The sequence below is a fragment of the Lolium perenne genome, chromosome 5, assembly GCF_019359855.2.
Source record: "Lolium perenne isolate Kyuss_39 chromosome 5, Kyuss_2.0, whole genome shotgun sequence".
NCBI classification, from domain to species: Eukaryota; Viridiplantae; Streptophyta; class Magnoliopsida; order Poales; family Poaceae; genus Lolium; species Lolium perenne.
Window position 1 is genome coordinate 122,960,565 of NC_067248.2, and position 72,089 is coordinate 123,032,653.

Genomic DNA, 72,089 nt, shown 5'->3' on the forward strand with positions numbered 1-72,089 from the left:
CCCCTACTTCTTCTCCCCCTCGTGAGGATCCCTCCTCCGAGGTACCGTCGATTAGGCAACGACAAGAGGTGACCAGAGAGGGGGCTTGATACGTCTCCGACGTATCGATAATTTCTTATGTTCCATGCCACATTATTGATGTTATCTACATGTTTTATGCACACTTTATGTCATATTCGTGCATTTTCTGGAACTAACCTATTAACAAGATGCCGAAGTGCCGCTTGTCGTTTTCTGCTGTTTTTGGTTTCAGAAATCCTAGTAAGGAAATATTCTCGGAATTGGACGAAATCAAAGCCCAGGGGCCTATTTTTCCACGAAGCTTCCAGAAGACCGAAGACGAAACGAAGTGGGGCCACGAGGCGCCCAGACTACAGGGCGGCGCGGCCTAGGGTTTGGCCGCGCGGCCCTGTCATCTGGGGCCCTCGTGTGCCCTCCTGACTTGCCCTTCCGCCTACTTAAAGCCTCCGTGACGAAACCCCCAGTACCGAGAGCCACGATACGGAAAACCTTCCAGAGACGCCGCCAACGCCGATCCCATCTCGGGGGATCCAGGAGATCGCCTCCGGCACCCTGCCGGAGAGGGGAATCATCTCCCGGAGGACTCTACGCCGCCATGGTCGCCTCCGGTGTGATGTGTGAGTAGTCTACCCCTGGACTATGGGTCCATAGCAGTAGCTAGATGGTTGTCTTCTCCCCATTGTGCTATCATTGTCGGATCTTGTGAGCTGCCTAACATGATCAAGATCATCTATCTGTAATTCTATATGTTGCGTTTGTTGGGATCCGATGAATAGAGAATACTTGTTATGTTGATTATCAAAGTTATATCTATGTGTTGTTTATGATCTTGCATGCTCTCCGTTATTAGTAGATGCTTTGGCCAAGTTGATGCTAGTAACTCCAAGAGGGAGTATTTATGCTCGATAGTGGGTTCATGTCTCCGTGAATCTGGAGGGGTGACAAGAACCTCTAAGGTTATGGATGTGCTGTTGCCACTAGGGATAAAACATTAGTGCTATGTTCAAGGATGTAGTCACTAGTTACATTACGCGCAATACTTAATGCAATTGTCTGTTGTTAGCAACTTAATACTGGAGGGGGTTCGGATGATAACCTGAAGGTGGACTTTTTAGGCATAGATGCAGTTGGATGGCGGTCTATGTACTTTGTCGTAATGCCCAATTAAATCTCACTATACTCATCATGATATGTATGTGCATGGTCATGCTCTCTTTATTTGTCAATTGCCCGACTGTAATTTGTTCACCCAACATGCTGTTCGTCTTATGGGAGAGACACCTCTAGTGAACTGTGGACCCCGGTCCAATTCTCTTTACTGAAATACAATCTACTGCAATACTTGTTCTACTGTTTTCTGCAAGCAATCATCTTCCACACAATACGGTTAATCCTTTGTTACAGCAAGCCGGTGAGATTGACAACCTCACTGTTTTGTTGGGACAAAGTACTTTGGTTGTGTTGTGCAGGTTCCACGTTGGCGCCGGAATCCCTGGTGTTGCGCCGCACTACATCCCGCCGCCATCAACCTTCAACGTGCTTCTTGGCTCCTCCTGGTTCGATAAACCTTGGTTTCTTTCTGAGGGAAAACTTGCTGCTGTGCGCATCATACCTTCCTCTTGGGGTTCCCAACGAACGTGTGAGTTACACGCCATCAAGCTCTTTTTCTGGCGCTGTTGCCGGGGAACAAAGAAAAGTTACACCACAGAGAATTGCCTCCCACGGCAACAGCTCTTTTTCTGGCGCCGTTGCCGGGGAGATCAAGACACGCTGCAAGGGGAGTCTCCACTTCTCAATCTCTTTACTTTGTTTTTGTCTTGCTTAGTTTTATTTACTACTTTGTTTGCTGCACTAAATCAAAATACAAAAAAATTAGTTGCTAGTTTTACTTTACTTGCTATCTTGTTTGCTATATCAAAAACACAAAAAAAATTAGTTACTTGCATTTACTTTATCTAGTTTGTTTTATTTACTGTTGCTAAAATGGCCAACGCTGAAAATACTAAGTTGTGTGACTTCACAACCACAAATAATAATGATTTCTTATGCACACCTATTGCTCCACCTACTACTACAGCAGAATTCTTTGAAATTAAACCTGCTTTACTGAATCTTGTTATGCGAGAGCAATTTTCTGGTGTTAGTTCTGATGATGCTGCTGCCCATCTTAATAATTTTGTTGAACTATGTGAAATGCAAAAATATAAAGATGTAGATGGTGATATTATTAAACTAAAATTGTTCCCTTTCTCATTAAGAGAAAGAGCTAAAGATTGGTTGCTATCTCTGCCTAAGAATAGTATTGATTCATGGACTAAATGCAAGGATGCTTTTATTGGTATATATTATCCCCCTGCTAAAATTATATCTTTGAGGAGTAGCATAATGAATTTTAAACAATTAGATACTGAACATGTTGCTCAAGCTTGGGAAAGAATGAAATCTCTGGTTAAAAATTGCCCAACCCATGGACTGACTACTTGGATGATCATCCAAACCTTCTATGCAGGACTAAATTTTTCTTCACGGAATTTATTGGATTCAGCTACTGGAGGTACCTTTATGTCCATCACTCTTGGTGAAGCAACAAAGCTTCTTGATAATATGATGATCAACTACTCTGAATGGCACACGGAAATAGCTCCACAAGGTAAGAAGGTAAATTCTGTCGAAGAAAACTCTTCCTTGAGTGATAAGATTGATGCTATTATGTCTATGCTTGTGAATGATAGGACTAATATTGATCCTAATAATGTTCCATTAGCTTCATTGGTTGCACAAGAAGAACATGTTGATGTAAACTTCATTAAAAATAATAATTTCAACAACAATGCTTACCGGAACAATTCTAGTAACAACTATAGGCCATATCCTTATAATAATGGCAACGGCTATGGTAATTCTTATGGGAATTCTTACAACAATAATAGGAGTTCACCCCCTGGACTTGAAGCCATGCTTAAAGAATTTATTAGTACACAAACTGCTTTTAACAAATCTGTTGAAGAAAAGCTTGGGAAAATTGATATACTTGCTTCTAAAGTCGATAGTCTTGCTGCTGATGTTGATCTTTTGAAATCAAAAGTTATGCCTAATGAAAATCATCATAATAAAATTATTACTACAGCAAATGCCATTCAAGTTAGAATTAATGAGAATATAAGATTAATGGCTGAACTGCGTGCTAGGTGGGATAGAGAAGAAAATAAAAAACTAGCTAAAGAGAAGAATGTAGCTAAAGTTTGAACTATTACCACCACTAATAATGCTAATGCTACACATGTTGCTGCACCTCCTACTAATAATAATAAAAGAATTGGTGTTAGCAATGTTTCCACTTCTAATGCAAAGCGCGAGAAACTGCCTGAAACTGCTAAAACTGCTGAAATTGCCTGTGATAAAGCTGCTGAATTTTTTTCCAACATTGGGGATGATGATCCCATTGCTTTAGATTATAATGGTTTGAATTTTGATGATTGCCACATCTCTGAAGTTATAAAGTTCTTGCAAAAAATTGCTAAAAGTCCTAATGCTAGTGCTATAAATTTGGCTTTCACACATCATATTACAAATGCTCTCATAAAAGCTAGAGAAGAGAAATTAGAGCGTGAAGCCTCTATTCCTAAAAAGCTAGAGGATGGTTGAGAGCCCATCATTAAGATGAAGGTTAAAGATTTTGATTGTAATGCTTTATGTGATCTTGGTGCAAGTATTTCTGTTATGCCTAAGAAAATTTATAATATGCTTGACTTGCCACCGCTGAAAAATTGTTATTTGGATGTTAATCTTGCTGATCATTCTACAAAGAAACCTTTGGGGAAAGTTGATAATGTTCGCATTACCGTTAACAATAACCTTGTCCCCGTTGATTTTGTTGTCTTGGATATTGAATGCAATGCATCTTGTCCCATTATATTGGGAAGACCTTTTCTTCGAACTGTTGGTGCTATTATTGATATGAAGGAAGGTAATATAAAGTATCAATTTCCTCTCAAGAAAGGTATGGAACACTTCCCTAGAAAGAGAATGAAGTTACCTTTTGATTCTATTATGAGAACAAATTATGATGTTGACACTTCGTCTCTTGATAATACTTGATACACACTTTCTGCGCCTAGCTGAAAGGCGTTAAAGAAAAGCGCTTATGGGAGACAACCCATGTTTTTACCTACAGTACTTTGTTTTTATTTTGTGTCTTGGAAGTTGTTTACTACTGTAGCAACCTCTCCTTATCTTAGTTTTGTGTTTTGTTGTGCCAAGTTAAGCCGTTGATAGAAAAGTAAGTACTAGATTTGGATTACTGCGCAGTTCCAGATTTCTTTGCTGTCACGAATCTGGGTCCACCTCCCTGTAGGTAGCTCAGAAAATTAAGCCAATTTACATGCATGATCCTCAGATATGTACGCAACTTTCATTCAATTTGAGCATTTTCATTTGAGCAAGTCTGGTGCCATTTTAAAATTCGTCAATACGAACTGTTCTGTTTTGACAGATTCTGCCTTTTATTTCGCATTGCCTCTTTTGCTATGTTGGATGAATTTCTTTGATCCATTAATGTCCAGTAGCATTATGCAATGTCCAGAAGTGTTAAGAATGATTGTGTCACCTCTGAATATGTTAATTTATATTGTGCACTAACCCTCTAATGAGTTGTTTTGAGTTTGGTGTGGAGGAAGTTTTCAAGGATCAAGAGAGGAGTATGATGCAACATGATCAAGGAGAGTGAAAGCTCTAAGCTTGGGGATGCCCCGGTGGTTCACCCCTGCATATATTAAGAAGACTCAAGCGTCTAAGCTTGGGGATGCCCAAGGCATCCCCTTCTTCATCGACAACATTATCAGGTTCCTCCCCTGAAACTATATTTTTATTCCATCACATCTTATGTGCTTTGCTTGGAGCGTCGGTTTGTTTTTGTTTTTGTTTTGTTTGAATAAAATGGATCCTAGCATTCACTTTATGGGAGAGAGACACGCTCCGCTGTAGCATATGGACAAGTATGTCCTTGGTTTCTACTCATAGTATTCATGGCGAAGTTTCTCCTTCGTTAAATTGTTATATGGTTGGAATTGGAAAATGATACATGTAGTAATTGCTATAAATGTCTTGGGTAATGTGATACTTGGCAATTGTTGTGCTCATGATTAAGCTCTTGCATCATATGCTTTGCACCCATTAATGAAGAAATACATAGAGCATGCTAAAATTTGGTTTGCATATTTGGTTTCTCTAAGGTCTAGATAATTTCTAGTATTGAGTTTGAACAACAAGGAAGACGATGTAGAGTCTTATAATGTTTTCAATATGTCTTTTATGTGAGTTTTGCTGCACCAGTTCATCCTTGTGTTTGTTTCAAATAAGCCTTGCTAGCCTAAACCTTGTATCGAGAGGGAATACTTCTCATGCATCCAAAATACTTGAGCCAACCACTATGCCATTTGTGTCCACCATACCTACCTACTACATGGTATTTTCCGCCATTCCAAAGTAAATTGCTTGAGTGCTACCTTTAAAATTCCATCATTCACCTTTGCAATATATAGCTCATGGGACAAATAGCTTAAAAACTATTGTGGTATTGAATATGTAATTATGCACTTTATCTCTTATTAAGTTGCTTGTTGTGCGATAACCATGTTTATCGGGGACGCCATCAACTTTTCATTGTTGAATTTCATGTGAGTTGCTATGCATGTTCGTCTTGTCTGAAGTAAGGGCGATCTACACTGAGTTGAATGGTTTGAGCATGCATATTGTTAGAGAAGAACATTGGGCCGCTAACTAAAGCCATGATCCATGGTGGAAGTTTCAGTTTTGGACAAACATCCTCAAATCTCTAATGAGAAAAGAATTAATTGTTGTTGAATGCTTAAAGCATTAAAAGAGGAGTCCATTATCTGTTGTCTATGTTGTCCCGGTATGGATGTCTAAGTTGAGAATAATCAAAAGCGAGAAATCCAAATGCGAGCTTTCTCCTTAGACCTTTGTACAGGCGGCATAGAGGTACCCCTTTGTGATACTTGGTTAAAGCATATGTATTGCGGTGATAATCCAGGTAGTCCAAGCTAATTAGGACAAGGTGCGGGCACTATTAGTACACTATGCATGAGGCTTGCAACTTATAAGATATAATTTACATGATGCATATGCTTTATTACTACCGTTGACAAAATTGTTTCATGTTTTCAAAATCAAAGCTCTAGCACAAATATAGCAATCGATGCTTTTCCTCTATGGAGGACCATTCTTTTACTTTCAATGTTGAGTCAGTTCACCTATTTCTCTCCATCTCAAGAAGCAAACACTTGTGTGAACTGTGCATTGATTCCTACATACTTGCTTATTGCACTTATTATATTACTCTATGTTGACAATATCCATGAGATATACATGTTATAAGTTGAAAGCAACCGCTGAAACTTAATCTTCTTTTGTGTTGCTTCAATGCCTTTACTTTGAATTATTGCTTTATGAGTTAACTCTTATGCAAGACTTATTGATGCTTGTCTTGAAGTGCTATTCATGAAAAGTCTTTGCTTTATGATTCACTTGTTTACTCATGTCATATACATTGTTTTGATCGCTGCATTCACTACATATGCTTTACAAATAGTATGATCAAGATTATGATGGCATGTCACTCCAGAAATTATCTGTGTTATCGTTTTACCTGCTCGGGACGAGCAGAACTAAGCTTGGGGATGCTGATACGTCTCCGACGTATCGATAATTTCTTATGTTCCATGCCACATTATTGATGTTATCTACATGTTTTATGCACACTTTATGTCATATTCGTGCATTTTCTGGAACTAACCTATTAACAAGATGCCGAAGTGCCGATTCTGTTGTTTCTGCTGTTTTTGGTTTCAGAAATCCTAGTAAGGAAATATTCTCGGAATTGGACGAAATCAAAGCCCAGGGGCCTATTTTTCCACGAAGCTTCCAGAAGACCGAAGACGAAACGAAGTGGGGCCACGAGGCGCCCAGACTATAGGGCGGCGCGGCCTAGGGTTTGGCCGCGCGGCCCTGTCATCTGGGGCCCTCGTGTGCCCTCCTGACTTGCCCTTCCGCCTACTTAAAGCCTCCGTGACGAAACCCCCAGTACCGAGAGCCACGATACGGAAAACCTTCCAGAGACGCCGCCAACGCCGATCCCATCTCGGGGATCCAGGAGATCGCCTCCGGCACCCTGCCGGAGAGGGGAATCATCTCCCGGAGGACTCTACGCCGCCATGGTCGCCTCCGGTGTGATGTGTGAGTAGTCTACCCCTGGACTATGGGTCCATAGCAGTAGCTAGATGGTTGTCTTCTCCCGATTGTGCTATCATTGTTGGATCTTGTGAGCTGCCTAACATGATCAAGATCATCTATCTGTAATTCTATATGTTGCGTTTGTTGGGATCCGATGAATAGAGAATACTTGTTATGTTGATTATCAAAGTTATATCTATGTGTTGTTTATGATCTTGCATGCTCTCCGTTATTAGTAGATGCTTTGGCCAAGTTGATGCTAGTAACTCCAAGAGGGAGTATTTATGCTCGATAGTGGGTTCATGTCTCCGTGAATCTGGAGGGGTGACAAGAACCTCTAAGGTTATGGATGTGCTGTTGCCACTAGGGATAAAACATTAGTGCTATGTTCAAGGATGTAGTCACTAGTTACATTACGCGCAATACTTAATGCAATTGTCTGTTGTTAGCAACTTAATACTGGAGGGGGTTCGGATGATAACCTGAAGGTGGACTTTTTAGGCATAGATGCAGTTGGATGGCGGTCTATGTACTTTGTCGTAATGCCCAATTAAATCTCATTATACTCATCATGATATGTATGTGCATGGTCATGCTCTCTTTATTTGTCAATTGCCCAACTGTAATTTGTTCACCCAACATGCTGTTCGTCTTATGGGAGAGACACCTCTAGTGAACTGTGGACCCCGGTCCAATTCTCTTTACTGAAATACAATCTCTTGCCAATACTTGTTCTCGTTTTCTGCAAGCAATCATCTTCCACACAATACGGTTAATCCTTTGTTACAGCAAGCCGGTGAGATTGACAACCTCACTGTTTCGTTGGGACAAAGTACTTTGGTTGTGTTGTGCAGGTTCCACGTTGGCGCCGGAATCCCTGGTGTTGCGCCGCACTACATCCCGCCGCCATCAACCTTCAACGTGCTTCTTGGCTCCTCCTGGTTCGATAAACCTTGGTTTCTTTCTGAGGGAAAACTTGCTGCTGTGCGCATCATACCTTCCTCTTGGGGTTCCCAACGAACGTGTGAGTTACACGCCATCAGGGCTGTAGGGATTCGTTGCATAGAAAACAAAAAATTTCCTACCGCGAACACGCAATCCAAGCCAAGATGCAATCTAGAAGATGGTAGCAACGAGGGGATTATCGAGTCTCACCCTTGAAGAGATTCCAAAGCCTACAAGATGAGGCTCTTGTTTCTGCGGTAGACGTTCACTTGCCGCTTGCAAAAGCGCGTAGAAGATCTTGATCACAGCGCCACGAACGGGCAGCACCTCCGTACTCGGTCACACGTTCGGTTGTTGATGAAGACGATGTCCACCTCCCCGTTCCAGCGGGCAGCGGAAGTAGTAGCTCCTCTTGAATCTGGCAGCACGACGGCGTGGTGTCAGTGGTGGTGGAGAAAACCGGCGGAGCTTCGCTAAGCGTGCGGGAAGTGGAGGAGTGGGGCGGCTAGGGTTTGGGGAGAGGGGGCGCCGGCCACTTGAGGTGGTGCGGCCACCTTGTGTTGTTGGGGTGGCCGGCCCCCTCCCCTTGGCCCTCATTATATAGGTGGAACACCCAAGAGTTGGTCTACAAGTCTTCGAATAAGACCCCAAACCAAAACCTTCCATATCACATGAAACCTACCCAAGCTAGGACTCCCACTAGAGGTGGGATTCCCACCCTTCCTTGGGAGGGGGTGGCCGGCCCCCTTAGGGGAGTCCACTTGGGACTCCTCCCCCTTTAGGGTTGGCCGGCCATGGTGGTGGAGTCCCTTTGGGACTCCGCCTTCCAAAGTGGTTTCTTCCGGACTTTTCTAGAACCTTCCATAGAACCTTCCGGATCATTTTAAATCTTATAAAATGACTTCCTATATATGAATCTTATTCTCCGGACCATTCCGGAACTCCTCGTGATGTCCGGGATCTTATCCGGGACTCCGAACAAATATTCGAACTCCATTCCATATTCAAGTTCTACCATTTCAACATCCAACCTTAAGTGTGTCACCCTACGGTTCGCGAACTATGCAGACATGGTTGAGTACTCACTCCGACCAATAACCAATAGCGGGATCTGGAGATCCATAATGGCTCCCACAATTCAACGATGACTTTAGTGATCGAATGAACCATTCACATACGATACCAATTCCCTTTGTCACGCGATATTTTACTTGTCCGAGGTTTGATCATCGGTATCACTCTATACCTTGTTCAACCTCGTCTCCTAACAAGTACTCTTTACTCGTACCGTGGTATGTGGTCTCTTATGAACTCATTCATATGCTTGCAAGACATTAGACGACATTCCACCGAGAGGGCCCAGAGTATATCTATCCGTCATCGGGATGGACAAATCCCACTGTTGATCCATATGCCTCAACTCATACTTTCTGGATACTTAATCCCACCTTTATAACCACCCATTTACGCAGTGGCGTTTGATGTAATCAAAGTACCTTTCCGGTATAAGTGATTTATATGATCTCATGGTCATAAGGACTAGGTAACTATGTATCGAAAGCTTATAGCAAATAACTTAATGACGTGATCTTATGCTACGCTTAATTGGGTGTGTCCATTACATCATTCATACAATGATATAACCTTGTTATTAATAACATCCAATGTTCATGATTATTAAACTAATCATCCATTAATCAACAAGCTAGTTAAGAGGCATACTAGGGACTCTTTGTTGTTTACATATCACACATGTATCAATGTTTCGGTTAATACAATTATAGCATGGTATATAAACATTTATCATAAACATAAAGATATATAATAACCACTTTTATTATTGCCTCTTGGGCATATCTCCTTCAGTCTCCCACTTGCACTAGAGTCAATAATCTAGATTACATAGTAAGGTACCTAACACCCATGACATTCTGGTGTTGGTCATGCTTTGCCCTAGGGAGAGCTTTAGTCAACGGATCTGCTACATTCAGATCAGTGTGTACTTTGCAAATCTTTACTTCTCCATCTTCGATGTACTCGCGAATCGAGTGGTAACGCAGCTTGATATGCTTCAGCCTCTTGTGTGACCTTGGTTCTTGTGCATTGGCGATGGCACCCATGTTGTCACAGTAGATGACTAGTGGGTCCAATGCACTAGGAACCACACCGAGCTCTGCAATGAACCTCTTCATCCATAACGCTTCTGATGAAGCCTCTGAAGCCGCTATGTACTCTGATTCTATTGAAGACTTCGCCACCGTGCACTGCTTCGAGCTTGCCCAGCTTACTGCAGCACCATTCAATATAAACACTTACCTGCATCGTGACTTAGAGTCATCAGGATCAGTGTTCCAACTTGCATCGGTGTAACCACTTACAACGAGCTCTTGGTCACCTCCATAACAAAGAAACAAATCCTTAGTTCTTTTCAAGTACTTCAGGATATTCTTGACCGCTGTCCAGTGTTCCATTCCTGGATCACTTTGATATCTGCTAGTCAAACTAACAGCATGTGCTATATCCGGTCTAGTACATAGCATGGCATACATGATAGATCCTACTGCCGAGGCATAGGGGATATTACTCATCCTTTCTCTTTCTTCTGCCGTAGCCGGTCCTTGAGTCTTACTCAAGACCTTGCCTGGTAACATAGGTAAGAACCCTTTCTTACTTTCGTCCATTCTAAACTTCTTTAGAATCTTGTCCAGGTATGTACTTTGTGATAGCCCTATTAGGCGTCTTGATCTATCTCTATAAATCTTGATGCCTAATATATACGATGCTTCACCAAGGTCTTTCATTGAAAAACTATTATTCAAATAACCTTTTACACTGCTTAATAGTTCTGTATCATTCCCAATCAATAATATGTCATCTACATATAATATCAGGAATGCTACAGAGCTCCCACTCACTTTCTTGTAAATACAGGCCTCTCCATGACACTGTATAAACCCGAAGTCTTTGATCACCTTATCAAAGCGTCGGTTCCAACTTCTTGATGCTTGCTTCAGTCCATAGATTGAACGCTGAAGTTTGCATACTTTGTCAGCATTTTTAGGATCGACAAAACCTTTGGGTTGTACCATATACAACTCTTCCTCAATGTCTCCATTAAGGAACGCCGTTTTGACATCCATCTGCCAAATCTCATAATCAAAAAATGCAGCTATTGCTAACAAAATCATCACAGATTTTAGCTTCGCTACAGGTGAGAAAGTCTCATCGTAGTCAACTCCTTGAATTTGTCGGAAACCCTTTGCGACAAGTCAAGCTTTATAGACAGTAATATTACCATCAGCATCTGTTTTTCTCTTGAAGATCCATTTATTCTCGACAGCCTTGCGGCTATCAGGTAAGTCTACCAAAGTCCACACTTTGTTATCATACATGGATCCCATTTCGGATTTCATGGCTTCTTGCCATTTGTTGGAATCTGGGCTCATCATCGCTTCTTCATACGTCGCAGGGTCCTCATCATTGTTATCCACAATCATGACATTTAGACAAGGATCATACCGATCAGGAGTGGTACGTTCCCTTGTCGATCTGCGAGGTTCAGTAGTTTCCTCGTTCAAAGTTTCATGATCATTATCATTAGCTTCCTCTGTTGCCGGTGTAGGCGGTACAGGTACAACTTCCGGTACTGCGCTACTCTGATCAACGAGTAAAGATTCATCAATCTCATCGAGTTCTACTTTTCTACCAGTCACTTCTTTAGTGAGAAATTCTTTCTCAAGAAAGGTTCCGTTCTTAGCAACAAAGATTTTGCCTTCGGATTTGTGATAGAAAGTGTACCCTATAGTTTCCTTAGGGTATCCTATGAAGACGCATTTCTCCGCTTTGGGTTCTAGCTTGTCCGGTTGTAACTTCTTTACATAGGCTTCGCAACCCCAAACTTTAAGGAACCACAGCTTAGGTTTCTTATTAAACCATAATTCATACGGTGTCGTTTCTACGGATTTTGATGGTGCTCTATTTAAAGTGAATGCGGCTGTCTCTAATGCATAACTCCAAAATGATAACGGCAAATCAGTAAGAGACATCATAGAACGAACCATATCTAAGAGAGTTCGATTACGACGTTCGGACACACCGTTTCGTTGTGGTGTTCCCGGCGGTGTCAATTGTGAAAGTATTCTGCATTTCTTTAAATGCATGCCAAACTCATAACTCAGATATTCACCTCCGCGATCAGATCGTAGAAATTTAATCTTCTTGTTACGTTGATTTTCTACTTCACTTTGGAATTCCTTAAACTTCTCGAAAGTTTCGGATTTATGTTTCATGAAATAGATATACCCATATCTACTCAGATCATCTGTGAAGGTTAGAACATAACGATAACCACCGCGCGATGCTACACTCATTGGTCCGCACACATCGGTATGTATGATTTCCAATAAGTCAGTAGCTCGCTCCATCATACCAGAAAATGGAGTCTTAGTCATTTTTCCCATTAGACATGCTTCGCATCTATCAAGTGACTCAAAGTCAAGTGATTCAAGTAATCCATCGGTATGGAGTTTCTTCATGCGTTTCACTCCAATATGACCAAGACGACAGTGCCACATATAAGTAGAATTATCATTCAATTTAATTCGCTTAGCATCAATGTTATGTATATGTGTATCACTACTATCGAGATCTAACAGAAATAAGCCATTCTTTTCAGGTGCTCGACCATAAAAGATATTATTCATAAAAATAGAACAACCATTATTCTCAGACTTGAATGAATAACCGTCTTGCATTAAACAAGATCCAGATATAATGTTCATGCTCAACGTGGGTACAAAATAACAATTATTTAGGCTTAAAACTAATCCCGAAGGTAGATGTAGAGGAAGTGTGCCGACAGCGATCACATCGACTTTGGATCCGTTTCCAACGCACATCGTCACTTCATCTTTTAGTAGTCTTCGTTTATTCTTTAGTTCCTGTTTCGAGTTACAAATATGAGCAACCGAACCAGTATCAAATACCCAGGTACTAGAACGAGAACCAGTGAGATAAACATCTATAACATGTATATCAGATATACCTTCTTTCTTCTTCTTGACAAGGCCGCTCTTCAGATCAGCCAGATACTTGGAGCAATTACGCTTCCAGTGTCCCTTCTCCTTGCGAATAGCACTCAGCATCAGGCTTAGGGCCGTTCTTAGGTTTCATAGGAGGCGTGGCAGCTTTCTTGCCACCCTTCTTGAATTTTCCCTTAGACTTGCCCTGTTTCTTGAAACTGGTGGTCTTGTTGACCATCAACACTTGGTGCTCTTTCTTGATCTCAATCTCAGCAGCTTTTAGCATGCCAAAGAGTTCAGGTAACTCCTTGTTCATGTTCTGCATATTGTAGTTCATCACAAAGTTCTTGTAACTTGGTGGCAGTGATTGAAGGACACGATTAATCCCCAGTCTATTAGGAATCACTATTCCCAAGTCACTGAGTTTCTTCGCATGCCCGGTCATAACGAGCATGTGCTCACTAACGGAGCTGCCTTCTTCCATCATACAGCTGAAGAAGTGTTTCGATGCTTCATAGCATTCCACGGCCGCATGATCTCAAATATAGCTTTCAGCTCATTGACCAACTCATGAGGATCGTGGTGCTCAAAATGTTTTTGAAGATCGGCTTCCAGACTGCACAGGAGGGCACACTGAACTTGAGAGTACCGAGTTTTCCGAGTCGCGTAAACATTCTTTACTTCATCGGTTTCAGTTTCTGCAGGAGGGTCACCTAGCGGTGCATCAAGCACAAATTGCAGATTTCCGCCAGCGAGGAAGATCCTCACATGACGGAACCAGTCGGTGAAGTTGCTACCGTTGCTCTTAAGCTTTTCTTTCTCTAGGAACTGGTTAAAATTGATTGGGGACGCCATCTCTACAACATATATTTGCAAAAGTTTAGACTAAGTTTATGACAAATTGAGTTCAAATTTTAATTCAACATAGTTAAAAATCTAGGTGAACTCCCACTCAAAACAATATCCCTCGCATTGTCTTAGTGATCACACAAACCAAATCCACCACACCTAAGTCCGATCATCACGAGACAAGGTGTAATTTCAATGGCGAACACTCAAAGTGTTCATCATATCAACCATATGATTCATGCTCTACCTTTCGGTATCACGTGTTCCGAGACCATGTCTGTACATGCTAGGCTCGTCAAGGCCACCTTAGTATCCGCATGTGCAAAACTGTCTTGCACCCGTTGTATGCACTTGTTGATTCTATCACACCCGATCATCACGAGATGCTTCGAAACGACAAGTCTTGGCAACGGTGCTACTAAGGATGAACACTTTATTATCTTGAGATTTTAGTGAGGGATCATCTTATAATGCTACCGTCGCGATCTAAGCAAAATAAGATGCATAAAAGGATTAACATCACATGCAGTTCATATGTGATATGATATGGCCCTTTTGTCTTTGCGCCTTTGATCTTCATCTCCAAAGCACGGACATGATCTCCATCATCTTCGGGCATGATCTCCATCATCGTCGGCGTAGCGTCAAGGTCAATGGCGCCGTCTTCATGATTGTCCTCCATGTAGCAACTATTACAACTACTTTGAAATACTACTCAACATGAAATTTAAAGACAACCATAAGGCTCCTGCCGGTTTCCACAATACAATAATGATCATCTCATACATATTCATCATCACATTATGGCCATATCACATCACCAAACCCTGCAAAAACAAGTTAGACGTCTCTAATTTGGTTTGCATATTTTACGTGGTTTAGGGTTTTCGAGAGAGATCTAATCTACCTACGAACATGAACCACAACGTTGATACTAATGTTGTCAATAGAAGAGTAAATTGAATCTTCACTATAGTAGGAGAGACAGACACTCGCAAAGCCTCTTATGCAATACAAGTTGCATGTCGAACGAGGAACAAGTCTCATGAACGCGGTCATGTAAAGTTAGTCCGAGCCGCTTCATCCCACTATGCCACAAAGATGCAAAGTACTCAAACTAAAGATAACAAGAGCATCAACGCCCACAAAACCATTGTGTTCTACTCGTGCAACCATCTATGCATAGACACGGCTCTGATGCCACTGTAGGGATTCGTTGCATAGAAAACAAAAAAATTCCTACCGCGAACACGCAATCCAAGCCAAGATGCAATCTAGAAGATGGTAGCAACGAGGGGATTATCGAGTCTCACCCTTGAAGAGATTCCAAAGCCTACAAGATGAGGCTCTTGTTGCTGCGGTAGACGTTCACTTGCCGCTTGCAAAAGCGCGTAGAAGATCTTGATCACAGCGCCACGAACGAGCAGCACCTCCGTACTCGGTCACACGTTCGGTTGTTGATGAAGACGACGTCCACCTCTCCGTTCCAGCGGGCAGCGGAAGTAGTAGCTCCTCTTGAATCCGGCAGCACGACGACGTGGTGTCGGTGGTGGTGGAGAAAACCGGCGGAGCTTCGCTAAGCGTGCGGGAAGTGGAGGAGTGGGGCGGCTAGGGTTTGGGGAGAGGGGGGCGCCGGCCACTTGAGGTGGTGCGGCCACCTTGTGTTGTTGGGGTGGCCGGCCCCCTCCCCTTGGCCCTCATTATATAGGTGGAACACCCAAGAGTTGGTCTACAAGTCTTCGAATAAGACCCCAAACCAAAACCTTCCATATCACATGAAACCTACCCAAGCTAGGACTCCCACTAGAGGTGGGATTCCCACCCTTCCTTGGGAGGGGGTGGCCGGCCCCCTTAGGGGAGTCCACTTGGGACTCCTCCCCCTTTAGGGTTGGCCGGCCATGGTGGTGGAGTCCCTTTGGGACTCCGCCTTCCAAAGTGGTTTCTTCCGGACTTTTCTAGAACCTTCTAGAACCTTCCATAGAACCTTCCGGATCATTTTAAATCTTATAAAATGACTTCCTATATATGAATCTTATTCTCCGGACCATTCCGGAACTCCTCGTGATGTCCGGGATCTTATCCGGGACTCCGAACAAATATTCGAACTCCATTCCATATTCAAGTTCTACCATTTCAACATCCAACCTTAAGTGTGTCACCCTACGGTTCGCGAACTATGCGGACATGGTTGAGTACTCACTCCGACCAATAACCAATAGCGGGATCTGGAGATCCATAATGGCTCCCACATATTCAACGATGACTTTAGTGATCGAATGAACCATTCACATACGATACCAATTCCCTTTGTCACGCGATATTTTACTTGTCCGAGGTTTGATCATCGGTATCACTCTATACCTTGTTCAACCTCGTCTCCTGACAAGTACTCAGTACCGTGGTATGTGGTCTCTTATGAACTCATTCATATGCTTGCAAGACATTAGACGACATTCCACCGAGAGAGCCCAGAGTATATCTATCCGTCATCGGGATGGAAAAATCCCATTGTTGATCCATATGCCTCAACTCATACTTTCCGGATACTTAATCCCACCTTTATAACCACCCATTTACGCAGTGGCGTTTGATGTAATCAAAGTACCTTTCCGGTATAAGTGATTTATATGATCTCATGGTCATAAGGACTAGGTAACTATGTATCGAAAGCTTATAGCAAATAACTTAATGACGTGATCTTATGCTACGCTTAATTGGGTATGTCCATTACATCATTCATACAATGATATAACCTTGTTATTAATAACATCCAATGTTCATGATTATGAAACTAATCATCCATTAATCAACAAGCTAGTTAAGAGGCATACTAGGGACTCTTTGTTGTTTACATATCACACATGTATCAATGTTTCGGTTAATACAATTATAGCATGGTATATAAACATTTATCATAAACATAAAGATATATAATAACCACTTTTATTATTGCCTCTTGGGCATATCTCCTTCAGGGGCTAGCCGTTGAGTGGCATGCCATGCCACGGCATGGCATGGTCTGCTCGATTTGGTCAAGCAAGGGTCAGTGCAAGTGGTGGTACTGGTGTTGTGAAGTGAGAGGAGGATCCAGGGGTTGCTGTGGTGGCTCAGGTTGGACCAAGTCCTCTCCATTTTCCAGCATGGGCACAAATTGATACCCTTCCCTAAAGGTGTTTGATGAAATGCCCGAAAGAAAATAATTTTTGAATTTTGCAAATCTTTTTGGTGGGTTGTAATCATATATTAAATGGAGTATATTGGTGGTGGTGGTGATCAAAATGGAATTGAAATGCAAAATCACATTTTGCATATGATCTTAGTTTTGTTTCAATGTTTCCTCTTGGCTTGCTTCTAGTTTGAAAATGAGGCAAAGTTTGGGGTGAGTGTTTTGAGCAAAGTTGTTGTCCTTGATGTGATCTTGGAAGAGGTGGAAGGAATTGGCCAAGTGTAGAAAGGAAAAGTTAAAAACCAGGGGCTCAAAGTGGGTATCATGCTGAAAATGTCACACATGACCATAATCACATGTGAGTTCATATTTGGTTCAAATTTGATTTGAATTGAGTTTGATGGTTTCCAAAAGTGTTAATAAGTGTTTAGTATCCATTTACAACTAATGGTGCAAACCAAAATGGTCTAGATTAAAGATTTGTAAAAATGGCATAGGCCATATGTGTGTGTGAAATTGATTTTTATAATTTCTTTTCTATTTTCTTTTTATTTGACTATGGATGATCAAGTGATCATTGTTAGGGTGTCAGAGTAAGAGTAAACACATAAGCAAGCATCATGGCAAAAGCACACTCAAATAATTAATAAGGTGAGCTATATGCATAGTCCTATATGATGAGAAAAAGTTTTTATTGGCTCTGATTTTTGGATTCTTGAAATCTCTCTCTTGTTCCTTTTTTTTTGAAAACTTGGGATGTTACATTAAATGTAAGACGGTTTCACTTGATGAGCTTATTATTGCATATGCAGGTGCGCTCATCCATCAAGGAAGAAGACTATGAAAATCCAGTGCCTAATATCATCGCATCCAGTCCTCAAGAATTGGCTCTTCCTCCAAACATGGTAGAAGAAGACAAGACATCTACAAATATATGTAGACATTGTATTTCTTGATTTTTTCTATCAAGGTGAAAAAACTTTGCTCAAACATTTATATACAATATGACACTGATATTGTATTAGAAACACTTCAACAAACAATGTTGCACTTTCTCACCTCTCACTTCAATCTATTTCATCTGCAATGATCCAGTTTGTACACCATCGCCTTAGTTGTTGATTTATTTTAGTTACTACTTTAGTGCACACACCTTATATTTCTTTCAAGTCTTGCATTGATGAATCTCATGAAATTGTTTATATTTTCCTAAGAGCAGTTATGGTATATTATATTCACCTTTTTTTTTGCCACCAATCCCGCTGCAACGCGCGGGGTATCATCTAGTTAGATTAGACATGCGAGCCACCTGAAATGCACTACTTTTCTGCTCTCTGGATCATCCGGTGAAAAGATGTGCAGACAACTAATTAATCATCTCCCTTTTCCATCCTTGGATCCGAAACGATCGGCGCGCGGAATCAAATCTAGCATCCACTGAGCAGCGGCGGCCGGCCGCCGGAGCCCGAAGAAAAACGTTGTCTTCCACCTCGGTCGGTCGATTCGATTCTCGCGCGCCAGTTACTAGGAAGACTCTGAAAGTGCAGTGTGCGACAAGTACACCACCGGCTGTGAAAGTGTAGTGTTTTTATATATTCCACGGGTTCGTTAGCTCCATTTGCCGACGATCTGGTGCTCTGTGAGCAGTGGTGATGCATGGTAGGTGTTGGTTCCGTTTCTGGCAAGTGATCGATCTACGCCCTTTCGTGTGCTGTGCATGCATTGCTTGTTTTCTATTGCTTTTGACCAACCAAACCCTGCGGCCGGCCTATCTGTGCAATAATGCAATCAGGTTGGTACTGAGTGGGTGTATGCATATTTTGGTTGGGTCACCCTTACTTTGCAAATTGGGGCAACTCTTTTCAAAGAAAACATCGCGTGGATACGCAAAATATCCACTTCTTTGATAACGTGCGTAGGTTGTATTGTATGTGCTTGCGTCTGACGAAAAAAAAAAATTTAGCACATACAGTACACGTCAATGAAGATTGCGACAAAGTGCTCAATAGTCAATTCCAAAAAAAAAAAAAAAAAAAATCGGCCTTGCATGAAAGCCAAAGATTGCATCTCATGCAAGCAAACTCTTTAAACTTGTTCAACCATGGATGGTCAGAGTCTCAGAGATGGACCTAACTGGCTGACCAAACCTGCTGCGCCATTGGACTTTCGACCCATTACAGCGACATTACAGTGATCTGCACTGGATGATACCTGACTCTCCAGCTACCTAGTGTTAGAGTTTTTTTTTGAGGGGACCTAGTGTTAGAAGTCGTTTGGTATCCATCATTTGGGCCAGGAGTCCTGGAATTCATTTTGGAATTCTATAGGTGGATTGTTTGGTTGCCACATAATTGGGCCGTCATCATTTCATTTAGAAAATCTAGCAAAATGACGCCATGGCTAAACACGATTCCAAGTTGTGACCTGTCATTTGCGTTTCTCTATAGAAGCTATTTACAAATTCAATATTGAATTATGCTGTCATTTGCAATTCATGTGGCAACCAAACAAATATCTATTTTTGAAATTACAATGTAAATAAAATGAATACATGTATTCATTTTAAAATGCTACAAATGAAATGAAAGGCTAGCTTTCAAACGACTTCTTAGAGTTTCGCATGCATGGATGTAAGCCGAAGATTGCATGCCATGCAAGCGAACACTTTGAACTTCTTCTTCAACCATGGATGAACCTAATTAACCGGCTGACCTGCTATGCAATTAGGTCCATTACAGGGACATCTCAGTGATCTGCATGATGCATGACTCTATGTTTATAATATGTAGTGTTTGAAATTCGCTGCTTGCCGCCATTCTTCAGCCGTCACGCGTTCCTCGGTAGGCAGAAGACATGCTCTGCATGTGTCCGCGTCCAAGCTTTCCATTCGGAGTTGCGTCGACGATGAGATTAAGCAATGGATCTCGCTCTCTGAATCCTATAAAAAAACGAGCTAGCTAATGGCGCGGGGCATCGATCAGGTGCTGATTTGCATCACCGTCGTCGCGTCGCATGAAAGCTCGGGACTACCCGTGGTGTTGCCATAGCTCGATTGATCGATCCGTGCGCGCGAAATGGCCGTCTCTTTCGATCTGGAAAAGCGAGCCGTGGGAAGATGCAGGGAAAGGCCGATCGCCTCCGTGCGGATGATTAATACGTCCAGATGAGCACGTACGGCCGGTGGAGCAAATTAAAGGCCGGCGCCGCCTCGGTGGAGAAGGGGCGATGGAAAAGAGCGAAGCACGAAAGCGGGCGGGATTCTCGGCTAACCTCGTCGGCGTGGGTGGTGATCATCAGATCACTATGACACGCCGGTGTTTCATCCATCGGCGCATCCAAGCGGATGTCGTGCTCAGGCAGAGTGGGCGCCTTTTGAGCATCTATCTGTTCTTCTTCCTTGTTGCGTTTGTTATTTGCAGTCGGCGCTTTTTGTTCATGCTGTTGTTTCTTGTGGTTTGACCCAAGCAATATTTGGGTTTTTTTTGAGGTTTCTCGTTGGAGCCATGTTCGAGCATCACTTCTATTAGCGCCTAGTAATATCTTGGGAAAATATCTTTTTGTGTCTTTCTAGTGCATGTCTTATGGTGGATCACGGCGTGCTCTTTTTTTTGTGAAACACACTACCGACGTAGATGCTTATAAATACCTACATACACTCAACCCGGTAATCCTACACCTACGGGAGAATTCTTACGTGCTTTTGCTTACGGGCTGACGTGTTGGCATGGTGGGTGGTTCACGATCCTACAAACAAGGGAAGGGAAAAATCTGAACCAATTCTGCGCCTCCACCTCATCCCGTAAGTGTGTTCCCGTAAATGTTTCCCGTAAGTGTAGCATTATTCCACTCAACCCTATAGACGTACGCACACTCTATCTTATGAGAACCTCCGCATGCTTGAGTCATGCCCTATTGGAACCAATGATTTTGGAAAGTGCTATGGCCGTGGACACAACTTTGCAAGGCACATCGCTGAATCATTGGGTCATCACCGGGCTATCGTGAAAGAATTTCCGATTATAAAGGAAGAAACCATGAGAACTATAGACCACACCAAAGTTGAAAACACAAGATCAAAGGTCAACAATCTACATACCAAAAAGCCACAACATCCTGAGTGTCGACCACAAGACATTTACTAGTATTGGATGAGATTCCGAAAGACTAGAAACATAAGTGATATGAACTGGCTTTGTATTCGTCCACTTTTGTCTATTATTTTCAACTCTTTCTCATTTAGTATATGAAGGCATTCCAGGTATAAATAATGAATCTTGGTTTCCTATGTTAATGTTTTCAATTACTCAAAAGGGGTTTGTGCCCCACTACCATTTTAGTAAGGGATTTATCCTAATTTTTTGGAGAAACCATTCTTTGCTAACATGACTCAACCTAGAAATCGCTCGAAATTTGTTTGTTCCACTTTTTTAAATGACCATCATTCGTACATGATGGGAGCCGCGGAATTTATAATTGTGCGCACATTGTTGTCTTTCTTATAGAAACATTGACACAAACAACACAAGTAGACAATTAAACTAGAACTCAAACATAGGTTCAGGGTTTCTTTTTCATATTTTGGCGCGAGGTCAACCACACGAGGCGAGGTAGACCGATAGAAAACTATGGAAGGAGAATTCATCCCGTCCACTTTGGAGTTCTCCCAGTTATGGGCTCCTCTTTTGAAAGAATTTTACCTTTACCATGAGAATCTAGAAGAGGTTAAACCGACAAAGCCCACAATCTTATAAGAAACAAACAAAAAAAACATAATATTTATATACCCCGTATAATAGAACCCACCTTCCCTAAATCCAAAGAAAAAAATGGAAAAGTTTCGCATGGCACAAATTTGGGCGCGGACACTTAAACTTGTATAAAAACGTTGATGAATATTAGAAGAAATGGTAATATATTAGCAAAAGTTGTTCATGCATATTTGAAAATAATTAAAAAAATCAAATAAACAGTGAAATCTAAAAATGAATAATATATGAGGAAAAGGAAACTGGGAAGAAAAATTAAAACAAAAATGAAATAGAGAACGGAAAGCACCTGATGCTATTGGGCCGGGCCAGAAGCGTCCAGCCCGTGGGCGTTGGCGTAGCTGACGCAGTAGGCGTCGAATAGGACGTCCCCGTTTTCTCTTGGAGCCACCACGCCCACGCGCGACGCGCCCGTTGTCGTCTTCATCGCCACGCCGTGCGCGCGCCTTCTCCCGTTCCCACGCCTCCCTCTTCCATAGTTATCGACGCCCCTCTCCTCCTCATCCCAACGCTCCCCGTAGGCTCCGGGAGCGTGGTGACTCCTTCTACTGTCCCGCTGCGGCTGGTGGCGCCGTTTTACCGCGAACGGTGCTCCCCTGCGCTGCGCGCTGACGGTGTTCGACGGAGTGCCCCAACGATGGACAGACCTATCGGTGTAAGCATCTACGCGCAAGCTCTTGTGTCCTGACAGACCTATCTAAGTTGTCGTTATTTCCTGGTTCTTTTTTCCTATTTGAATCAAATATTTCTATTTTTGAATATATTTATGTGTTCACCAACAGAACGAATCACATTCCCAGTATGCATTTTATTTACAGGATCATGTCGGATCGTTCTTGCTGACTTGCTGTTTCTTCAAGAGATTGTAACATCAGAAATCTGTAAAGGTTGATGCCATCCTGCAGAGAAGTGATGTGCTCTTAACAGCAGGCAAGCATCCGAGCATTTTTTCCTTATTAATTGCCCTTTCTGTGAGTCATCCGTAAACAGTTCAAGTCTGATTGGCGAATTTCTCCTTTTTTCCTCCAGTAATATTCTCAATGCATTACTAGGCGACTTGCATGGATGGGATTTCGGTTTAACTACCCTGCCATTTACAAGCCTAAGAAGGCTCCGAGTGTAGTATGCTCTGGACTGTACCTCGCTGCTCGTTTCTTCTGTAGCAAGTGGAGCCATAACAATTCTCTGAAGGATGAATGGCTTGCTAGGATTGACAGGAATTCGATTGATGTGTTTGCGCTCCATGAACGTATGCAACTATGTGCCAAGAGGAGGTCCCTCTTGGTTGGGAAAAGCTGCCATGGGTTGGCCGTTCAACTTGGTCTGGTTGCAGATACTCTCACCTGCAATATTCTTATCAACCTGTACACGAAATGTGGCCAGAATGATTGCGCTCGTTATGTTTTTGATGCAATGCTTGTCAGAAGCATAGTCTCGTGGAATACCATGATTGCTGGATATACTCGCAGCGGAGAGGATGTACAAGCTCTCAAGCTTTTTTCAAGAATGCACCGGGAAGGGACACCGCTGAGTGAATTTACTTTATCCAGCACAATCTGTGCATGTGCTGCAAAATATGCTATCAATGAATGCCGACAATTACACACTGTTGCACTCAAACTTGCACTGGACTCCAATAGCTTTGTTGGAACAGCAATTCTAGATGTTTATGCAAAATGTAATATGATTAAGGATGCCTGCTGGGTTTTTGAGAAGATGCCTGATAAGACTGGAGTTACATGGAGTTCATTGTTCGCAGGATATGTGCAGAATGGCCTTCACGAAGAAGCATTGTCTTTATTTCGGAGTGCCCAAAGGGAAGAAGTAGAATTGACTGAATTCACTCTTTCTGCTGTCATTAGCGCTTGCGCAAGCTTAGCATCAAAAATTGAAGGGACACAACTGCATTCAGTTAGCGTGAAATGTGGTTTTCATGGGAACTTGTTTGTGGCAGCATCCCTTGTGGATTTATATGCAAGGTGCGGTCAGATTGAAAAAGCTTATGCAGTATTCGCTTACATGGAACATAAGAATGTTGTCATATGGAATGCAATGATTGCTGGTTTTTCGAGGCATGCCCATTCTTGGGAAGCTATGATTCTGTTTGAGAAAATGCACCAGTTAGAGCTTTTTCCGAACGAAGTGACCTATCTTTCCGTGTTATCTGTGTGCAGTCATGCAGGTCTAGTTGAAGAGGGTCGTCACTACTTTAACCTGCTAATGTCTGATCAGACTGTTGAACCTAATGTCCTTCACTATTCTTGCATGGTTGATGTTCTGGGACGATCTGGGAAGACTGATGAGGCGTGGGAACTGCTTCACAAAATGCCATTTGAACCAACTGCCTCTATGTGGGGATCTTTGCTTGGGTCATGCAGGAACTACACTAACAGTAGACTAGCCAGAATAGCAGCTGAGCAGCTTTTCCAACTTGAGCCTGACAATGGAGGGAATCATGTTTTGCTCTCAAATGTATATGCTGCCAGCGGGAACTGGGAAAATGTTGCGATGTCAAGGAAATATTTGAAGGATAGTGGTGCAAAGAAAGAACCAGGCAGGAGTTGGATTGAGGCAAAGGGAAAAATTCATGTCTTTGTTGTTGGAGAGAGAAAGCATCCAGAAATCAGAGATATACATAATAAGTTGGAGGAAATCTATGATGATATGAGAAAAATTGCTCGCAGAACCAAAATAGAATGTGATCTGCATGATGTTCATGACGACCAAAAAGAGGAGCTGCTTAAATACCATAGCGAGAAGTTAGCACTTGCTTTTGGTTTAATTTGCTTGCTTCCTAATATGCCAATAATAATACACAAGAACCTTAGGATCTGCGGAGACTGTCATTCGTTCATGAAGGTTGCAGCCCATATTACCGAACGTCTAGTCATTGTCAGAGATACCAATAGATTTCACCACTTTAAGAATGGCTCATGTTCTTGTGGGGACTTTTGGTGATTTTGGACTGAATGGAGAATGCAACTATCTAACAGTGGTACTGTCTTCGTGTAGCAAATTATTGCCTCTCAGTAGTGGCACTGCCGCACCAAAGATCTATGTCAGGACTGATTTCTTGATAGCTTTGCCATTCAAGTCAATAATGTCATGTTGTTGGCCCAATGGATGTAATATAAACACTATCATCTGATCTCCGTATAAAAATGGATGCAGATGCAACTACTTGATGAACTGAATAAACTGTGTCAGCTATCTTGTACACTGTATTCTTTTCATACATGACGAGCCACGTTGGTTGGTGGTCCAGTAAAGATATACATGGGGAGTGGATGCAAGATCTGTTCGTACAGCAATACACATGGGAAATGGATTTCTTCCAACCTCGACACTTGCTGATTTCAGTGGCTGAAGAAGCCTGCTATGCCACTTACTTGGCACTACCAGTGTAATTATTGAGAACTGTACCAACTGATGCACATTGTGGTTTCAGCTCCTTATGATCGAATCATCTCATCATTCTTTCCACTTCAAAAATTATGAACTCCGGAAAGCGGTATATCTTGATGTCCTTTTCCAGCACTGCTCCTGTCATATTCTATTTCTGAAGTTCTTTATGTTATAGTATTAAATATCTTGCATCTGCACATAATTTGCACTGGGAGTTTGTGGCATTATTACTCTTGTAGCCATCAAATCCAATCCATATTTGTTGCATTTACGGTAGCAATTATTTGTTATAACTTTCAAATTGAGAACCAAGTCCCTCTGAGTATGCTTGTACAATTATACCTTTTTGTGAGCTTTCGATTCAAGATTCATAGTAATCTGCCATTCTAGGCTTTTCGCGACAAGGACAAAAGAATTGGTTATTTTAGAAATAACTCCAAACACAATGTCCCCCATTTTTTACTGTATCTCCCGAGGTTTCTTCTGTGCAGCACTTAAACAGTATGTGCTGTCTGATACTTACTGTCCACATTTTTTGACGGATCTTGCCACTTCCATTTCCGTTAATCTAATTCTCTTTTGGTCGCATCCTCTTGGTCATGTTTCTTAGTTAGACTAGTATGTTGTTATTTTGAGGCATACCTAAATCTTTTCATCTCTGTGTACTACAGTATAACATAGCAGAACCGCTAGTTAGTATCAATAATTCAATACAGTAAAGCTGTCTGTCCTTGTTCTCTAAAAATTGATTTCTGTCCTTGTCATTTGACATCCTTGCGAACTTGCCAGCTGTGCATAGTTTCGCATCTGCACAGTCCCCACTCGCCATCTCCCGCATGTTACATCTGTTTCTCAAGGAAAGTACTGCTTGTATACAAAAGTTGGCGGCTAGAACCACTAGCAGGCCCCATGGAAAGGGAAAACAATGCATATGAGAGAGGACCATTCATCAGGTTAGCCATTATTTTGTGGACCATACATCATGAACTTCGTGAAGGTTGCAGCTTCTTGTAAAGGAAAAGAGATCTTGTGGCTGATGCCTGATGGGTATATCATAGCATTCTCTACCCCAGTTTGAGTTGCCCCCCTACGCGCCTATTATTTGAGTCAGTCCTTTGGTAGTCGAGCATATGGTTGTCTAATCCGGTGGTGGTTTCCGTTGCTCGCCTACTGATTTACTCTCGTCGCATTGTCATATTTATTCTTGGTTACAGCTGTCTGGTCATTGTACTACCAAACTGTGGAACTTCGAATAGAATTGTCCCATTGCTTAATTTGATGCCAAAATTTGGTAAGATTATGTTTTCTTGGGCTATTTTTTATTTAATTTTTTAACGAAACTGAACAGCCAATTTGGGCACCTAGATTGAGGCAAACCCACAATTTGGCTTAGTTTTGTTGCTCTGTATTGGCTACCAAACTGTCCAAACCTTCATATCCGATCTAGCCCAGACTTTCACGTTGAAATGAAACTTCAGCTTTTGCTGTAGTATAATTTACATGGGTGACGTGATTAGTTTGTACTTAGTGGTTGCATCCTTTGACAAATCTATTCTTTTACATTAAAAAGACAATCTCTTTTTCTTGGTATGTGTTAAGTAGACCAGGTGAGGGTCTACTTTACCATTATGGCACTCACATGACTCTTTGTACTAATGTTAATATAACTATTTGGTGTTCAAAGGCGTTAATCATGCAGCCCTGGGGTGCCCCGGATAAGGTTCACTGTCATTACGTAAAGTCCCGCTGCACATGGCTCCTGTTCTTGCTAGCAGACAGGATATCTTGCTGTTGATACGGTCATTAACCTATATAAGTTTAATCATCACAACCACAATTTGCTGCAAGTTCCATTCAGATGACTCTAAAGCCTGCATCTCATTCATTCTTTGATCCAGGTCAGTACTCTAGTACCATGTTTCTAATCCGTCCATACCACATTTATCAATTGCTTTTTTTTTAAATGGGGCAAACGCTTTGCCCCAATCTATTAATTAAGAAGAGAATTGCCTCTATACCGCTCAGGCGACCTGCAGTTGTGCAGTCTGCATACTAAGATGAGCTGTTACATGAAATTAGGTGACCTAGGTAACAGAGAGTTTTACTCTAGATCCTTCAGCTACTTTGTTTTTCTAGCTTTGATGTGTGTTTCACAAGAGGACACGAGTGCAAAAATTGATATACAGCTAGCTACTGTTTGACCCTTGTTAAGAGCTGATAGCGCCACACAGTATAGTTAGGCCATGTTTCTCCAGGCATCTACTACTTTCAATAATTCGCCGGCCGGCCAGAACAATAACCTGTAGTTTGCCTCGTACTAAAAGCCTTTCTAACATAGGCAACTAAAGCAGGAGACAGATTTCCAATTTTTCTTTTGATACTTGCTGCCGGGAATCTTGTTGATTATTGGTGCCTAGTGGCTTTTTTATGTCTGAGAAACTTGCCTCTTAGACCATCAACTTAGCCAACCTTTTTCTTTGTATCCTACTAGGGCAAATTGAACCCACTTGCACACATAAAACTTCTGCCGAGCCTTTCCTTTCCGAGGGAACAAAAAGGCGGAGACCGGCTACTAATAGAATAGTAAAAGATCAGGACATGGACATCCCCAGGTGTCGGCATCACTTGTGGTACATCAATTCTTTAATAGTCCTTTGGCATCGTATCAATCTTCGCTATAGCATTGCCCTCCTTATTATATTGCCTTGTAGTATTGCATTTCACGTACACTCACTCATTGCTTATGTTTGGTGAATGGATGCATTGAATTTTTTTTGGAGAAGGTAGTAAGGTGAATGCATTGAATTGACTTGAAAACATTGAACCAATTTGATTGCATGAGATGTAGAACAACAGTACTAGAAGAGGTGAGATTTTAGACAAGGGAGAGAACAAAAATCCCCATGGGGGATATTACTTTGTTTCTTCAGGAGGCAGGAGATGATACATCAGCTTCATAGTTTGTTCTTGGACCCACTACAGACAGATGACACATACATACATGCTTGCAAGCATGTCCTTTTGTTTTTCATGTGTGCCACCATCCCTCTATCTCTATCTCTCTCACTCCCCCTCCTTTTCAACCTGATGTTTCCTGAAACCTGCCACCTGCTAAGGGCCCCGTACTATGATCCAGTAGGGTTTCTGGAAGACAAGAAGAAGAAAACATAGAAAAAAAGGGCAACTATGGGAGGGAGATTGCTCGGGAAACAAGGGATCTCCCCACTTCGTCTTCCTTTTCCTTCCAAGGGTCAATGCAAGCCTGTCACTTAGTCCAGAGTAGTACTAGTAGCCTAGTTGGCTGATATAGTAACTAGTTTCACCGCTGGTTGTTAGGATCCTGCAAGCATGGCTTCAGATCTCTTCATCATCTTATGAACTGCCCCTGTTATGGAAAAAAAATGTGTATTTAGCATAGTTATGGTATTTAGTTTTCATTTTATTCTCAAGGTTTAGAACAACAGTAGTACTACAAAATGAACGCAATTGAACTTCGTGATGTTTACAGCACTCACCAGTAAGTTGGCACCATGGCCACTGCAGCGTAGGGGCTCTGGTGGGTGTAGTCATACATTGGCGTCGTTGCTTCTGCCTCTGGCTCCGGACCGCAGTCGAGGTTGACGCCGAACAGCCGGAGATGTCTCGACGGCGGCGCTGATGCCATACTGCTGCTCTTGGCGTCTGCCTCTCTCTGCGACTCACCTGCAAGAGTTCACCAGAGAATGGTGTAAGAGATGGTTTTGTTGCATGCTATCAGCAGTGCTTTGTTCTTGAGTGTTGTACCTGCATGCAGCATGTCGCTGTGATCTTGCTCCACCGAGCGGCGATAGGCGTAGGAGTTGGCAGGGCTGGTAGGGTATGATCCCGACGTGCTGTAGCACATCGGGCTCCAAGGCTGCTGCTCCCCGGCGCTCAGAGCTGGTGGAGGTACACGCACAGGCGGTGGCGGCGCGCTCTCGCCACGGCGCCTGCAGCCGATGAAGAGCCGGTCGCCGGTGCCAAGACCGCGCACCCTCTCGAAGTGCACGACGTCTCCTGCTTCGAGTTGCTTCTCCTTGACGTACCGGCTCCAGCCCTTGGTGAGCACGTAGCTCTGGCTGCTCGTCCAGTACGAGTACCGGAATCGCCATGGCTTGCCGGCCTCATCCTCGAAGGACAGGAGCAGGTCCTTCTCGCCGGGGGAGTCACCGCCGTTCAGGGGGAAGTACCTCTCCGCGTGCTGCTTGGGAATCACCAGCCTGTTGAGCTTGCCCACATCACTGGGCGTCAAGGGCTTCTCAAACAGGTGCTCCCTCTCGTACTGGTGGTGGTAGTGCAGGTTCGTGTACATGGCTACCCCCCATGGCCAGGCCTGTGGGTGCCCCTGGGAGAGAGGGTGCATGGCCATTGCTGCTCTGGAGGAAAGCTACCTAGATGTTCTTGTCTATGCAAAAGTTGGGTAGTGAAGAGAAGAAGAGAGGAGAGGAGAGGCAGGACGATGGTGTGTTGTGAGAACCATGCATATGTCATAGCTAGGCATTTATAGCCTCCCGAACTTTACATGGCTTGGAGGTGTCTAGTTAGTGTCTGCATATAATATATTGGTATTTACGCAAGGAGGACTTGGTGCATTTGATCCTGAACAAATGAAGGGTAGTGCTACTGCTAGTATTTAACCTAGCTAGACAGGAAGAATCAAAGTGAAAGGGCTTCAAAGGTGCTGAGGTTAGAATATATAGTTTCAGCGTAGCTGATGAGGAATGATCAGGTGGTGGTACTTAAAAGTTGGTGCCTGGCCATTGTGGCTTAATCACAGCCGTCCAGGGGGTGCAGTAGGGTAGGCCCCATCATGGCTCCATGTGCCTGGGTTTGTTGGGGCCTATGCAATGTGATGTAGTATGACCACTGTCCTTAACTCTTCATTTTAACCTGTAGAGGTCCAGTCCAGGTCTCTGGTGCAGCAGTGCAGTGCTGGACATCTACTATCTGGCCTTGGGATGGTGCAAGAAAGTCCTGGTTTGTTTAGAAATTCAGTTTCCAATAAGAGTCCATCCCATTTGTAACTTGTGTAGACATGGAGGTTCCCTAGGGACCGATAGATTGGTACTAGCGCTACTTCTTAAACCTGTTGTCCACTTGGGGTAGCTGGTAGGCAATAACTTGTTCAGGGTAGTAGTGGTCTTTTGAGATGTGACATCTGAGGTGTATGGGCCGTGTGCACTATAGAGTACGCTAGCACCAGCCATTTTCTTGATATCAGATTCAACACAATCAAGGGTTTTGTCAGGCCTGTCTCATTCATTGGCATGGCTGACCACCTCTTAAGAGGTGGCATTGGCAAGGCCTTCAAGCAAAGTAACCGAGCTGGTTTTGGTTGGACTCGCGCACAATGAATTGAATTGAGTTGTGGCTGTAAGATATTATTTCCATTCAAACCTTTGGCGTAGGACAACCTGCCCCGGTCTGGTCCGGGCACGGCACAGTGGGCAGCTTGCGTGGGGGTAAAGCGACTGTCCAGTACTCTGCTCCTTTTGGTAGATATATGATGCCGTTTAGAGATTAGTGCTTGTTTACCATGCATTAGGCATATGGGAAGCACCTCTTGGTGTTGGAGGAGTGGAGCACATAGCCTTAAGATGATCTGTTTTGTTATAACTTTAGCGGCAGATCTGTATCAGATTCCGTAAACTATTAGGGATAAAACGATCAATGTCGCTTTGCTTGCTTCTTTGGAGACAGCCATTCGATCACATGGTTTTACATGTCATTACATGGCTAGATACATTGTGTGTGTGCTCACTAATCTATGTGATTATGTTAATTAATGTTGTTATTCGGTTTGTCAGCCTTTGGAGAAACCGGAGGGGCCAAGTTTGTTATGTCAGCAGGTCCTGTTCAGAATCAAATCATAACGGTGATTTAACGGATCTCATTATTAATCGCTCCATTCATTGCATCAGTTCCTTCTTAATTTCTTACATTAGACCTGTCGTTATTCTAATTCTTTCTCTTCAAAGTTTAATACTTAAATGATTTTATTGCTATTTGCAGTGCTATAGTTGATTGTAATCTCACGTGGCCATGTCATTTTTCTTGTCCTGCCTGCTGTTCTATGCAGCTGAGAGCTCCAAGTTCCCAAACGCCAAAAAATTCAAACGCTGAAATTGGAAATAGGATCAAGATTGGACCTTCACACAGATCCTCTCCTCTCCTCTCCAATTTCCAACAAGTTCGTGAATAGGATGATACAGATTTTTGTCCCCAAGTTCTTCCCCACTATGTGTAAGATCCCTTGTCCTTGTAGTTCCTCCTTGTTTCCTGCTAATCCCTAGAATCTGTTCTGATGTTGTTTTCTCTAGGCACACATGCGCATAAAGCTAGGCAATAAAGACAGAGAATACAATGTACTTCTATAGTTTTTCATGATCAAATTAGGGAACAGTTGACCAGTAGGTATCAGTTGGAATCAGTTGTAGTTAACTCTATATAACTTTATAAATTGCATTCTAAACTTTGACCAAAATGATGCATTCTAATCCCTCTTAATCACAATCCAGGTCGTTTTGTACCATCATTACAGGAACAATACTAACCTACCTACACAATACTAGATCTATCTAAACATATGCATACTCTTTTTTATATGATGAAATGGTCAAAATGATCTTGGAAACCATGTTGATATCCTCCTCAAGATACTTCATGCTTTTTTGTGCTTGTGAGGGTCGAATAGCTAGACAGACATTTCTAGGCACGATGCTTGAAGGGTCTTGCGTATTTATAAGACCAAATCCAATCTTTTTTCGGACAAAAGAACTACTAATCTTTAAATTGTCAAGGAATCCTTCAGCAGCGGTTGTGAACGACGGAGTTTTTCAATCCTTTCGACCTTGGTTCCTGTTAGAAAGGTTGGAAAATAGAATCATCTGATTTGCCGGGGCATTAACATACTTTTAGTTAGCTTAATTTTATGCCCTTATTAGTTGAAAAATGGCAAAATTCATTAGATCACAGTAACTAGTGCAGTACTAGCTGGTACGGCGATCTGCAACATGCATGCACTGGTTGGTTGGTTGTGAGGTGTGCCCAAGTGTGGCATATTAAACCCCTGCCACGAGGAGGTAGCCACGCAGCTTAGGTTCTTAATTTCCCATTTCTCAATCATGCATGCAGCTCACCTGCCCAATCTCTCTCTGATAATGCAAGCAGGTTTGGTGTCCTCCAGGCACATGAGCGAGCCGGTATCCCGTGGAATTGAATACGGGATCACTCGAGATAAGGGGACACACATGCTAATGCCCCTCATTATGCTATTCGATCCCATGGCGCGATCTGTTCCTTTTCCATGAGGCCACGTATGTTTTGCCAGGTTCATGCAGGTGTAGCTGGGACTGCGAGCCCTCAGCGGCATCATAGACGTGGGCAGCATATGCTACAGCGCGTCTTCAGGATGATGGTGAGTGCAGTATTTATTTTAATATCGTACGATTTTTGATATGTTTGTACGGTGGCATGTACGTACGTCTCTGGTTGTTGTCTATGAGCACAGTACAACGTATATTCCTTACCTTCCTTTTCGAAAAAAAACAAATACACACACATGTCCTGACTCCTGAACTACCAAGGGCCGGCTGGATTTTTCGTAAGAATTCTGTAGGGCTTCAAAACCATAGATTTTTTTTTATATACACCATTTGTATCAAAGGAATGAGGCCCTCCTAATTTCTACTACAACTATATTTCATAAAATTGCTAGCAAACGATTAGACCCAATGCATATTTCACTAGTCTTGCATTCACTTTTCTCTCTCGATATCTTGTGGAGCATCTGAAGAGTGATGCTCGCACATGTTTTGCTGTGTCTCCTTCACGTAAGATCCAGCAATCATTTCAAATAACTATACTACAGTTGAAGTCTTTTTTCTGGATTTGCTTCACTTAATTTGGGCGATTTCCTGCCATTATTTGGATATATGTCCTGGACTTGTTGCGTGACATTCACAGGCTAACTTGAATACCCTGATGGATTTGGTTGGGACCATGTGTAGAGCCACTAGAGGCTACTATTATCCTGCGATTGTTTATGTAGAGCTGCCTAAGTTTCTGTACCAACTGCGAACTAAATTCGATATCTTTTGAGCAGATCCGTGTGTGTGCCGTGGGAATGCGTAAAGGAGAGGTGCAGGCTGCAGACAATCTCTAGACTGAAGCTTTCCTTCCCTGCGCACTGAAGACTGACTTGATAGAGAAGGTCTGGCCGGCCAGGCCAGGAGGAGGAGAGGTGAGATGATGGAGAGAGAGAGAGAGAAGAAAAAAACTGGTATGTCTTCAGATGCCTTTTCACCGTCGCAGGGCCTGCATGGTGTCATGTTGGTACTCGCTTTCGGTCAGCATAAAGTTGGTCTTTAGTGAAGGGAGACAAAGTGGAAGCAACGGCTCCTGATTACCACGAGGCTCCTGAAAAGGATAAACAATCTACTGAATAGTTGGAATATGGAATAAATAACATGCACATCTACACTTGAGGGTAGTGAAGAATATAGCTGTAGTAATGAAATTGCAATAAAAATTAAATGCACAAACGAGATCAATCCATGCATTGTAAATTTGTATACATCACTTTTTTTTAAGCCTGGCCTCTACATCAATCGATGACCTTTTCTTATTTCACTATTAAAAGAGGTTTTACAGCTTATCACAGTTCACGGGTCACTAAGAGTTGATAGTATCAGCCATCTAAAAATGCAAAGCGGCATAGAAGCTTCTTTGTTTCAGTATGTTGTTCTTCTGTCAAGCCGTCATCAACATCGGTTGTATACATCCCGTGCAACTGTTTTTAAATGGTTGCACCCAATATTTATGGCCTAGTTTTTAAACGATTGCACCCAATATTTATGGTCTAGTACTGATCCACCGGCTAGAGAAAGGACTACATGCGGGTTAAATGAGTAGCCAAAGGTATAACCTGCAAAAAATGAGAGCTTGCTCCACGTATGCCAAATAGCCCATAGTAAAGCACACACCAACTCCAGTGTGGGCTTTATCATTCTTAGCAACGCCACTCAACTAATTCCCGAACAAATTTGTAATATTGGATGGTGGTGAGATATGAAAAGTCATATCAACAATCCTATGTACAACTTTTGCGGAAGGACAATCGATAATAAGATGTTGCATTGTTTGATCTTGATCAAATAAGCTTTTATTTTTTTACTTTCTTGCCAATTTCGTTTTGGTAAGTTATCTTTTGTTAAAACTACCTTGCGGTTGAGGAACCACATAAATTTTTAAATTTTTAGTGGAACTTTATTTTTTCATATGCATTTGCACAGAAATCTAGTGTGACCACTAGTCAGACTAGAGACATTCATTTAACCGTGAAGAGGCCATTCGTTGTTAGACTCCATTTTAAAACATCGTCTTGTTTAGACATCTCCACTTGCATGAGGAGTTGAACCAAATGAAGACAACTTTTAAATTTGTTTCCTGTCAAGGCTGAGTGCGGTTGACATAACATTCGCTATCGAATCTCCTTTTTGTTGAGATGTTGTAGAGGGTCGAATATTGCTCAGACAGAAGCACATCACCTAGTGTTGAACCCATTACCCACTATGAATGATCCTCTTTCTAAAAAAAAAATCTCGTTTGACATTCCATAAAGGTGAGACAGTTTTGTTGTAACATGAGTTGAAGTTTCCGGAATGGAGATACTTGTTCTGAAGTATCTAGTTGAAGTTTCCGGAATGGAGATACTTGTTCTGAAGTCTCTCTTTCCATATTCTTTTCTCATTGGGAAGTTTAAAAAGCCACCTGATAAGTAAATATTTATTTCTAGTTTGACAACTTCGACTCCCAACCAACTATGGATCTTCAGTATGATATTCCACTTAGTTAGCCTATACATTTTTATGGTCATTACTCTGTTGTCAGAAGAAATGCGACCTAAAATATTTAGTCTCTTCCTTGCTCCTTTTGGTATCTCTAGGAAGGACAACATAAACATGGGTGAACTTGTAAGAATCAAATTAACCAACATTAGCTGATCACCATACAATAAAAGTTTAGCAACCCAACTACTTAGTTTTTTTTCTTCAAAATGGTCTTCCAAGTATTTCTCGGTTTACGGAAGTGAATGGGTATTCCAAAATATCTAAAAGGAAGAGAGCCTGATTCTCAGCTTTACCAAAGCAGAAAATCTCACTCTTCAAATAGATAATTGCTCAAAGATATATAGGATCAATTTTATATTTAAAGCTTTTTAAAGATCATGGTCCATAAAAATTATAGTATCATCATCATATTATAGTATGGACACTCATCCCACAATTAAATGAGGGATGTGTCCTACCTAGCCATCCTCTTTTGCTAGCACAATAAGGATAGCCAACATGAAGATGGTAGCTAAAGGATCACTTGACGTAATCTTTTTTGTGTTTGAAAATAATGACCTATGTCATCACGGGCCCTGGTGCCCACACTTCCTCTTTGTACAATCTCATCTATCCAATCACCCCACTTTGGATAAAAACCTTTCATACACAATGTTTGCTGCATAAACGGCCATTTAATTTTATTGTAATCCTTTTCAAAATTCATCTTTAACAGAAAACCATCTATTTTCTTCCTATAAATTTCATGAATGATTTCATGGAGGATCACCCCCCCCCCCCCTTCAGATTTTGCCTACTGTAGGCATGAAAGCGTTTTGTTCGGCCTAACAATTGTGTCAGCTATACTCATTATACGTTTCGTCCCTACTTTTGCGAATATTTTAGAGCCTACACTAAGTTAAAAAAGGATGATATTGTTGAGTTTGAATATCATTTTATTTTTTGAGGATAATAATAATCGTCTCGAAGTTGAGATTGAATAACGGTTGTTGAAAGCTAAAGAACATATCCATCAATTCGTCCTGTACAACTTCCCAAAATATTTGATAGAACTCAGCCAAAACAAGTCTGGTCTCGGTCTTTGTTCTTTCCATCTGCATAATAACATCATGAAGTTCTTGTTCAGTGAAATTAGTCTTTGCAATGGAATTTTCTTCAGCTAATAGTTGCGGTATATCTTGATTCACCAATGCTATCGATGAAATTATTTTGGGTCACTGCGCTGAACAAATTCTTGTAATATTCAGTAATAGATATACTTTAAAATTATCCTAACCGACAATTATTCCCTCGTCTTGTTCTAGATGAAAAAATATTTTATCCTATCATTGTCATTTGCGATTAGATGAAAGTACTTAGTATTATTACTGCTCTTTTTGAACATATTTAACCTTTGCACCTTTAGCCCACTTGGGCTCTTCGTTTCCCCTTAGGGCATCTCCAGCGGCGCGACGCAAACGGACGCTGAGCGACCGTTTTCGTCCGCCGTGACCGGAAATGCGTCTGGGGCCTGTTCCAGCGGGGCGACGCATAGTGACCGGACCGTCCGCGGAGACGCAAACCTGGCCCAAATATGCGCCAGGTTTGCGTCTCCGCGGACGCTCGGCGGTCGCTTGGAGCGTCCTCCATTTCTTACCCGGTCCCGCATGTCAGGGACAACGAAATCGACCGCTTCGATTTGCTTCTTGTTCCCCTTCTTTCCTGCCCTAGTGCGACGCCACCACCCCCACCCCTAGCGCCGCCGTCCGGCCGTAGCGCCGTAGTAGTCGGCGTAGGCTCCGTTCTTGCCGCGCGGGAGAGCAGGAGCGCGCTCCGCCGCGTACGTGCCGGCTGTTTTCGGCCGAAACGCTCCCGGTTGCGCCGCCCTTCCGCGCCGCCCACGACATGTTCGGTCAATTGCGCCGGTAGGTTTCTACTCGTGTTTTCGGCGCTATTGTGCGCGGCCATTGATCCGCAGTTTGTACCCACGCAGATGGACATGTGGCAGATGTTGGACAAGTTCCGCGCGGAGGTTGTCGACTCCTCTTCCGACGAGGAGTCCGATGAGTCGACGCAGACATTGGCAACTACTGCGGCCTCCATGATCCACGAGTTCACCTCTAACCCGGGGCCGCTGCACCGGGGCTCTGTGAAGGGCCGCGCCAAAAACCTGCCGCGCAACAGAGTGGAAGGGCAGGCCCACCTCCACAAGGACTACTTCCACCTCACCAATCTGATCTTCCCGGAAAAACTGTTCCGGCGCCGATACAGGATGTCAAGGGACCTGTTCTTGGTCATTCTACGGGGCGTCAGAAACTACGACCCCTACTTTCAATGCAGGCGCGATGCAACAGGTGCGTTAGGCTTCACCTCGTACCAAAAATGCTCCACGGCTATTCGCATGCTCTCATATGGAATGGCTGCGGATATATTCGATGAGTATCTTCGAATGGGTGAGAGCACCTGTCTTGAGGCCATGTACAGGTTTTGCCGAGCCGTGATTGCCGTGTTCGGAGAGTATTACTGTAGGGAGCCAACTGTTGAGGATACAAGGCACCTTTTGTCTATCAACGAGTCTAGAGGCTTTCCAGGAATGATTGGCAGCATAGATTGCATGCATTGGCGGTGGAAAAACTGTCCATTTGGATGGCAGGGTGCGTACAGCGGGCATGAGGAGGGAAAAACTGTCATTCTTGAAGCTGTCATATCTCAAGATTTATGGATTTGGCATTCATTCTTTGGCATGGCCGGTTCCAACAATGACATCAATGTGTTGCACCGATCACCGATTTTCAACCGGCTCATGCAAGGCAAATCTCCCCGGGTGAGCTATGGGATCAATGGAAATGCATATGACAAGCCATATTATCTTGCTGATGGCATCTACCCTGACTGGGCCACATTAGTGAAGACTGTCCGTAATCCAAACTCCGAGAAGACGAGGAGGTTTGCCAAGATGCAAGAGGCTTGCAGGAAAGATGTGGAGCGCGGATTTGGTGTGCTCCAAGCTCGGTGGGCAATTGTCCGTCACCCGGCAAGAACATGGTCGCTGAAGACCATGCATGAGGTGATGACATGCTGCGTGATCATGCACAACATGATCGTTGAGAACGAGCGTCCTGATGGCCGCAATGAGAACCAATGGGATTTCCAAGGTGAGCTGGTTGCGCTGCTTCCTGGAGCTTCATCTTGGCAGGACTATCTACATAGGAATATAGAAGTCACTGAGGAGAACGTCTCCAAACAGCTGCAAACGGATCTGATTGAGCATCAGTGGACATTGGCCGGCCATGAAGATCATGCCTAGAGAAATACTATCTTATTGTCATGTCGACTTTTAAATGTAATAACTATGACTTTGTTGATTTCCTTATTTTGTTGTTTGGAAACTTCATAAATTGATGCAAACGCGAAAATGCGTCGGCCCGCTGGAGCCACCCCCGGTGCAAACGGACCGCGGACAAAAAACGTCCACCGCGCGACGCAAACGGACAGTTCGGACGTCCGAAATGCGTCGCGCCGCTGTAGATGCACTGTTGAATTGGTCCGTCACTCACGATTTATCCGACCGCTACTATGCAGGGGTGGGTGATGAGTCTCCACAACGCACACAGTTTATCAAACCGTGTGTGACAACCTTATTTTCACACACGACTCTATCTCAAAAACCGTTTGTGGTGTAGAGGGTCTTCACAAACGGTTACCATAATCAAGCGTCTGTGTTTTGGCTGATTGCAAACGACGTGTGTTGTTTTGTTGCATATGGTCAGCTCATTTCACACACAATTTTGTTCTAACTAGCGGTGTTGACTGCAAATATCGCATAAGCTTTTTTATCTGCAGTACCTTGATATAAGCATATCTATGTCCAATTGTACTAGCAACACAAAATAGTATGATATCAATTATGTATCCCTCTGTCCAAAAATAAGAGAGTCAACTTTTTCTAGATACGACACAAAAAACGTGTTCGGATATAGCTATATCTAGATAAAGTTGAGTCACTTATTTATGGACGAAGGGGGTATATTTGCTGGCATAGTTCATCTAGCACATGTACCTGCATTTGGACATGAGACTATTGATAACTATACAAGAAATATACAAAGTAGATAATTTAGTTTTCGTAGTTGCATCTTTGTTTTCGTGGTTTTGAAAGGATACTACCACCGTCTTTCGAAGACTGTGGTGGCAGCATACCTTGTTGTGCCCCCTTGCGGTTGTTGATTTTATGAAGCTGTTGACTACCTAAAGTGAGATGCAGTCATCGATTTACTTAATTGAGGTGCTGTTGTTGACTTTTTCAAGTAAAATGCAATTCTTAGATTAGTCACAATGCATAGTATCATATAAAAGTATCATGTGCATGATACTATTACATGTTACTATGTTCACGATGCATGTTATCATGTACTAGTATCATAATCTTCTTATATTAATTGATTTGTAGAATCTCAATGCAGACCTATATACAAGATGTATTTGACATTAAATTTTCTAGTACTACGTGCAATGATACAGTAATCATCTCTCTCATCTTTAATTGCACTGCCACATCAGTTTTTTGCATGCATGAGATGCATGATACTACCTATGATACTCACATTGTGGGTAGTCTTAAATATCAAGAAAACATTGCACATAAATATCATCAATTTAAGAACATATTAAAATAGAAAAGTTAGAAAAAATGCAAGTCAACGTTTGGTTCATGCCTTCACCCACCCCACCAAAATATTGGGTAAGGTTTGTCGCGCCCAGATTTCGCCAACGATTGGCGAAAACCTCAACAGCAGAGTGTGGGCTTTCATGGGCTACCCAACTTTTCGGGGGCCAAGCAAACGGCAAGGTAGGGACATGGGCGTACCAAAAAGGCGCATTGGGTGGGAACAAAACGTACCCGTACAACCTTTGCTGGTACAAAAAAAAATCATGGATGCTAAACTAACGGCTAAAATATTTGTGGACAAAAAAGATAGTGGGTGTAGATCGATCCTGAATAATCCTCCTTTATCAGACGGTTCACATAGATTATGTATGCCACACTAACTTGGCTATGCAATGTCGGCCAATACGAGGTCTTCTCTTTGTCAGGTGATATGCCCCCATGGGCCTTCCATAAACCCTTAACACCCATGGCACACCACCGATATTCATTGTAGAGTTGGAGCCTATTCGGTTATTTGCCCACCCGTTTTCCGGCTCCACAGAGCTAAAAGTCGCTCATTTGGTTGCCTCGGACTTCTGCATTTTAGGTTGGCATGAAACTTAAAGCAACATCAGACTAGGCTCGAGAGAAATGTATGAATCAAGTGTTTCCACTTAGTTAGGTGTTGAAATGCGTAAAGAGAGGAACATCGTGCCCGGTGGCCGGGGCAGCAAGTTTGGTGATGGCGGGAGCGGAAAAATTGGTTCTGTGGTTTGGTGTGAAACGTACCACCCTCTTACTCGGTCACCACTAGCGGAAAACAAATCCATCCTTACTTTTCCTCTTGGTGGCGATGGAGGCGGAAGCGATTTAGATGTGTTATACATGTTGCTCCAACTTTGCAGACCTCAGACACCGGCTCAATAAGCCTCTCGTCTTCGACATCGGCAACGGCAGGGCTCATAGATCCGTGGCATCGGCTTGCCCTTCTTGTCACCATCACCCTCTTTTCCCCATCATCTCTAGCACTGGCAGGTTGTCAACGTCTTCAACCATGGTTGTAAGCACCTGTAACCACCCTCCACCATTAGCTCCTTACACTACAAAAAAGTCATCCTTACCTGGCGGATTTTTTTGATGGCACAAGTCATAGCCAGCTGCAAAAGCTTTTTGGCTTGGGGGTGCTATTTCTCGAAGGCTATCAAGGGGGTCAAAAATTATGCGCCATTTTACACTCGATACGGGCACATATTAGTCCCGTGGTAGGTGGCAATCAACCCTGACAAGAAGTAATGTCGCGGTAGATGGATTGAGGCACATAATCTTACACCATGGATCCTACAGAACCTCTGATGTGCATCCATCCTAGGAAGCTGCTTAATCACGCCTCTCTCATAGGTGTGCACCACCATAAACAAGCTTAATATTCCCATTTTATCGTCGACCTGCCCACACTTTCTTTTTAACTTCTCCACCTCTCCATGAAAGCTTCAGTAGGCGGCGGGCATCATTGAACTATCGATAGCTACATTGCGGTCCAGAGCTGGACTATGCAAGATGCCGGTGTGTGTACGTATGATCTGTGAATATCTCGATTTCCTCCCACAAAGTTCGTGGTTGTTTGATTGAGATCTGATTATCGCATCTGGAAATATCTCTACTAGCCAAATATATTTAGGCATTTCTCGATCTCACACATGCACATGGCAGCTTTTGTGTTTTGAAATACCACACCAATATACCTGAAGATATCTATGATCCAGATAGGTATGGCGTCGACTCGTAGACTAACCGGATTTTCATGTCCGGTGAACAACCGCGTCGCTACATGGTGTGAGACAGGCACAAGCCGGCCGGCGGCGGCCTTAAGTTCCATGCGTTCGGTCATGAGGAGACGATTTGTGATTTGGTGGATTGGGTTGATGGAGAGCACAAATCGATAATTCTTAGACACTCGTTAATCCATCATTGGGGCCCCCAATTTGGGGGCAAGCCGAAGCAACACAAGATTTTAAGAAGAAGAAAAATCTAATCAACGAGCTAAAGAAGGACCGCAACAGTATTATTCAAAAGATGTTTTCAGTTAAGAAAGAACTAAACCACATAGTTAATCATATGTAATTTGAAGCTCAATCTTAGTTATCCATGTATGGATGGGACTGTAGTTATTAATATAATAATTTGTGTCAACTGTTTTTTAAATTTACATATTGAAATAGAATGGTTTTTTTTTTCTTAAGATGCCTCCTAGCTGTTGTAGTGTGAGTATAAAGGCTGGGAGACACCAAGCCCACCCTAAAGCAACTCTTAGTCTTATCCCAAAAAATCCCCCACCCACCTCCAGCACTACCACTCCCCTAAGCTCCCACCAACATCTCGGCAGCCCTCATTTCGTGTCGGATCTGGCCGTCATATTTGTTTATATATTCTTGCCCGTGAGATCTCATGCTGAATGTGGCCGTCGTGCCCGTGAGATCTCGCCTCCAACCTTACATGAGGAATGACATGGATTGGACGGAGACCTGGGCGGACATCAAACAGTCAACCGTTAGTGCTAGTGAGATCTCGTATCCGCCCGTGCGAGCCAGCGAGCCTCTAGGCGCAGTTGGGAGTAGTATGAGATCATCACACGAGGTATTATATATGGGGTTCGGTTGATTGGGGATTTATGTGTTATTTATACTGATTGGATCATTTTGTGAAATTTGTAGGATCCACCTTGCAGGTTCAGCTTCACTGAAGATAAGATGCGCCTATTAGAACATTTAGACTGAGAGAACAATAAATTGAAGGAAGACATAAAGAAAATTGTGCAAAAGAATGTGAGCATTGAAGAAAAGAAGCTGCCAGATGGAGTTGCAAGTAGCTGATATTATGCATGAACATAAGATAAAGACAGGTGCAGACATGGCAAAGATGAAGAAAATAAATAAAAAATCATGAGAAAGAAACATATTTGGAACATGCATTAGTTTTCTTTCTAGTTCTAATAGCGATTGCAACCACAAATTTAGTATGATGTAGATGTATATAAAACATGTTTATTTTCATGGATATAAACATGTGCATAATTTTTTAATGGAAATTACAATCTTAATGGAATAGATTAACTAATTTAGTAGCCTTGATTGTGATTAAATATTTGTGTTGTCCAAACGTGCACGAAACACGACAAAAAAAGCGATGCAATGTATTTGTGCACGGTACTAAATCATCCGTCGTCTATTAATGTACTGAGGTGTTACAGTCGTTGTACCGCATGTGATAGGGAGGGCGTAACATGATGCACTACCAAAAAAAAGTGTTGGGTCTGCAGTTTCCCTAGCGCAGTATTCCCTGATGTCTTTTTGGTCGACCTAGCACGACCGCGGCGATTACGGGTGTGCGTCGGTGTTTAAAAACGCCAAGGCCGGCGTGTTGTGTTGTAGTGTTAGCTCGTTGCGCAGTTACTTAGGGAACATAAATTTACTTAGGACGCAAAGATGAAGCTTGCCATTTAGGTAGCTGCCCTTGTAGCCATGATTCAGGTTTGGACTCTTTTGATCCATGAGAGAGCGATTCGTCGCAACTATAGACCATCCATCACATATGGTCGCATGTTTGAATACGATAGATAGATGATAACAAATACTACCTCCATCCTAAAATTTAAGGCTTATATTACTTTTAGAAATTCAAATTATATGAAATTTGACTAAATTTTTACCAAAAATCATTAACATGTAAAATAGAAATCAATATCATTAGATAGATAACAAAATATATTTTTATAAGATAAATATCATATTTGTTTATATATTCTTCCTAAAGTTTGTTACTTGGTTTGACTTTATAAAGCCTTAAACTTTGGGATGAAGGTATTATGAACAACATCTATAATAACAACAATGTCGAGGCTATAAACATGCTTATGATGAAAAGAGCCCATTTTAACCACCTTATGAACACATTAAGGGATGCTATCTCTAGACCATTGATAGTCAGACTTGGAAGAACAAGAGGCAATGGCGGGCTGACGAGATGTGGAAGTGAAGAAGAACGTGATGCCGCCATGTTCTCTGAACTGCTCCTTGTTTCTGTATACAAATGCTACTCCTCCGATCTGAAACAGTCGACCCAGTCATGCACATTGAGTATCCTATCTACGTACATATGTCACGTCGATTAAAGATGATCAGAGGGAGTACTTTTTTAGTACCTTGGTAATATCATGGTGAACTCCTATTTGATATTAGCTATGTAACATTATGACAAATTGCTACTTGCTAGTAGTTACAGCTAAACAACGTTAACTTACTGTTTCATGTTAGTTGAATATGCTGCATGTTAGTTCACTCATATGTTGCATGTTGATTTAGAGTCGTGCTTGGTAAGGTTAGCACTTGTGAAAATTAGTTGCCATAATACTAAAACTTATGCTGCCAAGCAAGCTGAATTTGCATCTTCCAGCCATTATCTAACTTTGTTGGGCCAAACAAGATACACAAATGAGCGAAAAATGATTGTGATAACCAAATTAATTAGATGCATAATATGACTCTGACTTGACTAAGGGGGTGTTTGTTGTGGCTTTTTTTGGCTTTTGGCTTTGGCAAAAGCCACCAAAAGCACCTAAATAGGTGTTTTTTTGGCTTTTGGATTTTGGAAGCCAAAAACAAAGATCCTATTCTTTTGGCTTCCAAAATCCAAAAGCCAAAAAAAGCACCTATTTAGGTGCTTTTGGTGGCTTTTGACAAAGCCAAAAGCCAAAAAAAGCCACACCAAACACCCCCTAAGTAAGTAATTCATGACTCTGCGAAGATCTTCTCACCCAAACTGACCATTGTAGTATGTGACGAGCAGCCGAGCCTGAGCGAACATATCATCATGCATGGAAACTGTAGCAGTACCAAGAAGTGTCACCTGCTCGTCCTCTTGGAAGCAGCTAGCTAGCTGGTGCCATGGCATGCACCACGAAAGAAGGCGATTTGCACAAAAATAACCTAAAAGTGAAAGAAAAGCACAGACTGACCCTCCCGCGAAACTATTTCACCCATCTAATCCTTTTGTGTGGCGCCCCACATATCGGCGCCACACATGTCAGTGTGGCGCCCCTCCTGCCGACGCCACACACCCAGCCGATGTGGCGCCCGCGACGCTGAGCTGGTGCGCCCATCCGACGTGGCAGCATGTGTGGCGCCCCTCCCATCGGCGCCACACATGCCCTTACAATTGCCCAAAACATACTGTGAGACAATTCGTCTGGGACTTAGCCGTTTTGCGAGCCTCTACGTGTGGCGCCGATGCCACGGGCGCCACACATGCTAGTGTGGCGCCGATGCCACGGGCGCCACACGTAGAGCCTCGCCAAAACGGCTAAGGACTTATCGTCCGGAGCCCCTGGAAGTTTTCGACCCAATAGTTGATATACGTTGGCATGTGTGGTGCCGACGACACAGGCGCCACACACTGCAGTGTGGCGCCAGCGTGAAGGGCGCCACACGTTGACTTGTGTTAAAACCCTGAAAAATCCTACCAAACTCCAACAGTTTTGAGTACAACAATGGAGACAACAAGTTGCAATTTCAGAACATACACATATAACACTTCATAGCTCACATCGTAGCAAGTAGATTCAAACAACAAGTAGCATTACAAAGATGGTTCGAAATGACATAGGGTTCACAACTCGATACTTATGAAGATATAGTTCACAACAACACGGAGCACATCCTACTGTCGTCCTCGACGTGTCGTCCTCCGAGACATTGTCCCAAAGGTATGCCCAAGTGGGCTCCCGATCAGGGTTCTCATGGTGATGAGGCCATGGCCTCTCGTTGAGTACCCTAGGCCGCCCAACTGATATGCGGTCCCAGCTCCATACGGAAAGTAGGAGCAAGCATCCACCAATACCGCCGCTCCTAGTCCTGCTCCCAGTCCTGCGACAAGCTTCGTCCAACTGCGTACATAAGACAGTTGGTTACTACTTTGTGTAGCACACTACTATAGGAAAATAGTACATAGAACAAGTCATCACCTGCCGGTAGAGGTAGGCAAGTGCCGCTGTTCCCCAACTCCACCGGTTGTCCAACACAGTAAGCGCCTTCAGCCAACACCAATGGGCCAGCTTCCCCCCACTGTCAGGAAAGAGAGTCCTCGAAATCATGTACCATAAGTACACGCGGGCGTACGTCCTCCGAGTGTCCTCGTTGGCCCCTTCCGGGCAATGTGCAAAGTTAGTCTTGATCCAAGAGAAAGACGCGCCGGCGGGAACTCTCTCCTTTGGATTTGCTGGCGCCGGAGGAGCCCTGCCAATAAGGTCCTCCATCTGTCCGCGCCACCCATCAGAAGCTGTGTTCATACACAGTGGCTCGCCCTGAATAGGTAGTCCAAGGATCATGGAAACATCCTGGAGAGTAGGGGCCATCTCGCCGGCCCTCAAGTGGAAGGTGTGAGTCTCCGGCCTCCACCGGTCGACAAGGGCGGTGAGTGCAGAGGGGTTCATGTTCGGCCCCCCACGGCTTACAAGCGATATGAACGGCATAAGACCGGTAGGCTGGATGAACTCCGTGTACCTCTCGTCATACGGTAAATCCACTGTGCCATGGTAACGAATCTTCAAAGGGTGAAGATCCGTTCCCCTCTCCGTCATATGAACAGCCCGGTGCTCCCTGTCGTACTCTTCATCCAGAAGCCACACCATCCTACATGTTTACACAACCATGTTATGAGTCATTCCACTAACAAAAATGAGCAACACATACATGAGAATATATCTAACTTTCGAATCACCTATACATCACACATACATGAGAGTTCATATCCAAATACATCACACATATGAATTTCGTAAGACATACCATTCCTAGGCACATAATAGACATATGTAAGACAATAGAATGCATTTGCTAAGCTCCAATTTTGCCTTTCACCACATACATACATATGTAAGACAATATATCTAACTTTCGAATCACCCATACATACACACATTTGAATGCAACAAATTTGAATAGGCATTTGCTAGGCATATGTAACAAATTTGAATGCATTTGCTAGGCAAATATTAGACATTTCAACACATACATACATAGGATTTCAACACATACATGTAAAATTTCATATCTAGGGTTCCAACAAATCTTTGGTTCAAACACATATACTACAATGTAGATTCCACCAACATTGATTTCCATATCAATGGTTCATATCCAAATCCACCAACATAAATTTCCATGTCTAGGGTTCATACCCAAATCTACCAAATCCACCAATACTAGTGGATGAATCGGAGGGAATCGAAGGGGAATACCTTGAGGAATGGAGGAGGAAGAAGTTGGCCGGATAGATCTGACGATTCCTTGGTCGATTTGGTGGGGGGGCGAAGGGGAGGCGGGCGGCGGCGGCGGTTTCGTGGGAGCAGAGAAGAAAGAAGAGAGAAGATGAGGTCTGGTCGGGCTGGGGCGGGCGCGGGCGCCACACTTAAGTGGATGTGTGGCGCCCGTGGCATCGGCGCCACACGTAGAGGCTCGCAAAACGGCTAAGTCCCAGACGAATTGTCTCACAGTATGTTTTGGGCAATTGTAACGGCATGTGTGGCGCCGATGGGAGGGGTGCCACACATGCTGGCACGTCGGATGGGCGCACCAGCTCAGCGTCGAGGGCGCCACGTCGGCTGGGTGTGTGGCGCCGGCAGGAGGGGCGCCACACTGGCATGTGTGGCGCCGATGTGTGGGGCGCCACACAAAAGGGTTAGATGGGTGAAATAGTTTCGCCTTTTTTTTCACTTTTGGGTTATTTTTGTGCAAATCGCCACGAAAGAACCTCCTGACATCATGACACAGTAGCACATTTGTTTTCCGTCACGTGGCTACCTAACTTGTAGTACTCCTACTCCAGTCCATCATCGTCTTCCAAGCAGCATCCAGGCCAACACAGTGCGCGCGTGCCAGGGTGCGTCGCCAGCCACAGCCAGCACAGTGCACTACAAGATGGTCCCTGGCTTCCCCGTCGGCCCCGCGGCCGGTGCCCACGTACGCGTCGGCCGGCGAGAGCAGGGTCCCCTCGGCTCGGCGTCGCTGGCGTGCCGCTATATCGAGCGTGATCGATCAACAGTGCTCTACTGGACGAACAGCATCGTGGATTCACCTTAATGGTGCATGGATTCATTCAACAGTTCTCTTCTCTATGTAGTAGTAGTAGTAGTACTGTAGTTAACTTCCATTGCTTCCTCGTCTGATTGACACGTACGCGTGCGAGTCGCCACTCACAGTTTGCACTGGGTTTCTGGTACGCAAATACAGTGTATATACTGCACTCTACTGCTACTGACAGTCTAGGGGTGAAATCGGGTAGTGTCTTTACCACGTCCGTTTTCAGATTTTCAAAACAAATTCAGATGCAAATACGAGTGTTAAGCATAAATATGTAGGCCGGGGATATTACTCGAGTATGAATACGGAATCAGAAACGGATATACAACTATAAAGAAGTAAAAAAGAAAATCCTTGTAGAAGAAGACGCACGGAAAACTGCAGGACTCAACTGACTCACCTGCTAAAGTGCCGATCCAAAGACCGAGAGAAACAGATTAACATAGGAACCATGTACCTTGGTGATAATAGCTCTTTTTAGCTTTCTTTTGTCCTTGGATCTGGCCAGTTTGTACTCCTATCCTATTGCAACGAAAAGCAGCCAATGTATATTTTCGCTGAAATAAATAAATAACAGGGCCGTGTCTTATTATTTTTAAATGCACCTTTTATATATTTTAAAATTTTCAAAAAATTGAAACGAGAAATTCACATGTACATCTTCACATAGTATATATGTGCGCATAAAGTCTTTTCATGAAAAATTGACTTGTGGTTTTAGTTGTGTAGAAAAGACAAAATATAGTGCTAAAAATAAGCCTTTTGTGACACATGTTTTATCTTTTCTACATTGACCACTAAAATTATCGGTTTTCCGCGAATCTGTACGAACGCACATAGATTGCTGAGATCTAGATGAGAATTTTTTTGTTGGAAAGTTTGACAATTCAAAATATATTTTTTTGGACGAAGGGAGCATATGCACCTAGGAGCTGAAATAAATTTTCGAATGAGAAAGATATAAATATATTAACATAACGCGCAATAGTTTCATGTTTAGTCACAAAAAGTATATTTCTCGAATGATTTTATTCGCATACAGGTATATCCACTACCATTTCCATATATTTTTTAAAATGCAATATCATATTTGTATTTTCCATTTTAAAAATGATTAGATATTTACCACATTCATTTCACTGTCATCTTTCAGATATTATCACATTCATTTTCGTTTTCCAGATACGAATGCCTGATAGTGTTGGAAATATCTAACTGTCACACCCTTCACGCATGCATGATGCATGAATGCATGATATGCACACTATCATGCTTGTACAACTAGTTGGATCTTGTCAGTTGGTACAAGTATTCTGTTTGCGCTGCTGCACCTGCAGATGGACAAAGTAGCTAGTACTCCAGTGAAAATATGTACCTCGAGTCATGTGGCGAGCAAGCAAGTGACGTAGATGATGATAGGCTAAAGTGGAGCTAATTATTATCTGCCCACTTTGCAATCCTCTCCAATCAGAGGCCACACCTGAACCTCGTGCCGTCGTGCGCCAACTGCGTGCCGACTTGCTGCTTGATGAACTATGGCGGCCTGGTGACGCCAACAGGCCTCCGGAGTGGGCCTCAGCCTCTGCTGATATAGATCGGCTTTGTCAGGCCCGCCTAGTTGGCCCCGGTCCCGTTTCCCTGGCCGGCACTGCCACATTGTGATGGTATCAAGTAGAGAAATGGGGTTCTCTAGGGGAAAAGAAATAGGTAGAGAAATGGGGTTCTCTAGGAAAAAGAATAAGTCGTCGCAAAAAAAAAATAGGAAAAAGAATAAGTAGAGAAATGGGAGATGAACGTTTTTTTTTTTGCGATAAAAGCAGCTGATATTAATTCGGACACATTACAGAAAGGCCCTCAGAAAGAACAAGATTACAACCCAGCCCAACTGCAACAGGACGACGCCGGCGACGACACAGCGCTGTCGGTGGCGCGCCGCCGCTCATACTCCTCAAAACGCCTTGGATCAGGAGCAACCCCAAGCCAGCGGGAAGTCGCCGAGCACCGATCCCGAAGGATCTACACCGGCGGCCGCCAACATCGTCACGCCGAACACCATCAGCAGCTTCCAGAAGATCTTCACTAGCCAGATCCGCCGTCCCGCGGAAACCGGCGATGGGTAAGACGAGCCCAGCAGCTCCGCAGACCCGCAGGCTCGCCGGAGGCAGCAGATCGACACCAGAACTCGTCGGAGCGCCGCCGTCGAGGGGAGAGTCCACCACCTGCAAAACCACTCCGGCCACGCCGCCTCCGCCTCGACGCCGCCGGCTGGACACCATACGCCACCCTACACTATATACACGGCGCGAATCAGTGTTTCCCCGTCCTCCCGCCGCCGGAGCGGCCGGCGGAGGGCGAGGAAACCGCCGATTCGGCGCCGGCGAGGTGGAAAGCCTACGGTCGCTCAAAAATCGTCTTTCACTGTGGACGGGGAAAGGAGACGGTCCAAGGTCCGTTGGGGGTCTCTAATGGGAGATGAACGTTGATGTGATAAACCATGTAATCTAGTCTAATACCTAACTTGTATACGTACGGTCAGGTCATGTATAAACCTACCGTATATACCCCTGTAACTACCCTATATATATCAATATACGCCGGCCCTAGAGGAGCACGGTTCATACCCTAATCGATCTGTTCTTCTCTCATGGTATCAGAGCGAAGGTAGAATTCCGCCCTTCGTCTTCCGCATCGCAGCATCGCTGACCTACCCTAGATCATGTCGATGACCTCCGGCCTCTCGATCTCAAGCCCGCGCACCACGCTCTCTACTCCGTCGGCCTCCACTGGTACCACGTTGACGATGAGCGCCATGGCATCACGGATCCCGACTACGCCGATCTCCCTCGACAACAAGATCATGATCCGCCTTACTGCGGATAACTACCTCTACTGGCGCACCCAGGTGGATCCGATCCTACGGACGAATCTGCTGTTCGGCTTCGTTGATGGCAGTCTACCCTGTCCCGCCGTCGAGATCCCGAATCCCGCGGCCAACGAAGGTGGTGCAAGCCCTACCATTGCCAATCCTCTCTATGTTGCATGGCATCAACAGGATCAGGCGATTCTGTCAGCCCTGGTTGCCTCTCTTACCGAAGGGGTGATCGGCATGGTGATGCTCGTCCCGACGTCGCAGCAGGTCTGGGAAACCCTAGAGGCGAGTTTTGCCTCACAGTCCACGGCACGCGTCATGCACATCCGCGCCGAACTTGGCAAGATCAAGAAGCGCGACTACCCCAACGCCACTGCCTACTTCAACAAGGTCAAATCCTTGTCTGATGTACTGTCCTCCGTTGGGCAACCTCTACGACCGGATGAGTTCAACACTTTTCTTGTTGCCGGCCTGGACAGCGAGTATGATGCTCTCGCAGATCGCGTCGGCGCTCGCCCTGTTTACGACCCACTGCCGGTCAGAGATGTCTATGCTCAGCTGCTCAATACTGAGCAGCGTGTTGAAGCTCGTCGCTCCGAGCTTAGCCTGGACAATCACCATGCCAACCTGTCGTCGCGGTCAGGAGGTGGCCGCGCTCCTCCTCGTCAGCAAGATCAGCCGCAGCACTTTGCACCTACACCTGCGCCGAACAGTAGCCGACAGCAAGGGAACGCTCCTCGTCAGCAGGACCGCCCTGCGGGTACAGGCGGTACCCGCCCAACTTGTCAAATTTGTGGCAAGCAGGGTCACGTCGCCTCCTGCTGCTTCAAGCGATACGACAAGAATTACCTTGGTATTGGCAATGATGGCCGTAACAAGGAGTGCCAACTTGCTGCGTTCTCTACCTCTACCACGGGATCTACTTCATCCTTTCCCGTCGACCCTGCGTGGTATGCCGATACTGGAGCAACCGATCACCTCACCAACGACCTCAACAATCTTACTATGAGGGAGCCATATCATGGCAAGGACAATGTGCAAACTGCCAATGGTACAGGTATGCACATTACACATATTGGTCAATCTACAATTCCTACTTCATCACATTCCTTACGTCTTAGAGATATCCTCCATGTACCCTCTGTTACTCGCAATCTCCTGTCAGTTAAACGTTTTTGCTATGATAATAATGTTTACTTTGAATTTCATCCTTGGTACTTTCTTGTTAAGGATCGGGATTCCAGGGAGGTTCTTCTTAGAGGGGGATGTCGTGGTGGTCTCTATAATCTTGATCTGTCTTCAATAAAGCAAGTCTTCAGCAGTCTCAAGGTGTCCCGAGCTCAGTGGCACTCGCGTCTAGGACACCCCGCTACTCCCATTGTTCAGCATATTTTACACCGTCATGAGCTTCCATCGATGCCAGTTAATAAAGATTTAGTTTGTGATGCCTGTCAGCAAGGCAAAAGTCATCAGTTACCTTTTTCTTTATCCACTCGTGTAACCACTGCACCTCTTGAGATTATATATTCAGATGTTTGGGGTCCAGCCCAAGTTTCAATTAGTGGTCATGAATATTATGTGAGCTTTGTTGATTCTTATAGTCGGTTTACCTGGCTCTATTTATTAAAGCATAAATCTGATGTCTTCAAAGTCTTCCTTCAGTTTCAGCAACATGTTGAGCGCTTACTTGGTAGGAAGATCATACATGTTCAAAGTGACTGGGGTGGTGAATACCATCGCCTCAATCAATTTTTTGCTGATATTGGCATCACACACCGAGTCTCATGCCCCCATACACATCAACAAAACGGAACTGCTGAACGCAAACACCGCCATATCGTTGAAACCGGTCTTACTCTATTAGCTCATGCTAGTGTGCCTTACCGTTTTTGGAGCGACGCTTTCACTACTGCTTGCTTTCTTATCAACCGTCTACCTAGTCGTGTCATCGACATGCAAACACCTCTAGAACGTCTACTAGGCGAAATTCCCGATTACACATTTCTTAAAGTGTTTGGGTGTGCCTGTTGGCCACATCTTCGCCCATACAATAATCGCAAGCTACAGTTTCGCTCCAAACAGTGCGTTTTTCTTGGCTATAGCTCTTTACACAAAGGTTATAAGTGTCTCCACATTCCTACCAATCGAGTCTATATTTCTCGTGATGTTGTTTTTGACGAGACTGTTTTTCCTTTCTCTCAAACTACATCCTCTTCTACCGCTCCGTCGTCATCCAACTCTCCACCAAATCCTGACCAATTTGTTGATGCTGCATATACTCCATTGCTTTTGGCTAACCATGGTGCAGGTTCGGGGCGTGGCGCTCGTCTTGAGTTACTCGATGACCTGGATGCTCCTCCTACTGCCTCGCCTACTGGTGATCCGGGTAACGCTGATGTTCACGTCGATCGCATGCATGGATCGGACGGGCATCATGCAGAGCACCACCCCCCGTCGCCTGGGTCTCCTCTCGGCCTCGTTCGCTCCCCTGGTGGCCCATCCTCGCCTGCGCCGGCCTCGTCGCCATCAGCGCCTACACCTGGCTCGGCCTCGTCCTCTACTGACGTGCTCGACAGCACCTCACCATCAGCTACCAATATGGGCTCTCCTGCTGCACCGTCCCATCCTGCTGCTCCAACAGGAGTCACAACTCGCCTACAGCGTGGTATACGCAAAGAGAAGATTCGCACAGATGGCACGGTCGCCTGGCATACTATGCGCAAGTCTGATCCTATGATGCCCACTACAGAACCGTCCGATTACCGTATTGCGCTCTCCTCGCCCCATTGGCGTACTGCGATGGAGAATGAGTTCAATGCTCTTCAGCATAATCGGACTTGGCGCCTTGTTCCTCCTTAGTCTGGCATCAACATAATTGACTGTAAGTGGGTTTTCAAGATCAAACGTAAAGCTGATGGGTCTATTGATAGATACAAGGCGCGTTTGGTTGCAAAGGGGTTTAAGCAACGCTATGGATTGGACTATGAGGACACGTTCAGCCCGGTGGTCAAGCCTACTACCATTCGTTTGCTGTTGTCCATGTCTCTCTCGCTGCGGTGGCATGTTCGTCAGCTTGATATTCAGAACGCCTTTCTCCATGGAGTTCTTGAGGAGGAGGTGTTTATGCGACAACCTCCAGGTTTTGAGGATCCCTCTCGTTCTGGTTACTTGTGTCGACTGGACAAGGCTCTCTATGGGCTTAAGCAAGCTCCTCGTGCCTGGCATGCTCGACTCAGTTCGGTTCTCACTGGCCTTGGGTTTACTCCCTCTACAGCTGATACATCTCTGTTCATTCTGCGGTGTCCCAGTTTTACTATTTACATGCTGGTCTATGTGGATGATATCATATTGGTGAGCTCCTCAACTACTGCTGCTGATCGCCTGGTTGCTCAACTTGGGGCTTCCTTTGCACTCAAAGATCTTGGTTCTCTTCATTATTTCCTTGGAATTGAGGTATACCCCAAAGGACCTGGTCTTCTATTGAGCCAAAAGAAGTATGCTACTGATCTGTTGCATCGGGCGGGCCTTCAAAAGTGCACTCCTGTGTCCACTCCTCTGGCCTCTACAGATAAGCTCGACGGTTCATACCCTAATCGATCTGTTCTTCTCTCATGATGCTCATCCTATGTCTAGAAACTCTATTGCTGGCCAGTTTGGGCGCCAAGCGTGGTTCCTGGAACCACAGACTTTGTAAGCTTATATGCCCAGTTTGCATAAAAACCTAGAGACATGGGATATTCTAAGGGCATCTCCAGCGGCGCGACGCAAACGGACGCTGAGCGACCGTTTGTGTCCGCCATGACCGAAAATGCGTCGTGCACCCTCGCGCGACCCAAAGTGACCGTGTCGTCCGCAGAGACGCAAACCTGGCCCAAATATGCGCCAGGTTTGCGTCTCGGCGGACGCTGCGCGGACGCGCAAAGTGACCGCTTGGTCCTGGCACGGACCCGCCTGGCAGCGTCACAACTGCTTCGTCTTCGGCGGCATTACTTGCGGGCGGCGCGCCGCAGCCTTTGCAGGGCCGCGTTAATGGCGTGCCTCGGCTTCCGCGAGCGTGCGCAGCTAGCAGACGCAGCGTCGATGCGTCTTCTCCGCCGGTACTGGCAGCGAGGCGTCGCTTCAGCAGTCTGCGGCTGCCTCGCGTGCCGCGCGTAGTAATGGCGATGCCCCGCGTGGCGCGGCCGTCGCCCTGCCTCCGACCTATATAAACAGGGGCGCCAGCATCTCATCTCCTCCGCACTAAACCCTAGCGGCCGCTGCCGTAGCGCCACTCAGTAGATCCACCATGAGCAGCGTCGGGCGCGGCCAGGCTACCGCGCCTCCACCTCCACCTTCACCTCCCACTCCACCTCCCCCGGCCTCCAGCTCTGACGACGGGTTCGACTCCGACGACAGCACCGACCTCCTCCACCCGGTCAGGGACGCCGCGGACCTGGCTGAAGCGGAGAAGGAAGCAGAGGAGGAGCGGGCGGCCCATGCGGCTGTCGACGCCGAGCTGGAACAGCGCAGGCTGGCGGCCGCCGCTGCAGCCGAGGACTCTGACTCGGAGATTTCATGGTCATCCGATGACCCTGATGCGCCGACGCCGGAGGAGAAGGCGGCGGAGCAGCGGGCCCTCATCGCGTCTTTCGAGACGCTCAAGGACGAGGCCGCCAACGCGAGGCTGGAGCAGGCACTACTGCAAGAGGATGCGGCGGCGCACCGAGCCATAGCGGCCGCGCGGGAGGCGGCAGAGAAGCAGGCCACGGAGCGACGCAACGACGGTGCCGGCCCGTCAGGAACCAAGTAGTCTAGGTCTTGTATAGTTTTTATGTACTTTCTATGTTTGGTTTTCATATGAATCAATCGCTCGCTACAAAACCAAAGGAATTGTATGAGAGATCAAACTATGTTGCAATTCAAAAATGGGTCGCCCCGGTGGGAGCACACCCAGACGCAAACGGACGCGCGGTCAAAATATGTCCGCTGGACGACGCAAACGGACGCTGCCGACCACTTTTGGGCGTCCGAAATGCGTCGCGCCGCTGGAGATGCCCTAAGGAAAAAAAGTAGAAAAATGGGATTAGTGATTGAGGCTGTGAGATCTTCGTTGTCAGAGAAGGAGGGAGTATAGGAAGGTGCGGGTGCTCTTTTTATTAAGTTGGCCAACGCTAAGTGAGGAAAATCGGTCGCCCCTGCACTGTTAGATGCAGATGCACCCACGCAACCGTATGAATACCTTGTGAACAAGGAAGCCTTTTAGCAAGCCTCTTTTCCACGTGGGTGGGATCAGGCAAAACCACTTTCTCACCGTATTTTCTTCTCAACAAAAGAAACATCCGCTCCATGTATGACAATAAAAAACTCACAAACCATCCAACAATAGATCGGCAGAAAATAGGTTTTACAATTTCTGTAATTTTACAAGCCAAGTACTCACAAACCAGCATTTGTAGCATTGCATCATAGTTTCACATCAAACAAAATTGACACAAACACTAGTAGGGAAAGGGTCATCTGTGGCGCACCTAAATGCATATTCTGTGGTGCACGGACGGTGCGTCATAGAATCATCGCCATAAAAATTGGATTTCTGTGACGCACAGAATATCGTCTTTCTGTGGCGCACTGTTGCCGCGATGCGCCACAGAAATAGGTGCGCCACATAATTAGTGTTAGGTGTGCCACATAATTAGTTATCTGCATACCCGATTTTGTACTGCCTGCTATACACATACATGTTATATACATCAATATACATATATTATACAGATTATATACATAAGTATGCAGATATAATATAAATAGCATGTACATTGCATAGATATAGTATAAACATCATCATCATATTACTTAGAGCCCGATGGAGATACACATATAGTGTCAAGTGTCAATTTTTTTACATACAAGTCTTAATTCATACAAAGTTCATCATCTCGAGATACAAATAGACGAGTCACTACGAGCATCATCACGATGAAAGTGGTCTTCATCCGGTTCCTCCTCTGCTCCCTCCTCTCTCCCGTCAGGCTTGCTTGCGCCGCCCCCAAGTGTGTGGTGACTAAAATGGAAGAAAGACCAAAATAAACGAAGAAGGCCAACACAAATAAGAGCCAACTAGGATAGATTAAATAAATGCATCATACATTGTTGGTAAAAACAAATATTAACATTCAGGGATGGCGTAAGTGAGGCCAAGTCCGATGCACAAGAGATTGATATGTGTGCCATCTTACCAGGCTCACTTACGCCACCCCAGAGTTTACTGCGACCAAACATTCTAATCATCGGCACTATCTCAAAGAAAGACCAAAATAAATGAATAAGTCCAACTCAAATACGAGCCAAGTAGGATCAACTAAATAGCATGCCTCATGCTTGTTGGTCGAAACAAATATTAACATTCAGGGATGAAATCAGTGAGACCATGTAGGATGCACAAGAGATTGATATTTGTGCCATCACACCAGCCTCACTGGCTCCACCCTAGAGTGTACGAGTGACCAAATATTTTAATCATCGTCACTAAAATGGAAGAAAGACCAAAGTTAATGAAGAATGCCAACTAAAATACGAGCCAAGTAGTATCAACTAGATAGCATATGTCTCATACTTTATTGGTCGAAACAAATATTAACATTCACGGATGGTGTAAGCGAGGTCAGGTAGGATGCACAAGAGGTTGATATTTGTGCCAACAAACAAACCGGCCAGGAAAGCCTCTTTCACCATCAGAAAGTTGGTCGAGGATCATATTTTGCCAATCAACATTGTCTATCACTATAAGTCAAGTTGGCAAAGGGAGGTCCTGATCGACTTCACTTTGCCTACCAATATTATATGGCTAGTGTAAAATCTTTCCCGGCCAACATATTTTCTCTCGACCAACATTTATTTTGGGACTGATATGTTTTTCCGAACAATAATCTGCTGGTATTTTTTTCGGCCAACATTCCATTGGCCCTGCATTGAACCTTTCTTGATGGACAGTCTGACGATAATTTTGTGTCGACCTACATTATTCATCACAGCTACATAACATCATTTTACACTACATATTTTCAGATCCTTGATATTCCCATTAGAGACCAAACATCAACATATGTCACATCAAACATACATCCAAATTATCTTCATGTATATCCACCAAAATAGTAAGGGTTATTAAAACGCAGCCGATAAGGGTACAGTAAGCCCCAGACATACATATATTCAGATGTTCTTAATATGATTACACATACATCTCAGGTCTACAAAATGATGGCTACAAGGTCCATGTCCCATGGAATAGAATGTACAAACATCGAGTTGAAGAGAAACACCACTTACTTGGTGGAATATATGTTGCGACACAAAATTTCAAAGGACAATTCATTCTTTGAGGACGCTCCAAATTTCTACAATAAGATATAGAGCTAAGATAGAGGCCACTACAAGATATATATATAGGCTGCATAAACTATTGGTGCCTTTTTTGGGCCCATGCAGCCTGGAAGGCCCAACTAATTGTTGGTCGGTTGTTGTTCCCGACCAAGCATTTGCTGGCTATAATACCAGTGCCGACCAGTGCCGACCGACAGTTTGACACCATTCATTTTCTTATTCCGCACCAATAATCTATCAGCGTATCTAGGTATTACCGATAGCATGAAACGTTGGTAGGAAATTTTGTGTTGTGGTCTAATGTATATTGTAAGCTTACTATCCAACCCAACTTGCAAGAGACATTCACCAATGGCTCAATTCATACTTCAAAATTTTATATAAATATGCATGCATAATCATATACGAGAACCCACTATTCAGATATTGTTTAGGCTGTATGTTTTGGAGATCTCTACCGTGATGTTAAGGATATTAAAATAGATATGAAGCACATGGCATATATACACACAAACATATACATACATATAAACTTTATAAATTATGTAATCATAATACGGCCAAGGAGAAAATATAACCTATGGCTTCTTTTTTCACAATGAAAAACATCAATGATATACATTACAGTGTTAGAAACATTAAAATGTGGTTAATTATGGAAACTAATAGATATAATTAATATTTGTTAACATTGTAGAATGAGAAAATTATGTCGTACATAAGTATAAATGTTTTGTATAAATATAATTATTTTAATATACTCCAATTCCAAAAAAAATAGACTAGAGACTAGTTCTATTCCCGAGTCCAAAAAAATTGGTCGTCAAAAAAGCAGTGAAATGATTGTTTGGCGTTCCAGTAGATCTCCCCTGTGGGTTGAAACTGATCACTTGAATAAAGAACTAAAGTGGGAAGAGGGGACATTTTACTAGCCCTCAGATTGAGTATCTGCCACAATGATTAAATAGGTTCCTATCATTGTCTTCTATGTTCCCCTGTGGTAATGATAATATCTCTACGAAGATACCACACAAAAACATCGATCTTTAGGAGAATCTTTATTTTCTAGATTTTTTTTGTTATTATCAACTGGCACAGCAGAATGTATTAATGCTCTGTAATACGGAATACACATAGAATTTACCACTCTCATTTAGATTTCATCTGAACTCTTCAGTTCCTTGCGTCAATTAAAATAAATCCAAGCGATGCAGCAAAGCACTTCAGGATGCTATCCTAGTACCAACACAATATCTCCTAAATTTCACATTGGGTGGTGAGGTTCCCAACACCTTAGTGATCATATCGCCTTTGTGTTGCAAATATTATACATAGCTAGATATTGTTCTTCGAGTGTGGCATCACCGAGCCATTTATCCTCCTAGAATCTTATTTATGAATCATCCATAGCAGAGATGAGCGATAAGAAAAAAAAATTCATCGCCATCAGGCCAGCCCAGAAGTGAGGGTTCCTGTGTCCCCAAAAAATCTTAGATAGTGCACATGAGCCTGTGTACTTTCTCTTTAGAAGACTTTGCAACAATCCTCTTCGGTAAGAACATTGACTAGCCAATACGTGTTCTCATCAAAACAAATAAATAATAGAGTCATGTATTATAATGATTCAATAATGGAATGACAAAGAGATAAATTATTCACATAACACACAATAATTTCATGCATGTTTAATCATAGAAAATATGTTTCACTACTTTGTAAGTTTTCTTAGTTTGGATAATTGGCATATCAGGCTAGAATTAATGAAATCGTCTAGCATAATTTTAGTCACATGCGGTTATATCCGTTACCATATTTACATTTGCTTCAAAATTAAATATTGTATTTGTATGTCTATTTCAAAAATGATCCATATTTACCACGATCATTTCCAGTGTCGTCCGGATTCGGATATTACCATGTTCATTTTTTTTTGAAATGAAGGCAAAAGATTTTTATTATCCATTAATTAAGAATAAGGTGGCAAGTTAATTTCAAAAAACATGGCGAAAGCCATACAAGAAACGCAACTACACGGAGCCATGCTCACTCTCACCAAAATGCCAAGTCCACTCAAGATCCGAGAATGACTAGTACCAAGCTCAAGAACCACTCCACTCCACCAAGATCAGATGGCCTCACACCATTGCCGGATAGAAGACACCATGACTGCTATGACAGCAGCATAAATGAGACTCTCCAACGCAGATATAGAAACCCCCGGGGAGCTACACCAATGACCAGAATCGAAGGAAACCTCGTCGTCCACATGAGAAGAGGTTGACGCCCTCAATGCTGTCAGATTTCGAGGCCGCCCCGACATCCAACCATGCCTAGCAGAGTGCCAACAGCACCTTCAGGACAGTCATCCCGACGTGCCACCACTCGGGCTCAAGCTAAGATATGGCCTCATGGAAGTCGGTCGACTTTCTGGGTAACCTAGCACTAGTTATGGTCTTCGTTCCTTCACAACCGTTGTTTGGTTTGCTGAAATAGCCCCAGTGGAGGGTGGTACTATAGGGTGTTACGGGCATACGATACAGTAGTTATGATGACTGTACCTCTAGTTGTTAAATATTCTAGACTCATGTAGTAACTTAGGCGTTATTTCTTCATATGGACACCAACTAAGGTGTTGTTCGGCCCTTTGGATTCGTATGGATGAGGGCTACAATGATCTTGGATCTTTATTATCTTATGATGAAAAAATGACTCATTTCCACCCTTGAAATGTCCAAGTCCTGTAACTCCTCCATACTGCCTCCCTTTGGCTCCTTTCCTCGCACTTTGTCCATAAACGTTCAGAACACCTACTGATACGTCTCAAACGTATCCATAATTTCTTATGTTACATGCTACTTTTATGATGATACTCACATGTTTTATACACACTTTATGTCATTATTATGCATTTTCCGGCACTAACCTATTGACGAGATGCCGAAGAGCCAGTTGCTGTTTTCTGCTGTTTTTGGTTTCAGAAATCCTACAAAGGAAATATTCTCGGAATTGGACGAAATCAACGCCCAGGGTCTTATTTTTCCGCGAAGCTTCCAGAAGACCGAAAGGGAAACGAAGTGGGGCGACGAGGCGCCGACACAACAGGGCGGCGCGGCCCAGGCCTTGGCCACGCGGCCCTGGCGTGTGGGGCCCTCGCGTCGCCCCTAAACCTTCCCTTCCGCCTACTTAAAGCCTTCGTCGCGAAACCCCCAGTACGGAGAGCCACGATACGGAAAACCTTCCAGAGACGCAGCCGCCGCCAATCCCATCTCGGGGGATTCAGGAGATCGCCTCCGGCACCCTACCGGAGAGGGGAATCATCTCCCGGAGGACTCTTCATCGCCATGATCGCCTCCGGATCGATGTGTGAGTAGTTCACCCCTGGACTATGGGTCCATAGCAGTAGCTAGATGGTTGTCTTCTCCTTATTGTGATATCATGTTAGATCTTGTGAGCTTCCTATCATGATCAAGATCATCTATTTGTAATGCTACATGTTGTGTTTGTTGGGATCCGATGAATATTGAATACTATGTCAAGTTGATTATCAATCTATCATATATGTTGTTTATGTTCTTGCATGCTCTCCGTTGCTAGTAGAGGCTCTGGCCAAGTTGATACTTGTAACTCCAAGAGGGAGTATTTATGCTCGATAGTGGGTTCATGCCTCCATTGAATCTGGGACAGTGACAGAAAGTTCTAAGGTTGTGGATGTGCTGTTGCCACTAGGGATAAAACATCGATGCTTTGTCTAACGATATTTATGTTGATTACATTACGCACCATACTTAATGCAATTGTCTGTTGTTTGCAACTTAATACCGGAAGGGGTTCGGATGATAACCTGAAAGTGGACTTTTTAGGCATAGATGCATGCTGGATAGCGGTCTATGTACTTTGTCGTAATGCCCTAATTAAATCTCATAATACTCATCATGATATATGTATGTGCATTGTTATGTCTTCTTTATTTGTCAATTGCCCAACTGTAATTTGTTCACCCAACATGCTATTTATCTTATGGGAGAGACACCACTAGTGAACTGTGGACCCCGGTCCATTCTTTACATCTGAAATACAATCTACTGCAATTGTTTTTTACTGTTCTTCGCAAACAAACATCATCTTCCACACTATACGGTTAATCCTTTGTTTTCAGCAAGCTGGTGAGATTGACAACCTCACTGTTACGTTGGGGCAAAGTACTTTGATTGTGTTGTGCAGGTTCCACGTTGGCGCCGGAATCCCTGGTGTTGCGCCGCACTACACTCTGTCACCAACGACCTTCACGTGATCCTTGACTCCTACTGGTTCGATAAACCTTGGTTTCTTACTGAGGGAAAACTTGCTACTGTACGCATCACACCTTCCTCTTGGAGTTCCCAACGGACGTGTGTTAACTGCACGCATCAAGCTCTTTTTCTGGCGCCGTTGCCGGGGAGATCAAGACACGCTGCGAGGGGAGTCTCCCACATCCAATCTCTTTACTTTGTTTTTATCTTGCTTTACTTTACTTTATTTACTGCTTTGTTTGCTCTCTATATCAAATACAAAAAAATTAGTTGCTAGCTTTACTTTATTTACTGTCTTTTTTGCGTTCTCTATATTAAAAACACAAAAAATTAGCTACTTGCATTTACTTTATTTACCTTTTGTTTATTTCATCATGTTTCCTCCTAAGTACACTCTAAAAGACATACCGGTAGGACGAGGGTCTATAATTGGAAGAGATAATATAGAAGATTTTTTCACTCATGTTAGTATGGATGAAGATTTTGAAGATATACCATTATTAAAAGTTGCTCCTACTTATGAAAGTGCTTCTGCCTGTTTAGTACACATGTTGGAAACTAGATTTGTTAATCTCAATCCCATAATACAACATATGTTTCTTACACTTTCTGATATGGAGATGGGAGAAAAGAGAGATTTTGTTTTAAAAGTCCTTGTTAGAGAATTTGAAGATATAGCTAAAGAAGCTAAAAAAGTTTTTATCAAGCATAAGAGGCTTGGTTTGTTCCATGATTTTAAAAGAACACTTGAAAAGATGGACATGGATAGAATAAGGTACACTAGTAATGTTAATGATGGTAAGGAGATTAAAGTACCGATACCTAGTAAGCTCCTAGGAATGCATGAAGCTCTAGAAAATAATTATGCTTGGCTTGTTCCTGAAAATTTGTTTGATGAGAATAGTAAGCCTAAAAGCGTACAAAGATGAGTTACTTATATAGACCAGATACAATGCATTGTTAAGGAAACTTCCAACACCCCTGGTAAGAATGCTAATGCTTCATCTCTTGATAATACTTGATTCACACTTTCTGCGCCTAGCTGAAAGGCGTTAAAGAAAAGCGCTTATGCAAGACAATCCATCATTTTATTTCTGCACTTTTGTTTTATATTTGAGTCTTGGAAGTTGTTACTACTGTAGCAACCTCTTCTTATCTTTATTTTATTGCATTGTTGTGCCAAGTAAAGTCTTTGATAGTAATGTTGATACTAGATTTGGATTACTGCGCAGAAACAGATTTCTTGCTGTCACAAAATTGAGCAGCCCCTGCTGTAGGAAATTTAGAAAAATCTGCCAATTTACGTGCCTGATCCTCAGATATGTACGCAACTTTCATTCAATTTGAGCATTTTCATATGAGCAAGTTAAGTGCCCCTGAAAAATTCGTCTTTACGGACTGTTCTGTTTTGACAGATTCTGCCTTTTATTTCGCATTGCCTGTTTTGCTATGTTTGATAGATTTCTTTGTTCCATTAACTTTCAGTAGATTTGTGCAATGTTCAGAAGTGTTAAGAATGATTATTTCACCTCTGAATATATGAATTTCCAATTATGCAATAACCCTCTAATGAGTTTGTTTTGAGTTTGGTGTGGAGGAAGTTTTCAAGGGTCAAGAGAGGAGGATGATACAATATGATCAAGAAGAGTGAAAAGTCTAAGCTTGGGGATGCCCCCGTGGTTCATCCCTGCATATTTTAAGAAGACTCAAGCATCTAAGCTTGGGGATGCCCAAGGCATCCCCTTCTTCATCGACAACTTATCAGGTCACCTCTAGTGAAACTATATTTTTATTCAGTCACATCTTATGTGCTTTACTTGGAGCGTCTGTTTGTTTTTGTTTTTGTTTTTGTTTGAATAAAGTTGGATCCTAGCATTCTTTGTTTGGGAGAGAGACGCGCTCCGCTGTTGCATATGAACACATATGTTCTTAGCTCTATTCTTAATGTTCATTGCGAAGGTTGAACTACTTCGTTCATTGTTATATGGTTGGAAACGGAAAATGCTTCATGTGGTAAATGGTATAATGTCTTGAATAATTTGATACTTGGCAATTGTTGTGCTCATATAGATCATGTTTAAGCTCTTGCATCATGTACTTTGCACCTATTAATGAAGAACTACATAGAGCTTGTTAAAATTTGGCTTGCATGATTGGTCTCTCTAAGTCTAGATATTTTCTGGTTGAGGTGTTTGAACAACAAGGAGACGATGTAAAGTCTTATAATACTTACAATATGTTCATATGTGAGTCTTGCTGCACCGTTTTATACTTGAGTTTGCTTCAAACAACCTTGCTAGCCTAGCCTTGTATTGAGAGGGATTCTTATCGTGCATCCAAATTCTTGAGCCAAAATCCATGCCATTTGTGTCCACCATACCTACCTACCACATGGTATTTCTCTGCCATTCCAAAGTACATTACTTGAGTGCTACCTTTAAACTTCTATTCTTTGCCTTTACAATACATAGCTCATGGGAAAACAGCCTTAAAAACTATTGTGGTGAAGAATATGTACTTATGTATCTTATTTCTTAATAAGTTTCTTGTTGAGCGGTAACCATGTTTCTGGGGACGCCATCAACTTTTACCTTTGTTGAATATCATGTGAGTTGTTATGCATGTTCGTCTTGTCTGAAGTAAGGGCGATTTTTATGATCAAATGGTTTGAGTATGCATATTGTTAGAGAAGAACATTGGATCGCTAACTAAAGCCATGAATCATGGTGGAAGTTTCAGTTTGGACACAAATACTCAATCTCTTACGAGAATATTATCTGTTGTTGAATGCTTAAGCATTAAAAGAGGATTCCATTATCTGTTGTCTATGTTGTCCCGGTATGGATGTCTAAGTTGAGAATAATCAAAAGCGAGAAATCCAATGCGAACTTTCTCCTTAGACCTCTGTACAAGCGGCATAGAGGTACCCCTTTGTGACACTTGGTTGAAACATATGTTATGCAATGATAATCCGTGTTAATCCAAGCTAATTAGGACAAGGTGCGGGCACTATTAGTATTCTATGCATGAGGCTTGCAACTTATACGATGTCTTATACATAACACATATGATTTATTACTACCGTTGACAAAATTGTTTCTATGCTTTCAAAATAAAAGCTCTAGCACAAAAATAGTAATCCATGCTTCCCTCTGCGAAGGGCCATTCTTCTACTTTATGTTGAGTCAGTTTACCTACTTCTTTCTATCTCAGAAGCAAACACTTGTGTAAACTGTGTGCATTGATTCTTACATGTTTACCTATTGCACTTGTTATATTACTTTGTGTTGACAATTATCCATGAGATAAACATGTTGAAGTTGAAAGCAACTGCTGAAACTTATATCTTCCTTTGTGTTGCTCCAAAGCTTTCTACTAAGAATTTATTGCTTATGAGTTAACTGTTATGCAAGTCTTATTGATGCTTGTCTTGAAAGTATTATTCATGAAAAGTCTTTGCTATATGATTCAGTTGTTTACTCATTGTCTTCATCATTGCTTCGAATCGCTGCATTCATCTCATGTGCTTTACAATAGTATTGATCAAGATTATGATAGCATGTCACTTGAGAAATTATCTTTGTTATCGTTTACCTACTCGAGGGCGAGTAGGAACTAAGCTTGGGGATGCTTGATACGTCTCAAACGTATCCATAACTTCTTATGTTCCATGCTACTTTTATGATGATACTCACATGTTTTATACACACTTTATGTCATTATTATGCATTTTCCGGCACCAACCTATTGACGAGATGCCGAAGAGCCGATTCTTTGTTTTCTTTGTTTTTGGTTTCAGAAATCCTACAAAGGAAATATTCTCGGAATTGGACGAAATCAACGCCTAGGGTCTTATTTTTCCGCGAAGCTTCCAGAAGACCGAAAGGGAAACGAAGTGGGGCGACGAGGCGCCGACACAATAGGGCGGCGCGGCCCAGGCCTTGGCCGCGCGGCCCTGGCGTGTGGGGCCCTCGCGTCGCCCCTAAACCTACCCTTCCGCCTACTTAAAGCCTTCGTCGCGAAACCCCCAGTACGGAGAGCCACGATACGGAAAACCTTCCAGAGACGTAGCCGCCGCCAATCCCATCTCGGGGGATTCAGGAGATCGCCTCCGGCACCCTGCCAGAGAGGGGACTCATCTCCCGGAGGACTCTTCATCGCCATGATCGCCTCCGGATCGATGTGTGAGTAGTTCACCCCTGGACTATGGGTCCATAGCAGTAGCTAGATGGTTGTCTTCTCCTCATTGTGCTATCATGTTAGATCTTGTGAGCTGCCTATCATGATCAAGATCATCTATTTGTAATGCTACATGTTGTGTTTGTTGGGATCCGATGAATATTGAATACTATGTCAAGTTGATTATCAATCTATCATATATGTTGTTTATGTTCTTGCATGCTCTCCGTTGCTAGTAGAGGCTCTGGCCAAGTTGATACTTGTAACTCCAAGAGGGAGTATTTATGCTCGATAGTGGGTTCATGCCTCCATTGAATCTGGGATAGTGACAGAAAGTTCTAAGGTTGTGGATGTGCTGTTGCCACTAGGGATAAAACATCGATGCTTTGTCTAAGTATATTTGTGTTGATTACATTACGCACCATACTTAATGCAATTGTCTGTTGTTTGCAACTTAATACCGGAAGGGGTTCGGATGATAACCTGAAAGTGGACTTTTTAGGCATAGATGCATGCTGGATAGCGGTCTATGTACTTTGTCGTAATGCCCTGATTAAATCTCATAGTACTCATCATGATATATGTATGTGCATTTTTATGCCTTCTTTATTTGTCAATTGCCCAACTGTAATTTGTTCACCCAACATGCTATTTATCTTATGGGAGAGACACCACTAGTGAACTGTGGACCCCGGTCCATTCTTTACATCTGAAATACAATCTACTGCAATTGTTCTTTACTGTTCTTCGCAAACAAACATCATCTTCCACACTATAAGGTTAATCCTTTGTTTTCAGCAAGCCGGTGAGATTGACAACCTCACTGTTACGTTGGGGCAAAGTACTTTGATTGTGTTGTGCAGGTTCCACGTTGGCGCCGGAATCCCTGATGTTGTGCCGCACTACACTCCGTCACCAACGACCTTCACGTGATCCTTGACTCCTACTGGTTCGATAAACCTTGGTTTCTTACTGAGGGAAAACTTGCTACTGTACGCATCACACCTTCCTCTTGGGGTTCCCAACGGACGTGTGTTAACTGCACGCATCACCTACACACATCAAAAATAAGGAAAAGTGATAAAATCCTACTAAAACTATTAGTTGTGCAAATCTCGCATGAAAATGTATCAATACTTGTAATCATGCATTTGCGTATGACGCTGATGAGGATGATGGATCTTCAAGTGATGACTCTGACGACCACTCGGTCAGTGGCGGGGACGGTGGTGCCCGGAACCAGGCCACTAGAGGTGGACAGGCCGCAACTACTACCCCGGTTCCCCCTCATGTCGGACAGTCGGCCCTGACCAGGTCGGTGCCGGGCTCTCTCTCTAGGAGTGTGTCGGCCAAGATGGGGTCGACCGTGCTTCGCGACTGCCGCTACGACAGTATGGATTCCTTTGGGTTTCCCATCCTGCAGTACGGCTCGAACATCCCCAGGACTCCTCGCCCGCTAGTGTGGGGCTCGAGGTATGCCCTCTCGCTTCTCTGAGGTCGCCTGGTCTGGTCTGCTACTCTCACCTCGCCCATGGGGCCTATGACCCCCCATCCCGCCGCTTTGGAGCTATCCTCGGTCTTCCTCGACACTCCCATGGCCGGTGCCAAGGAGTGGGCAACACGACGCCAACATCAGGCATCCTACTCTTCCTGCCAAAGTGCCCAACTAGCTCATTCCCGCACCGGGTCCGAGATGCTAGAGCCAACGTGGCGTCACATGCGGAGCAGCGACCCGCAACCTTGACACATACGCATTGCACTCCCCTCCTCCATCTACTCCAGTCTGTTCTTCCCTCCTTCTAGGTCTAGTTCTCGGTTCTTACGACAACGTCGATCGATCACCTAGGCCAGGTGGCTTCAAATTGTGGAGTGGTGTTCCGAGGCGAGCGAGGTCCTCGTACGGAGAAAATAGAGGCAATTGCTAGCTCCAAATTGTAACACTTTCTACCAAGGTTTTTAAATATACAATCACTCATATTGTCACTCATTTCACGCTCCATCTAGCTACAACCATGCCTATTTTGTGTACTTATGAGTTCTTGTTCACTTTCATATGAGCTTTGCTCCATCTAGCTACAACCATGTTTCCCTTGTTTTTGACATGTGTGTAGGTGTTATGGACAATTATGGATAAAAGAAGGCAAAAGGAACCAAGAGGATACAATATGGGAGAGTTACAAGCACCTGACTTAGCCATATGAGGTATGGGAATAGTGATACTTTCCAACATCTTATATTTAAGATCTAAGGCCATGGTATTATATCCCTCGTCCACACGAGTCGAACGAGCCTAATAACACCTAAATCAGAGCCCGTATGAAGAAATGGCGAACAAAATACGAAAGCATCAGAAGGTTTAGCGACCATCGTTACGGGCAAACCCCCCATACTGTACGGCCGTACGGACCTCCGCCTTCTTTGTTTCGTCAAACGGAATAACATTTGTGAAGGCCCGATGGGCATATTCGTCCCCGAGCTCCGCGGTTCGTGAAACCGACCTCTAGAGTGCCTATATAAGAGCATCTCCAGTCGCGTCCCCCAAACCGTCCCCCAAAGGTATTTGGGGCACGCCGGACAAAAAAACGTTCACAGCCACGCGCCCCAAAGGCCTTTTTTGTCCGGCACGGCCCAATACGGTGTCCGGCGCCCCGAGCCCGTCCCCGCTACATAGGGGACGCACCGGGCATGCCGCACACAACGAAATGAGAGGCGAGGAAGCGCGGGCTCGACGAGTCAGCGGCTCGGACGCTCAACCGTCGCCTACGTAGCGACGGTGCAGTTGCCAGGAAGCGGAACCGTCGCATGGGCAACCACCGAATGGAGCGTGGACTCCTCGGAAGAGCAACCGCCTCTCTCTTCGACTTCTGCGCCGCCGTTCATCGGCGCTCAATAAGACCCGTATGTAGGCGCTTTCGGATCTTCACCGGCCGCCATTCATCCAAGCCTCCATCCGACACCTCCAGCGACGATGAGCTACATCTCCGAGCTCCCGTCAGACACCTCCAGCGAGGGAAAGCCTGCTGGATGACGCCATTGGTGGGACAAAGCCCAGACGCCCAGCAGCGGCGACGATTCCCCGCCGCCACTTGACAGCGCGGAGGAATGGCTGGGCGTGGAGGAGGACGCGGAGGAAGAAGGGTCAGAGGAGGAGGAGGCGGCGGCCCGTGCGAAGGCGAAGGCGGACGCGTAGGCCAAGGCGAAGGCCAAGGCCAAGGGCAAGGCCAAGGCCAAGGCGCAGCCTGTGAGCACCGGCGACGACGAGGAGGACACTAGTTCCTCTGACGCGTCGGCCGGCACCGCCTCTTCAGAAGAGGTGACGAGCATGAAACGCCACCGCGATGACGACGACGAGGCGGGGCCATTATCGAAGAAGAAGAAGAAGTAGTAGTTTAAAATAATTTATATGTAATTTAATTATATTTTTCGAAGTTTTATATAATTTGTTTATGTTGAACCGATTTGAATATTAGTAAATAGTTTTCTTCTATCTATTTAAATTATTTTTAATGTTTGGGGGCGGCGTTTGGGGGATGCGGCTGGGGAGCAACGTCCCCCAAACGCGGCACGAACGAAACACGTCCCCCAAATGCTCAATCCGGCACCATTTGGGGGACGGTTTGGGGGACGCGACTGGAGATGCTCTAAGGAAGGGAGGAGCCAAGGAGGAGAGGACTGATGTCTACGGGTGCTTCTATTCTTGTAGACAGTGTTGGGCCTCCAAGAGCAGAGGTTTGTAGAACAGCAGCAAGTTTCCCTTAAGTGGATCACCCAAGGTTTATCGAACTCAGGGAGGAAGAGGTCAAAGATATCCCTCTCAAGCAACCCTGCAATCACGATACAAGAAGTCTCTTGTGTCCCCAACACACCTAATACACTTGTCAGATGTATAGATGCACTAGTTCGGCGAAGAGATAGTGAAATACAAGTGGTATGAATGAATATGAGCAGTAGTAACGGCGCCAGAAAAGTGCTTGCTGGCGTGCAGTTGATGGTAGTAATATTGCAGGAAGTAAAGATGCAGTAAAACAGTAAATAAGCGATGATTCGATGTTTGGAAACAAGGCCTAGGGATCATACTTTCACTAGTGGACACTCTCAACATTGATCACATAACTGAATAAACAAATACTACTTTCTCTACACTCTCTTGTTGGATGACAAACACCATTCATTGTGTAGGGCTACAAGAGCACCTCAATGCCGGAGTTAATAAGCTCCACAACATTCGATGTTCATATTTAAATAACCTTAGAGTGCATGATAGACCAATGCAATTATACCGAGTACTAACATAGCATGCGCCTGTCAACATTAGCTATGAAAGGGGGAATAGATCACATCAATACCATCATAGTAATAGTTAACTTCATAATCTACAAGAGATCACAATCATAACCTACGCCAAGTACTACATGATGCACACACTGTCCACATTACATCATGAAGGAGGAATAGACTACTTTAATAACATCACTAGAGTAGCACATAGATGATATTCAACTAGATCACAAAGCTCATGATCACATAAAGATCACATGGGAGAGAGAGATGAACCACATAGCTACGGTAGAGCCCTCAGCCTCGGGGAAGAACTACTCCCTCCTCATCATGGAGACAGCGATGGCGGTGGAGATGCCTTCCGGGGGCACTTCCCCGTCCCGGCGGCGTGCCGGAACAGAGACTTCTGTCCCCCGAATCTTGGCTTCGCGATGGCGGCGGCTGCGTAACTTTTCTCGTCCCGTGGCTTTTCCGTGTCGAAGATTTAGGTCAGGGGGCATCTTATAGGCGAAGAGGCGGAGTCGGAGGGCTGACGAGGCGGTGACACAATAGGGGGGCGCGGCCCAGGCCCTGGCCGCGCCACCCTGTCATCTGGTGGCCCTGTGGCCCCCCTCTGCTAGCTCTCGGGTGTTGGGCATTGATTTCGTCCGATTCCGAGAATATTTCCTTACTAGGATTTCTGAAACCAAAAACAGCAGAAAACAGGAACTGGTACTTCGGCATCTCATCAATAGGTTAGTTCCGGAAAACGCATAAAAACATCATAAAGTATGAACAAAACATGTAGGTATTGTCATAAAACTAGCATGGAACATAAGAAATTATAGATACGTTTGAGACGTATCAAGCATCCCCAAGCTTAGTTCCTACTCGCCCTCGAGTAGGTAAACGATTACAATGATAATTTCTTAAGTGACATGCTACTAACATAATCTTGATCAATACTATTGTAAAGCATATGAAGTGAATGAAGTGATAGTAAAGATAATGACTAAACAACTGAATCATATAGCAAAGACCTTTCATGAATAGTACTTTCAAGACAAGCATCAATAGGACT

The 72,089-nt window shown here is 43.8% G+C and overlaps 3 protein-coding genes across 3 annotated transcripts; 1 reads left to right on the top strand and 2 right to left on the bottom strand.

The window, feature by feature from the left end:
- The first annotated feature begins 23,051 nt into the window (after positions 1-23,051).
- LOC127299780 (pentatricopeptide repeat-containing protein At5g04780, mitochondrial) lies at positions 23,052-34,459 on the top strand. Its single transcript, XM_051329831.1, has 5 exons — positions 23,052-27,322; positions 31,250-31,317; positions 31,455-31,685; positions 32,613-32,859; positions 33,547-34,459. The coding sequence occupies exon 1, from the start codon at positions 23,085-23,087 to the stop codon at positions 24,975-24,977; it is 1,893 nt and encodes a 630-aa protein (XP_051185791.1). The 5' UTR covers positions 23,052-23,084; the 3' UTR covers positions 24,978-27,322; positions 31,250-31,317; positions 31,455-31,685; positions 32,613-32,859; positions 33,547-34,459.
- On the bottom strand, positions 28,230-30,105 carry LOC127299782 (B3 domain-containing protein Os11g0156000). The gene is made up of 3 exons (XM_051329832.2): positions 29,208-30,105; positions 28,940-29,126; positions 28,230-28,809 (listed from the first exon to the last, which is right to left on the bottom strand). The coding sequence occupies exons 1-3, from the start codon at positions 29,809-29,811 to the stop codon at positions 28,797-28,799; spliced, it is 804 nt and encodes a 267-aa protein (XP_051185792.1). The 5' UTR covers positions 29,812-30,105; the 3' UTR covers positions 28,230-28,796.
- Positions 34,460-45,836: 11,377 nt separating the features above from the next.
- On the bottom strand, positions 45,837-50,863 carry LOC127303541 (protein MAIN-LIKE 1-like). The gene is made up of 3 exons (XM_051334262.1): positions 50,780-50,863; positions 46,760-46,764; positions 45,837-46,603 (listed from the first exon to the last, which is right to left on the bottom strand). The coding sequence occupies exons 1-3, from the start codon at positions 50,861-50,863 to the stop codon at positions 45,883-45,885; spliced, it is 810 nt and encodes a 269-aa protein (XP_051190222.1). The 3' UTR covers positions 45,837-45,882.
- Positions 50,864-72,089: the final 21,226 nt, after the last annotated feature.

What these genes read in the sequence shown, in the direction of transcription:
- LOC127299780 (XM_051329831.1), top strand. Translation starts at nt 23,085, where the DNA reads ATGGGATTTCGGTTTAACTACCCTGCCATTTACAAGCCTAAGAAGGCT.
- LOC127299782 (XM_051329832.2), bottom strand. Translation starts at nt 29,811, where the DNA reads ATGGCCATGCACCCTCTCTCCCAGGGGCACCCACAGGCCTGGCCATGG. An exon ending in CAGCGACATGCTGCATGCAG is followed by an intron (nt 29,127 to 29,207) that starts GTACAACACTCA and finishes GAACTCTTGCAG; the next exon opens with GTGAGTCGCAGAGAGAGGCA.
- LOC127303541 (XM_051334262.1), bottom strand. Translation starts at nt 50,863, where the DNA reads ATGGCGCTCATCGTCAACGTGGTACCAGTGGAGGCCGACGGAGTAGAG.